The following is a 72,089-nucleotide window of genomic DNA, read 5'->3' as shown; positions in this document are numbered from 1 at the left end:
AATCACGAATTCAAATTCTATTCCGGAGGTGAATTCCAGTTTAGTTTCACTCAAATTACGGTACGAATTTTTCGTGTGAAGGGCTTGACCTCCAAAACATATTTTCTTTTTGGGGGGCGGAGCTAACGTGTCATTTCAAGCAGTTCCGTAGATAATACAATTGTCATGCACTCATCGCACCGATGCAGCGCTTTGATTTACAAGTCACCAAGGACACATCCCGCCTTCGCTCGGGAATTCGAATTCAAATCACAGTTTTCGGGTGAGCGTGTGATAGGTCCGATGATTCTAAAGAGGAATTGCAATCATCAATACAATAATTCAAAATTCACGTGTGAAAAGGCCCTTGCTTGGGCATCATCCCATCCAATATTGTGACCTGTATTGAGGGCGTGTTCCACTGTTACAGCTGAATGAGATGGATTGTTAAATCCGAGGGCTCTTTTATTTTCCATTAGTCTTTCAATCACAGTTCTGCCTGTTTCTCCAACATCTGGATAAACAGATAGAGATAAAATAGTTCGTATTGTTCTGCCACCTGACAAAGGAAGGGCTCCAGTTATTTTCGACAAGAATAAATATCAAGAGAAAGCAGAACAGTTACTTTCGGACACCAATACTTATTCTAAACTCAAAAAGGACCCGACAAATAAGTTGAAATTTGCCACCCCCCCCCCCCTGGGGGAGCACTTCCATTGACGAGTGGATACCACGCGTGACCAAAAAAAAAACAAGTATTAAAAAGGATCTCTTTTTTCAAGATATTAACGTTACGTACGTACCGTAATAAGGGTTTCAAAACACTAAAATAATGAAAAGGGGTTTATATTTCGCTAGGAAAACTACGTATTTAAGGTCCAATTTACGAGGGTATAGGAAGACCGGATGTGGTTTTAGCCCCAACACTACGTCGTAAATCTGCGTTCGCGTTCTCCAGCGAAAGGTTGGATTGTCACCAATCTTCAGTCCAGTGATCAAGAAACAAGGAGATACAGACCATCACAGGCAGCAAACTTGTGACTGATCAATTGGCTCGAGAAAGTCCACAGGAGTGGACGAAAACTCGCCCCAAATAATCATTACGGTAATTAGTTGCTTTATAAAATTATTTATTTTATCACCCCAACTGATGGAAGTTTTTTTGGGGATTATTTACGGCAGGGAAAACATGAAAAACAAACTTATTCAAAGAAGTCTGAGATCACTAAATTGCAAATAGGGGCTTGGGGCTACGGACCCCCCCCCCCCCCCCCCCCGACCAAAAAAAATCACGGCTACGAATAGGAGAAAAAGAAAGAAAAGGGGAAGGGAAAAGGGGGAAATATACTTTTTTGTCGAATATTCTGTTTAAAAAATTGTCTCAAAATCTGTTTTTTTTTATTGAAGATATCAATTTGTTTGCTCGCTCGCAGCTTTTATTTTTTTCCCATAAGTCATGTCTGGCCCCCTCATTTTTTTAAGCTCATTAGGCTACAGTAACTGTCTAAGACCAAAGGACGATTGCTTGTTTAAAGACCACTGACTGTACGAAGATGGTGCCGACTTTGTAATTTGTAAAATAATGAGAATGAGCTAATTATTAAAAGACATGAGAGGTTCACCATTTACATGATTTAGTCCTTGGTCCTTGTGTATTGTTGGTTTGTAAATAGACGAGTAATCTTGGTTGTCCTTGACCACAAAAGGGGAAATTCACCTTGACGTATATCTTTTTAAATAAGAGCAGACAAAACAATAGAAAGATATCAATGAAGGTTTGGCGGAAATTCCTCAAAGAATGACCGAGGAATAATTTGTCAAAATGTTAATATTTGACGTCAAGTGAACCTGGAATTTTTTAATTTGCTTGTCAGAAATTTGGCCACTCTTGACAAAGTTTACTAGGTACGCTTATGAGGTTTAACCCCAACTATTACCGTATTTCCTTGAATATCACTGATCAGTGTTACATTTTCAGAATTTCATTTGCCAAAACTCTCAATATCTCTCTCTCTCTCCCTCTGTCGGAAATACAGACAGGACGTCAATCACATGATCATTTATCGCCCTAACCTTTTCTGTTCCATTTCGCCTAGGCTAGGGTGGATTGGGATGGGTTCTGGCAAAAGTAAAATGGTCTAAATTTTACGATTTTTTTTTGTTTGTCCAACAAAAAGAAAATGGACTGGAATTTTCCTCTGGTGGTGCTGACCTTTGATTTAACTTTGACTTTGAATTTTCGAATTTTATCAAATTTCGAATTTTATCAATTTTTTTTTATTGGTTTGTCGAATTCCGAGGAACTTTGATTTGCGACTTGTCTCTCATTTCTGTATGATCGAACACACACATAGATATATATTCTTATTTTTTTCGGGGGGGGGGGGGTCTCGTCAGATTATGTTACCACCACCCCAGCCTTAGTCAAATCTGGAACCAACACTGCATTGCCCAACTGGTACTCTTTTGTGGAATGCATGGACACTTGAAATGATACACTGCGGAAATGAAACGTGTTTTTTATAATTTTATTGGAATTTGAGATGATATCTGTCGACAAACTAACTTCAGTGATAATAATATAAATATTTGTAATCCTAATTCAAATTTCTTCATATGATTCATCAATACTTCATCAATACTTCATCAATACTTCGTCAATACTTCGTCAATACTTCATCAATATTTCATCAATACTTCATCAATACTCTATCGCATAAAATTGGTATTTCTTTAGCGGTAGTTCAATATAATCCGGGTTTGCTTGTTAGAATGAGTGTGTAGTGTGTGGAGAGACTGCATATGCCGGAGTCTCAGAAATTTAACCAAGTCTACCTTGTTTTTGTCGACAGCATGATTTAGTTATACCAATATAAATAATTATTTCTGGGTTTTTTTGGTTTGATATTGAAGATATTCCCTGTTTTTCTTAAGCTACTGATTCACCATATCAATGTAGAGATAAAACTTCATTAAGTTAATTTCTCACTCATTCCCATCGTGAGATGTCAAATCAATATAAGAAATAAATGTTATATACTTCATAATTAAAACCTATGAGATGTTCATAGCTTCTCTTCTGGAGTCATGATTTCATTTGTAAGTAATGGGGTGCACTTTGCACAGAAATTCGAAGCAATATTGATTATCAGCCATTTCGTTATGTTTTTTGTTTCAATTTCTTGGTGAATCTTCTTAAGTACGGAGTCCTTATGGCTGACAGGTTTAGCAGGTGACGATTGGCAGTTCCAAAGTTATTCCTCTACTACAAAGGGGTGCGAGTAAGCTAATTCGCCTGTTACTTGACGTGCTTGCTTAAGAAGTCGGGGAAAGTGGATAGCAAGAATGAGAATAGCAGCAGATGATGAGAAGTGTGTGATGGAGAGGAAAGAGTCTGTTCATGGCTACACTTGTGGTGTTGTTACTGTCAGCAAAGCCACTGTCATGACGTTGTAGTGTGTTGCCACTGATGCAGTTGTGGCAGACATTGTGGTGTCAGTTCACAGGGTGCAATGGAGACAGTTGCAGGCTTACAGCGGGTGTTGAACACTGGTGTCAGGTGAAGTACACGTGTTGCTGTAGCTGGCTGGTGCAACCATAATAGTGACACCATGGTTTTATGGTGCTCTTCCCCCAAACTGGTCTGCTATGATGACCTTGTGACGTCTCCACCTGATACAGTTGTGGATGTCATCAGAGTGTCCAATGGTGTCAGTTCCCAAGGTGTTATGGCCACTAATGGAACAATGCAGTTGGTGTTGAACACTGGTGTTATGAAGCATTGTTCCATCTGATGTTACAGTGAGTGTGACAGCATGGTGTTAAAGTGCTTTTCTCCAACTGGTGTTACTGAGGAGATGACTCCCTTGTAGGCCTACCAAGAATGGCTTTCCTGTACTGAGCAGAGACACAGGTGATGTTAGCAAGGACACGATCTTTTGTCCAATTCCCGAAGCATGTGCTTAGATTTCCCGATCAATTTGAACCCAACCCCAACAGAAATTTTGCGCCCCAACCCATTTTGTTGTATGAAATACTCGGCCCTTATTGCAGCACCCCAAAATAAGTTGACCAAAAGATGTGTAAATTTTACTGAGCTGCAGCGGACTGCAGAAACTGTGAGTTCAAATTTTCAAGACGAAGTACGGATCCATTAAATTTAATTTTATAATGTTTTAATCATCAAGTTCAGGTTGATCTACCTTCTAAACATCTGTTAAAATCGGCAAACTTAATGAAAGTTGATGCTGAAGTTTAGGGATTTTCATACCTTTATTAAGATTTGTGTAAGGAGATGGAAAGCCTTGGTTGCTTGTCACATCCGTTTCATGATTTGATTTTTAAAGGGTACCTTGAAAAAAAAACAATTTGCCTATTAGTTAGAAGTGAAATATAGATCGTTAAAAGTATTATCTAATTTTGTAAGGGATAGACATATTTTCTTATTTGTCATATTTGCTGTCTTTTGTAGTCTTAAGTAGGTGTAGGCTTTATAGTCAGACGGCCACTTTAATATATTTTTTTTTCTTAAAAGTTACGATTTGTTATTCCAACAATTACAGTTTCTTTATAATTATGATTTTCAAAAAATCGACTGTTTTGTTCATCCGATGTTGCCTAGGCGATGCATCAGATGATATGTTCACAAAAGCAGATTGTCGTAATTACAACTATTTTTTTTTTTGGGGGGAGTCAATTAAATACCATATCGCTTCAAGGTGGACGATACCAAATGAATATTTCAAAGTAGACAAAACAACAATACAATAACGCAGAACAATACAAAGGGACAATAAACAAGAAACATTCAAACGTAAAGAGTCGTTCAGAATTTCAGGTCGTGTTCATTGTATTCATGAAAAAAATATTTATTAGTTGTCATTAAATAGGATTTCTTAATTAATGATTATTGAATATCTAAAAAGATGAGTACGATAATTTTCCCAGTATTTCTTTGTTTCCTTATTTGTTCTATTCAAGCAGAGAATCCCGTCATCCATTGGTATAAAAAAAACTAAAAGAATGGAAGATATAATTCCACGTTATGATTCAATATAGCAATATTAGCTAAGAAGTAAACTGATTTCATATTAATAACGGTACATCCATTGATGGAATTATTCAAGCTTATTGTGCTGGACTGGTACTACGTCCAGTGACGGAATAGTTGAGCTCACTAAAGTGGACTGATAGTATGTCCAGTGATAGAATGATTTAGCTCATTGGAGTGGACTGAAAGTATTGTCCAGTGCTGGAATGATTTAGCCAATTGAGGTGGACTGATAATATGTCCACTGATGGAATGATTGGCATCATTGAGGTGGACTAATTGTATGTCCAGTGATAGAGTGATTAAGCCAATTGAGGTGGACTGATAGTATGTCCAGTGATAGCATGATTTAGCCAATTGAGGTGGACTGATAGTATTGTCCAGTGCTGGAATGATTTAGCCAATTGAGGTGGACTGATAATATGTCCACTGATGGAATGATTAAGTCAATTGAGGTGGACTGATAGTATGTCCAGTGATAGAGTGATTAAGCCAATTGAGGTGGACTGATAGTATGTCCAGTGATATAATGATTTAGCCAATTGAGGTGGACTGATAGTATTGTCCAGTGCTGGAATGATTAAGCCAATTGAGGTGGAATAATTGTATGTCCAGTGCTGGAATGATTAAGCCAATTGAGGTGGACTGATAGTATGTCCAGTGATAGAATGATTTAGCCAATTGAGGTGGACTGATAGTATTGTCCAGTGCTGGAATGATTTAGCCAATTGAGGTGGACTAATACATAGTATGTCCAGTGATGGAATGATTGACCTCACTCAGGTGGACTGATCGTATGTCCAGTAATATAATAATTTAGCTAATCGGAGTGGACTGATAGTATGTCCAGTGATGGAATGCATTACCCTATTGAGGTGGACTGATAGTATGTCCAGTGATAGAATGATTTAGCCAATTGAGGTGGACTGATACATAGTGTGTCCAGTGATGGAAGGATTGACCTCACTCAGGTGGACTGATCGTATGTCCAGTAATAGAATAATTTAGCTAATCAGAGTGGACTGATAGTATGTCCAGTGATGGAATGCATTACCCTATTGAGGTGGACTGATAGTATGTCCAGTGATAGAATGATTTAGCCAATTGAGGTGGACTGATACATAGTATGTCCAGTAATGGAAGGATTGACCTCACTCAGGTGGACTGATCGTATGCCCAGTAATAGAATAATTTAGCTAATCGGAGTGGACTAATCGTATGTCCAGTGATGGAATGATTTAGCTCATTGACGTGGACCGATAGTATGTCCAGTGATGGAATGGTTTAGCTCATTATGGTAGACTGATAGTATGTCCAGTGATGGAATGATTTACCAATTTGAGGTGGACTGATAGTCTGTCCAGTGATTGAATTATTTAGCTCATTAGATTATGGACTGGTATTATATCCACTGTGGGAATGCAGTCATTTTGATGGACAGATTCACTGCGGTCTGGTGTTATGTCCACTGTGGGAATGCAGTCATTTTGAGGGACAGATTCACTGTGGTCTGGTGTTATTTCCACTGTGGGGGTGCAGCTCATTAGGGTGGACTGATTAACTGTGGACTGGTATTGTGTCCACTGTGGGAATGCAGTCATTTTGAGGGACTGACGCATTGTGGACTGGTATTATTTCCACTGCTGGAACACAGCTCTTTAGGATGGACTGATGCACTGTGGACTGGTATTATGTCCACTGCGGAAGCGCAGCTCATTGGAATTACCTGATGCGGACTGGTATCATGTCCACTAAATGGTCTGATACACTGTGGACTGGTATTATGTCCACTGTGGGAATACAGCTCATTATAATGGCCTGATTGAATGTGGACTGGTAAAATGTCTACTAGATAGACTCATACACTGTGGATTGGTATTATGTCCACTGTGGGAATACAGCTCATTAGGATGGACTGACGTATTGTGGACTGATATTATGTCCACTGTGAGAGCACAGCTCTTTAGGATGGACTGATGCACTGTGGACTGGTGGATATGTCCACTGTTGGAACGCAGGTCATTAGGATTGACCGATGCACTGTGGACTGGTATTATGTCCACTGTGAAAGCGCAGCTCATTAAGATGGACTGATGCACTGTGGACTGGTATTATGTCCACTGTGGGAATTCAGCTCATTAGGATGGACTGATACATTGTGGACTTGTATTATGTCCACTGTGAGAACACAGCTCTTTAGGATGGACTGATGCACTGTGGACTGGTGGATATATCCACTGTTGGAACGCAGCTCATTAGGATTGACTGGTGCACTGTGGACTGGTATTATGTCCACTGTGAGAGCACAGCTCTTTAGGATGGACTGATGCACTGTGGACTGGTATTATGTCCACTGCGGAAGCGCAGCTCATTAAGATGGACTGATGCACCGTGGACTGGTATTATGTCCACTGTGGGAATGCAGCTCATTAGGATGGACTGATGCATTGTGGACTGGTATTATTTCCACTGCTGGAACACAGCTCTTTAGGATGGACTGATGCACTGTGGACTGGTATTATGTCCACTGCGGAAGCGCAGCTCATTGGAATTACCTGATGCGGACTGGTATCATGTCCACTAGATGGTCTGATACACTGTGGACTGGTATTAGGTCCACTGTGGAAGTGCAGCTCATTAAGATGGACTGATGCACTGTAGACTGGTATTATATCCACTGTGGGAATGCAGTCATTTTGAGGGACAGATTCACTATGGTCTGGTGTTATTTCCACTGTGGGGGTGCAGCTCATTAGGGTGGACTGATTAACTGTGGACTGGTATTGTGTCCACTGTGGGAATGCAGTCATTTTGATGGACTGACGCATTGTGGACTGGTATTATTTCCACTGCTGGAACACAGCTCTTTAGGATGGACTGATGCACTGTGGACTGGTATTATGTCCACTGCGGAAGCGCAGCTCATTGGAATGACCTGATGCGGACTGGTATCATGTCCACTAAATGGTCTGATACACTGTGGACTGGTATTAGGTCCACTGTGGAAGCGCAGCTCATTAAGATGGACTGATGCACTGTAGACTGGTATTATATCCACTGTGGGAATGCAGTCATTTTGAGAGACAGATTCACTGTGGTCTGGTGTTATTTCCACTGTGGGGGTGCAGCTCATCAGGATGGACTGATTAACTGTGGACTGGTATTGTGTCCACTGTGGGAATGCAGTCATTTTGATGGACTGACGCATTGTGGACTGGTATTATGTTTACTGCTGGAACACAGTTCATTATGATTGACTGGTGCACTGTGGAATGGTATTAGATCAACTGTGGGAGCGCAGCTCATTAGGATGGCCTAGTGCACTGTGGACTGGTATTATATCCACTATGGGAACACAGGCCATTTTGATGGACTGATGCACTGTGGACTGGTGTTATGTCCACTGTTTGAATGCAGTTTACAGGATGGACTGATGTACGCGGGCTGGTGTTATGTCCGTTGTTGAAGTAGAATCATCGACTGTGTTGACCTGACATCGACCAGGCTGCAATTGACCCCTTTGATGTTAACGACATTGTCCTACAAATTAAGTTAGGCAAATAACGTCTAAGTACTAAACAAGTATAAGACCAGCTTTCCCCTCCACTACCCAGACAACCAACTTGCCTTGGAGAAGACAAAGTTTGTCCTCTAGGTAGTGAAATGGTAAGCAGTTCTTGTAAATGTTGAGCGCTCTTTCGTTCTTTGTTTCACGCAACTTGCAGGCCAATGTCATTTACATTAAAACAGTCAACTGCAGCCGGGATGAAATGATCTTTGTTCAAGTCAACCAAATCGAAAACACCATGATGACAGGAGGTTTGCTTGATGGTTTAGCAACAAAAGGCAGTGTTTAGGATGAACTGATGTTCGTCCATTCGTAAGGGGTATCCATACGCGTCGTTAGACTGAAAGATGGTATCATATCTTAGGACGATGTAAATGAAACCCTAATTCAAGAGTGCCTCTACCTATCTTGGCCCTGAGACAATCCTTAGTTAGGCAACTATTAATCCATCTTCATGAGCTCATAGGTACTCTAGCACGTTGACTGGTCAACCTCGATGAAATGTATACATAAAAAGTAAGTGGAGCTTTGGCCAGGTGTGAGAACAGCTCCACCGTCGAAAGCCTTGAGGTCAACGCAAATTCGTCTACCCCAAGGGCAGTTGGCAGTTGAGTTGTTCTCACACCTGGCCAGAGCTCCACTTACTTTGTGTGTCGACATTGCGTCGAGGTTGACCAGTAAACTTTAAAACTACCTATGAGCTCATGAAGTTGGATAAAGTTGTTTCCCACTTAAGGAAAGCTCCAGGCTTATAACTGATGGTATGTCCTCTATTAGGATGGTTACTGAATGAGGCTAGACTGACAATTTGCCCATTATGAAATGCCTAATGCGAACCGAGAACGTCGATTCCGATGAGAGAACCACATGCACCGTTGGACCGACAGATAGTACTTCATCCTGGGATGATGCAATTAGGAACCCGAGTCAAGGATGGCTCTTGAGTGGGAAACAGTAAGAGCATTATCAGTGTACTCGAAAACATTCCCAGAGTTGACAAACTATCAGTCTACTTTTATGAGTTCATAGGAATGCAAAGGTTGCATGTCGAGTTGTCACCATCAACACTATATCAGCTCGCAAAATAGGAAAAGCATGGCCCATCCATGAGAACTGCTACGCTGTTGACTGCTTTAGAGGATAACCCCAAAGGCAGTCAACAACTAAGCAGTTCTTATGCATGAAACCCATCCTGCCCATTCTGTGAGCTGGTATTGTGTGTATAGATGACAACTCGACATACAAACTAAGCATCCCAATAGACTCATGAAGGTAAACTGATGGGTTACCATCCCGATAAATGCATCAGAATAAACTGATGGTGCTCCCACTATTCTCCGCTTAGAGTCATCCTTGACTCGCGTTCCTGTGTTCACCCCAGTGATGAACTACTATCTGTCAGTCCAACGATACATGTGTGCTTCTCATCAGAATTGGTGAACTAAGTTCCCCTTGCGCGTTTCAATTATTTGCAAATCATCAATCTGGCCTCATCCGGCAACCCTTCCTATGATGATAAATATTAAGGGTAAGGTGATGGGATGCTTTATCCCATGTGGTTGGGACGATGGTTTACCCATTGCGACAATGCTTAAGGTGGACTTGATGTTAGTCCATTCCAACAAGATTCCCATACACACTACAGGACTGACAGGTGATATTTCGTCCTTTGACAGTATATATGAAACCTCGGGTCAAAGGCCATCCAACTTAGGGGGTGGGCAGGAGGAGAGATTGCACTCTTTCATCGCACCTGATAGGAAGATGGGCCTCGAGTGAGGAAGGAATGGATGAAAACAGACACCACTGATACACACACACATCTTTCACACCACTCGAACTGAGAAGGCATTTCCCAGGTACCTCCAGGTAACGTCAAGAACGACTCCTGTAAATGGGGGAGATGAGCTCAGTGACAGGATAGAGAGTTGCGTGAACAAGGCGACAGAGTGACTGGTGGTAACTGGGTGATCTGGACCCCTCCGTCCGCCAGTATGTACAGCACTTCTTGATACATGTGATGTAGTCTTTCCTTGTCTACTGTATATGAATATGTCCTCTGCAGCAAGGGCTGCCATGGACACTAGGTGCACTTTGGAAACGAGAAGATGAAATTCTGTGTCAATGATGACTGGTGAAGGATGTGTGCTGCTTGCTGAAAGTACGGAAGAAATCCAGCTTTAAAACATGGTGTTAAATGCATTGTAATGAAGGGTACAAGGATGATGGAGTAGGTGATTAATCAAAGGTCTTGGCACCCGAGGCTTGCACTTAACCCCCTCTCAATAAGGAGAAAGGAATATTGACAGACAAGATAAAGCTCCAAGTTCCAAAGTCCTTTTAGACCTACCTGTTCAAAGGAATATAATGAAATAAAAATATTAACATGTAACATTAAAGTACAATCACATCAACGAAACCGGTTCTAAACTGACCAATCGTGAGTCATTGGAAGTAACTTAATAGCTTTGGTCTGTCAGGAGTTGGTCTTGTTGGTGTGACTGTAACATCATAAGGGTGTTGCCACATGGAAACACGATGATTCCCTACACTAAATAATGTATTAAAAAGAGAGGATAAGAGGGATAGAGGATGCAGTGATGTGAAACTATAAAACTCCCCTTTATGGGGGACATTTAGTTTACCCCTCCCCCTTCATGAAAAGCGCCCTAGCGCTGCCACTGAATAACAATGAAATCACGCAAGCCAGAATTCTATTTACCCCCCCCCCCCCCCCGCCTCAAACTAGTGTTTCCCTGATGGCTTCCCTGGCAATGTCCCCTCCCAACCAAAAAAAAAATGGAAACGGGAAATGATGGAACAAGGTTAATCATAAAAAAAATCAGTATAAATGTAAGGATTATATAATTTCCTTGAAATGGAACTCATATCAAATCATACCAAACGATGGTATATAAGAAGATGACTTTACTTGCGAGAGAATTTCAAGCCTGAATAAAATGTTGTTTTCTAATCTTTAAAAAAAGTCGTGTTATAATGTGCAATTGAACTAACAATGCTTACAAATATTCCATCCTTTTCCGTCAACATTTTATGATCATCGTCAAATGTTGCTCGAACAAATCTTTTTCCGATTAAATGCATTCGTGTAAATTAAATATTTTTTATCATATTGGTTGTGTAATAATCTTTTGTCTTGCAGGTCAGGAATTACAATGTCTAAATAGGGCCTCTACCAAGAGTAGGTCTATATTGATAGAATAACGACAAATGTAGTTACAGGATGAATGATCAATAATAAACTGTGTTGTTTTCCATCAAAGTGACAGTTGTTGCAAGACACCTTTAAGTCTTATGTGGAATCTGCTGCATTATCATATTTTATGAGAGCATCCTCCCCTTCTGTATGGTACTACAATACGGTTCAATGCCCATCCTCTTCCTGTCGGGAACGTTGGAAACGACCTCCCAAGAATATCTGCTATCGGTGGCCACTGCAGGTTACCACGCGCAGTCAGGAATATAATGTCATAAGGCCAGGTCAGGCCCAACATGTCCAATCTAGTGCTGTCCTTGTAATGTCATCCGCTTCTTTTCTTAATACATGTCTGATCCATCTCCACCTCTTTTTCATAAGTATGTCTTCCATACTCTTTTGTTGGCATCCTTAAACTTTGGGTATGGAAGCCTGATAGTCTCTGGAGGTCATGTCTTGTCATCCTCCACCATTCTGAACCATATATAAGTGTTGAAAGAACACAGCTCTGGTATATTTTAAGATTAGTCTTTACTGTTGTTTATTGTTGCGACCTCCATACAGTGCTAAGCATATACTAAATGCAGTTTTGGCTTTGTTGAGTCGGTTTAACATGTCTTTTCCTGCCCCTCTGTCATAGCTAACATTGCTACCAAGGTATGTAAAATCTTCAGTGAATGGTAGATCTTCTCCATATACCTGTAGTGGCAGTGAATTTGAAACATTGAGAGTCATTACTTCTGTCTTCTTTTGGTTCAATTTTAATGTTTTTCTTCTCCTTCTACTTCTTTTTTTTTCTTGTTCCTCTTCATGTTGTTCTTTTTGTTCTTCTTTTCTTCTTCTCTTTCGTCTTGTCGATTTATGTTTGTTCCCTTCCTGGTTCTTATCCTCTCCATATCATCATTGAAGTTATTTGTTCTCAACCTCCTCATTTTTCTTTATTCTCCTTGGTTTTTATTCCTTTTTGTCATCTACTTGTCCATCGACCTCCTCCTTCTTCTTCTTTTTCTTTTTCTTCTTCTTCTTTATCTTCTTCCTATTTTCTTCATTTTTCCCCTTTTTCTTCCCCTTCGCCGTCTTCTACTTTGTTATTGTTACGATATTTGTTTTCGTCCAAGTCTTCCATGTCATGATTCAACCTTTTCCTCTCTATTTCCACTTCACCGCCTTTAAAAAAAATATTCTCCTTTATTATTGTTCTCATTCATTTTCTTCTGCCCTTTCCTTCTTCCTCTTTCTCTTTTTCTTCTTGTTTTTATCCTTTCGTGCCCCTCCTCTTCTTTTCTTCTTTGTCTTTTTCTTCTTGTTCCCCTTTCTTCATTCTTTATCTTTTTCATCTTCATTTTATTCTTCTTCTTCTTGATGTTGTTCTTCTTCTTTTGCTTTTTCTTCTTCTTCTTTTAGTCCTTTTTTTTCTTCTTAATCTCCAAATCCTATACATTTTATATTGCTTGTTCGGTTTGTCTCCTTGATCTTGTCTTTGTACCTGTACTGTCTGAAAATCACTCGATAAACATGACAGGGTGGTAATCAACTGCCATTCTGATGGAAGCAAAGGTTAAAATTATAGATTACTTGATTATTGATTTTGGATCCTACTTCTAAAATAACAATTCCGTTAGATTTGATTATTCCTTCATTGCAAGACTAAAAACGCAAAATGAAATCCGCAGATTTAATGCATAGATTTTCAGATATTATAGTAAAAGATGCAAATGTGGAAAAAGAACTGTCGAGTGCAAGTTCCTCGATCTTTCTTATTGTGTAGACCTTGGATGAGTCTGGACAAGATTTATATGCAAGGAAAGAAAGTAATCGTTAATGTGAGAGTTTGTTAGTGAAATTGAGAATATGATAATTAGTGGATGGGAAAGGTAATATGTGAGGAGAATATAAAAGAAGAGATGAAAAGTAGGAAGCGGGATTAAATGCAAATTTCACGAGGATACCATGCCTTCAAAATGTCATCGACTTCAATAACCCAAGTGCCATCCGTCACAAAATGATAAAAGACACCATCTTGTTCTAAAGGTGGACTTCTACAGCACATCCGCAAGCAACAGACACCCCCACCCGACATCATTGCCACAGAAGACACCTTCTCATTTTCAAAGCACACCCTGTGTCCATGACAGTCCGCACTGCAGAGGGCATGTTCATATACGACAGACAAGAAAAGACACCATCACTTGCATCAAGAAACGCCGTTCACACTGGAAGACATCAGGACCTAGATCACCCAGTCATCACCAGTCACCCTGTCACCAAGCCACGCAACACCCCACCAGGCCACTATCACCCATCTCCTCTATCTACAAGAGACATTCCTGACGTAACCTGGAAGGAACTGAGAAACACCGTCCCAGTCCTGTAGCAGGAAAGATGGGTGCATGTACCATTGGAATCTGCATCCACCCATTCTTTCCTCACTCTAGACCCATCTCTCAATTAGGTGGATTTAAGAGTGCAATCTGCCCAACTGCCCCTCCCCTAAGATGAATGTCGCCTCTAAACCTCTGATGGAAGACATTCTTAATGGTGTCCCTCTCCTTCATTAAAAAGGCCCCAATCACCCTATCCCGTCCCCTTCCCATGTACACTCTAAAAAATCCCGGTTCAGATTATACCCAAAATGAGTACGTTGGGCCAAGCTCTGTACCGGGTCAAAAATAACTCAGAATAAGATCCGATGTGACCATTTCTGGGCCACATCAGAACTTATTCCGAGTCATTTTCACCCGGAATGGAGTGTGAACTCAACGGGCTGATTTTGGGTATAATTATCTGAAGCGGGATATTTTTAGAGTGTACATGGGAAGTGGAATTGCTAAAGAAGACACGAAGCTGGTCGGTCCCCTTTTAAGGAAAATACTTTGGTCAAAAGTCGGGCTTGCCCCCCCCCCCCCGGATTGCTCACATGAGCCGCTATCGCCCCCTTGGAGCCGCTATCGGTTCCAAGAGCTGCTATTGCTCCCAATAGCCGGTATCGCCCCTTCAAGAGCCGCTATCACACCCAAGAGCTGCTATCTCTCCCAAGAGCTGCTATTACGCCCAACTGCCCAAGAGCCGCTATCGCTTCCAAGAGCCGCTATTGCTCCCATGACGCCGCTATTCCTGCCAAGAGCCGATATTACTCCCAAGAGGCACTATCGCCCCCAATAATCGATATTGCTCCCAAGAGCTGCTTTTGTTCCCATAACAGTCGTTATCGCCCGCAAGAGCCGCTACCGCTTCCAAGAGCCGTTATCATTCCCAAGAGCCGCTATTACTACCAAGAGCCGCTATCTCTCCCAAGAGCCACAATTACTCCCATGAGCCGCTATCGCTCCCGAGAGCCGCTATTACTCCCAAGAGCCGCCATTGCTCCCAAGAGCTGCTATTGCTCCAAAGAGCCTCTATTGCTCCCAAAATCCGCTATTACTTTCAAGAGCCGCTATTGCTCCCAAGAGATGCTTTTGCTCCCAAGAGCCGCTATTGCTGCCAAGAGCTGCTATTGCTCCAAAGAGCCTCTATTGCTCCCAAAAGCCGCTATTGCTTCCAAGAGCCGCTATTGCTTCCAAGGGTCACAATGGCTCCCAAGAGCCGTTATTACTCCCAAAAGCTGCCATTGCTTCCAAGAGCCGATATTGCTCCGAAGAGTTACTATCACTCCCAAGAGCCGCTAACCCTTTCAAGAGCCGTTGTTGCTCTCAAGAGCTCCCAAGAGCCGCTATTGCTCCCAAAATCTGCTATCGCTTCAAAGAGCTGCTATCATTCTTAACTGCTGTTATTACTCAAAATACTAGTTTTTTTTTTTTTGGTAGTTTGTTTCTTTATGGTTGTTTTAGTATCATTTTGTTGATGTTGTTGATTAGAAATTCTTTTTTTTTCACGGATTTATGGTCTTGTTAATTGAGATTAGGGATGAATCAGAATTGCAATTCGGTACATTCGGTATTCGGTAATTTTCAAATAATATTTATGGAAAAATTATGTTAAGAATGTTTTAAAACATAGCCCTTGTAATGACCCCCCACCCCTACCTCCATCCATTTCTAAGAAGCTCCAACTTTCCCTTGAGCCTTTATCTTCTCTTATGCTAGAAGTAATCTCAAAAAAGATTTCAATCGGCTAAATCATTCTCAATAAAGATCATCAATGAACTGGATAATGGGCTAATCAATTAGTCTTTTAGGTCAATCATCCTCTCCCAACATTCCACCATTGAATTGAACAAATGAAAGTCTTGTCCAATACGACTGTGGCAAATTTTCCGTTTCTAAAGTTCTTAGGTTTGGGTTAAAGGTTGTTTGAGTCTTGTGTTGACATTCCCTCCTCAATGCCTCAGTAGAATTATCTTTTTGGATGGAAAATCTGTTGCGTTACTATTTTTTTATCTTAAACATTATTGTTACTTATTCCAGATAATTTTAATAAGGGAGTTTCTTAATCGTGATGTAGATTTGATTTAGGTTGACGGGTCTCGAAAGATGGTTCCAAAAGTTGTGAATTCACGCCTCAACCAAGATGACTCAGGGTAACATGATCTAACAGACGTGGACAGCACCAATACTTGAAACAAAGACAAACACAAAACAAGAAGAAGGAAAGAGAAAAGAACATGAAACATAAAAGACAGGAAACAAACAGTACGGCACGAATGATCCTCCTTGGATGATGTCAATAAGATGTCAAGAGTCAGGTGACATTGACCCTTGACCCTTTTTCCTTAGACCAGTTCAAGTTGTGTGAGACTGATCTTGCGAATGGTATTTAATTGACACGGAGATTGTTATAAATCTTAAGGCTGATCTGACTCTGGTAGCTTTTGCTTATTGTAAAAAAATGTTATTTGTACTGTAAGGTTTGTTACATTATTATAATTTTAGGAGACTCAAGATAGTGTTAAAATAGAAATGAGTCTTGGTTTTCCTGACAGGGTATTGTGATATTTTATGTAAATAGGACTGATCTTGGTGTCATTGTTGAAAGCTTGGAGGCAACATGAATTGACAAATTTGTTTGGAATGTCGGTAGTTCTCGTCTGATTTTTAAGATTGAAGACAGAAAGGAATTGTGTTTAACAATCCTTTTTATGCATTTTGTTTGACAAAGTCTACATGGATCTTCGAGACAAATTTAATTGGGGAAACCTGAGTGCCGATGACGAAGGATTGTCCCGACATGGTATGAATGCTATTTTTTTAACTTGAGACCAATATATCTAACAAGGAATCATAACATAACTTTAATCATTGATCTTCTATGATCAACAGACGGATACCCTAAAAATAATTTTCAAAATTTATAATGCGGTGTTTGATATACTTGGAGAAGGGTTTAGTAGGTAGATCAACCTCAACTTGAAGATTAAAAATTACTAAAGATTTTGTTTGGCCGAGAGTTTATTTTTCCCAAATTATCCAAAAAGTAGTAAATAGAAAGAAAGAGGAAATGAAAGATCCAACTTCATAAGTTTAGAAAACAGTGAAACCAAAAGTTGTGAATCAGTAAACTCTGATGACTTTAAACAAACCGTGATCGGGAATATCTTTGGGCACTTATTTCTTCGGGTATTTCCTCCTGGTCACTGCTCGAGTTACAGGAAGGTGCTCGAAATGTGACGCCTGGTGATGACTCATGGTTGAGGGTCTGCTCAGTTGCAGATTGGTCGTTGGCCTTGACGACGTCGGTCTGTTCTGGCTCGATTACCTCGAGCACTTCTTCCCTGGTTGTTCTAAGGACGATATCCCATCCTTCTCTGAGCTGGGTCCGCTTATGAAGCACAAGAACAGAGTGAGGTCGTGCAGGAGGATGGGGCTTCATTTCTCCAGTCTGATTGACTGTATCTTCCTCTGTTAAAAAAATAGAATATAGAGGGAAAAATCCAGGTGATATAATAATAATAATAATAATAATAATAATAGCCAATTTTTATAAAGCGCTTTTCCCAGAATGGCTCAAAGCGCGTTACAGCATATTATTACCCCGGTCATTGGATTCATTTCAATCCCGCACGAAAAGTGCACAATATCCACTCCCTGGGGAGCATTCCTTGCATTCATCGCAGCCTCATTATGGCGCTGGCAAAATCAAACACAATATCTTTCGCATCCTACCGGGTACCAATTTAGCACCTGGGTCGAGAGTGGCAAAGCGTGGATTAACGCCTTGCCAAAGGACGCTAGACCGCGATGGGATTCGAACACACGACCCTCTGTTTACAAGGCGAGAGTCAGAACCACTACACCACGGCTCTTCCATATATAATAATATCTCTTCTTGATATCTATAGGCATCAGGATAGTTTAGAGATATTAATAAATCATGGAGGTCTAAAGGTTAGCAATGTATTGGCTTGATTTTTACTAATTGATTTGTCTATACATCATATGTATTTTTCATGCTTTTTCATTGTGTGTCATAAAAACCTTTTAAAAAAATCATAAAGTTGATAATTCCTTCTTCCTCTCCCCAATGTATATTTCTCTTTTTCCTTCTCTTACTCGAGCTCTTTCTCAAGTTTAATGTTTTCTTCCAAGATGTCTTGATTTACTTTGTTATATTCAGTACACTAAATTTTATTATTATGTCATGTTATTAAATACAACTTGAAATTATAATTTACAAATTCATTTTTATCTCTTATTGGGAGATGGGATTCTTGTTGGGGAATTATGAGCGTTTAGGACACCTTACGCCCATGCTCATTTACCTGAAGGTTCTGTTGTTTCAGTAATTTTTGCGTTGCTCTTTTTCATAAATTTGCGTGAATTATCTCCACGATTCCCACCATGGCTTGAAGGCGGAAGAGGTTCCAGGCGATTCCCGGCCTGCCTTGGTTGTGGTTGATGAACCCTATGATTCCCGCCTCGGTTGGATGATGGGGGGAGAGGTTCTAAATGATTTCCTCCCCGCATTGATGGTGCTTGGCGTGGTAGGCCCACCCCAAGATTCCGGCCTGGAAGCGATGGTGGCTGCAGTGGTTCCCGATGGATTCTGCCTTGTATCGGTTGTGGTGCCCGTGGTGCACCATGATTTCCGCCTCGCATCGTTGGAGGTGGGCGTGGCAACCCATCGATTCCGCCTTGTCTCGGTTGTGGCGGGTGTGGAAGCCTTTGATTCCCGCCTAGCCTTGATGTCATCCTCCCTGGGGGCACGTCCATTGAAATCAAGCCTGGTCTTGGCGGAGGAGCTAGGGGATCCACCTTCAGAAATGAGGATTAAGAGTATAATTTTTCATTAGGAATTTATTTCATAAAACCACAAATGCTGCTATGTATTAAAGAAAAAGTCAACGCTTTCAGCTGCCGACTTCTTTAAATGAATGTGTAGAAATTTAAAATAAAATTAATTGGTATTGTAGTGATAGCATGAGTTGAGCTATGGAGGTTTCAGCATAACAACGGGGGGGGGGAGGGTAACCAATGTTTCCCATGGTTTCCTATTTACCGTTCATTCCCACTGCTTTCCAAGTTATCCCAAAAGAATTATTTTCTCTGAAGGGTCAAATTGAACTTACGCCTCCATTGATTCTTCTCTTGGCCAAGGAATTGCTACGTGCTCGTGTGTTTCTCGCCGCCGTCGGTGGGCGTGGTCCTGGTGGCGGTCTTGGATGGGTTGGAAATTGAAGGGGAGTGACGGTGGTTTCGGTGCCATCTGACGGAGGAGTGGCCTGAACTTCATTATCTGGTGGGGTTTGTACTTGAGCAACTAGGGGCGTTGGCGTGATGGGCGGGAGCGACGGTTGAGTCTCGGCAATCAGTTGTTCTAATTGCCGATCAAGATAATCTGCATCTGGAAAGGGCGAGCCGAAAAAATCGAATGTTTCACATATTTTCTATTCACACTCTTTAAGCACAATCACTAATCTCTTCCAAGATAGCTGAGTTTGGTATTATTTTGTTATTATCACGCAAAGTAGATAGAGACGTATCTTAATTGATTTCATGACGTCTTGATGTTCGTATTTTTTTTACCTGTCTGACAAGGATGCATCTGTAACTGCCTCATTTGATGATGGTTCACATAAATGCATGGTGGGTTGAAGGAATTGCAAATATATATATTCCTCGGATTAATAAAGATTCAATTCAAGCTAAAAATGTATATAATACGTAAAAGAGGGTAATACGTATACACATGTTCACCCTGACTCAACAATACCATCATCTCATTCACAAATAAGCAGATATAGTGTATGTACATATTCGAAGTCTTTTTTTACCTCAGTAATACTATGTATAATGTTGGCTTTCACAGTTTATTTTATTGTGCATTGAAATATTTTATGTGTGTTTTATTTTTTTAAGTGTACAGACAAGGCCTCTTTTAGACCGATAGGCCCGTATTCTGAACTCGGGTTTAAATTAAACCCTGGTTTAAAGTTGTGGTTTAAGTATGGAGAGCCAATCGGAGCATAATCCCTACAGTAAACATTCAGTTTATTAACTCAAATGACACTCAAATTGTTCATAATTTTCAGGGAATGATAACTTAAGTATTTTGAAGTATTTTTATTCATTATGAAAGCAAAAGTAAACAAATTACTAAACATAACAAATATACAATATAAACAGAATTTTTTATTCCGTGGCTTCCCATAATTTTAGTACAGAGTTAGAGCGTGGTCTAAGTTAAACCTGACTTCAGAATACGGGCCACAGATTATTGCAATGGCTAATAACCTTTACTCTTGTATATAGAAGGCCAACTAATTCAGTACATTATGATAAATAAAGAAATCGTAGCAATATGAGAATGGTATTGAAATAAGTATCGGGCCGGATCCAGGATTTTCCAAAGGGGGGGACACATTTTCCCGAGGAAGACACATTTTCCCGAGGAAAATTTGACAACCAAAACCAAAAAAAAGGTTTTCACCAAAAAAATCAAGTTCATTTCGCCCATGTAAAATTTGAAAAGCAAAAAAAAAGGTCCTCACTTGTTTTAACGTCATATTCCCATTTAACATATATGCTGCAACTTTCATAAGGGGGGCACACTGACTTGTGTAAAAACGGCATATTTACATTAAACATTTGGACAATACATGGCTCTCAAAGGGGGGGGGGGCAGATGTGCTCCTCCCGGATCCGCCACTGTTAAGTATTAATAATAACGTTCATATTGTTGAAATAAAAATTGATAAGATAAAAACACAGCGGTTGCTATTTTTCATGATAAATTAAAGTATTCAATGATAATGTGACACAAAACATTATACAAATGTATAAATAAATCCTAGTAAATTTTTTATACGTTATCAAGGAATCTTGATTTTCTTAGTTTGAAAATCGATATATAAGATTTGGGTCGGGGAAAATACGAAATAAGATTGCAAGAGTTTGAATTCTACAAATATTCTGATTTTCAATCTAATCTTAGACAGGTTGCTTATTGCTGTGAGAAAAAATAGAGAGAAGGAAAAATATAAAATTGGATGAAAAATAAACGTTTAATTTATTTTTATTTATTTTACGCTACATAGCAGTATATTGATTAGACTTCCTTTTGGTATTGGCTTTATAGCCTGGGTGACCATTAATGGCAATACTATACTTATATTAATTACTCAAGGAAATACAAAAAGTATCATAATATTGGACAAAAAATCGTAGCCTGATGTTATGCAAAAATGAAATCACATTAATGGTTTGGCCAAATTAACAAAAGTGATTTTGTCCATGGAGGGAAATTTTCAAAATAAACCTAATTTCTTTTAATAGCAATAATACTGATTGATTTCATTTTGTATTTCGGTCGTTAAAGGGGGAATTCACCCTTTAAAAAAAAGTTTATTGTAAAAATAGCAAAAAAATGATGAAAAATATTGGCGAAAGTTTAAGGAAAATCCATCAAAGAATTATAAAAAAATATAATTTATTATATTTGATTTATAACGTCATATGTGAGCAGCTCATACACATATCGTATGAAATGTCATTTTCTCAGAAAAATGAAAATGGTTATTTTTGTACCAACAGTATATCAATGCACAAATAATTTCACACCCGCTCCTAAATAAAGAAAATCAGATAAGTCATCACGAACCATCAAAAATGAAATTTATTCATTTCATTTTACATAACATATGGGGCAGCTGCTCGTTTATGAAATCACAAATCAAAAACTTGAAATTCTAATAACTTTCTCAATCTTTAACAAATCTTTAAGCCCCGTATTGCCACCACTTATGCTTAGAAATTTCTTGCCACATATTGGTCAAACAAGTTAATATAATAATGATTCAATTTGAAGATTATAAATAATTACAAGGGATGTTATTGTCAGTTGTTCGCACATCTCTATCGTGTCTTTTCGTGGGAATAAATCCCATATAAACGCGCTTCTTAAAAGGTCTAAAATCAAAATTAATACTTACACATCATTCTCTGAATGAGACTTGCATTGGCAAGAATCTTCTCCTCATCTTCATCGGGGTGTACTTTGATGGGTGATGGCGGTCTGGGGATGTATCCCCTAACTGGAGGTAGTTCTCGCATTTTTCCTGATTTTTTCTGATTTCCTGACATTGTACTTTGATGGACTCGTGAATTTTCGCTCTTTTCGTTCTTGTCAATTAGGCCACTTTAATGTAATGTTGTGTATATCTGTTGATAGGGAAGAAGTGCGCGTGGAGCCGTGACGCAACAATCATAGATCTGTCGGAAAACATGATGCAATGCGCGAACACTTTCACATAGCGAGCGCATTTGATTGTGACGTAAACGCATATACCGTGCATCCATGTTGTGAGGGCTGGTTAAGGACGTTCCACAGTTATGTTTGTGCGCATCATGATCTGCGCATATTTTTACACCGTGCGCTGACGTCACAATTGATGAACAGGTGATTAATCAGCTGTAGGTATGAGCTGATTTTTCTCCTCATCTGCACTAACTTCAGATCCGATTTGTTATTTTATGAAGCTAATAAACTGGAATTATTCCCTGGACCATTTTTTTTATTCCTCTACTGACAATTTCGAAATACTTTATTCTGCAGTGCTGCAAAGTATGACAAATATGACCCCGAGTTTGAATAAATTGTATGTGGTTTGGAATTTTCCCTCACGATACAAAGCTTTTCAGCGCGTTTTAGGGGGTTTAGAAAGCACCTTTGCTCTAATAAAAGTGCTCATAGTTTGAAAACAAGCACATGAACCAATTTTGTTTATGTTTGCACCTCTAAGGTATACCTTCCTCTACAAACTTTGGTGAAAATGACATGGGTTTTGAATAAAGTGCAGTATTTCTTGTACCTCTCAAGTTTGTTATTGAAATTTCACATTTTTTTAGGTAGAATTTTTGTTGTCTATCGAGCAATCTCTGAGAATTGAGAATGCTGTTAGACTTAAAAGAGCAAATACCAATATAAATAGATTATCCATCATAAGGATATAATTATTAAAAAATTTGATGAAATTATCATGGATTTTGACTGAGTAATAGACCTTTAAACTCTTCGTTGTGATCTCGTGAGGTCTAAAAATGCCAAATTCTTTCGAATGCGCAATTCTTAAGAACATCCATTTGGGTGAACTTTGAAGCTCTCTAGCAAATAATCAAGCACATGGACCCATGTTAATTTTTGCATAATTGGAATATTCAGGTGCTAAAGTATCTATATGAAAAGTATGATAAAAATGACATGGATGTTCAATGTTTGAGAGCAAGACCACGGAACCATTCGCATGTTAGACGGTATTAGACTTTTGCTTGTTTTCGGCATTTTGGGCAGCGGCTGTTTCAAGCAAACTCTTAATAATTTGTACACGGATAATTTAAAGACGAGCAAATGGACCCCATATTTTTAATATATTAACATCTTCAAAATATGTTCCTCTTCAAATCTAGGCACTAAGATGAAAATGATGTGGATTTTTGGAAAGTTTGGGAGCAGAACTACGGAACCATTCGTATTTTTGACATTTTGGACGGTATTAGACTTTTGCCGGTTTTAGGCGCATTTTAGACTGTTTCAAGCCAACTCGCAACATTTAATTTGGACACTGATAATTCAAAAACGAGCAAAAAGATCCCATATTCTTAATGTATTAACGTCTTCAGAATATATTCCTTTACAAATTTGAAGAGTATGAGGAAAATGACATGAATTTTGCATGTTTAAAAGTAGATCTACGGAACCATTCGCATTTTAGTTAGATGGAATTAGTTTTTTGCACGTTTTGGGCTCTTTCAAGCCAACTCGCAACAGTTTAGACACTGATAGTTAACAAACGGTGGACCCCATATTCTTAATATTTTAAAACCTTCAAAATATATTCCTTGTTTGATGAAAATTACATGGATTTTGAATGTTTGGGAGCAGAACTACGGAACCATTCGTATTTAAACATTTTAGACAGTATTATAGACTTTTGCCGGTTTTACGCGCATTTTAGACAGTTTCAAGCCAACTCGCAACACCTTTAGACACCGATAGTTTAAAAACGAGCACATGGGCCTCATATACTTCCCTACACCTTTGCAATGCATTCTTCTACAATTTTGCCGAATTTGACGAAGATGACATGAATTTTGAATAAAGTGCAGCTTAAACTATACTTTCTTAATTTTCGAGTAGATTCACGTCTTTTGAAGATTAGTTTTTTGGAACTTTATGCACCATTCTCGTCAAATGAGGGCGCTGCTGACTCCAAATAGATATAGTTTGCCATTTAAAAGACTTTATCCTACTTCGGTATCCACTTAGTTACATATCCTGAAAGTTTGATGAAGTTTGATCTGATATCGACAGAGTAAAGATGATTTAAACTCATTTGGTGACTTTGAAGTCCTATATTGTTTTTTGCATTTTCTCAATGCATAGATACCAAAGTGACTCTCTGCAAAATTTGGTGAAAATGACTTAATTTCAACTGTGGAACGTCCTTAAATTGCTATGCAGTAGAACCCTTTAGCATCCTCATCTGCATCATGCGATTCGCTATAACAGCCGTGCTGACTTCTAAAATAATTCAAATAAGATATTTTTTCATGAAAATATCAATTCAAATGATAAAAAGCAGTGGAGTACAGAGGGGGGGGGGGCCTCGGGGGAAGCTTGAACCCCCCCCCCCCCATAAAAAATTCACGACCAAGAAAAGCTAAACAAACAAAAAATAGAGAGATAGAGAGAAGGGTGAAATATGGTATCATTTTCCGAATTTTATGTCAAAATCTATCACAAAGTTGGATTTTTGAAATAAAAATGTCGATTTTTTGCTCACTTGCTCGTAACTTAAAAAAAAAGAAATTTCTCCTGATACGACATATCTGGCCCCCTAAAAATGTTTGGCTCATTACGCCACTGATAGAAAGCACTTCATTTATTGATCACGAATGACTTTGATCATCTCCTTTTGACCTGAAATTTCATTTGCTGATATTTGATGACGATTGTACAAGTTGTGGAATAAGTCCTAATGTACTTTCACAGCGATATGATGGCATTCCATACCTCCTTCTATAAATGGGGCGGCACATCCTGACATAATAATCATCACACCAATGGGATAATCATGAAAACGTGAATATAACTGTTTTTAGAAAACTAATGTTAAAATTTTGAAATTTGATAACTTTGTTACTTGCTGTCAGATTTTGAATACAACAATTAAGCATTCACTTGGTGGCTCAGTGGTAGAGCGTCCGCCTCATGAACTGGAGGTCTTGGGTTCGATATCCTCGGCCGAGTCATACCAAAGACTTATAAAAATGGGACCTTCTGCCTTCTTGCTAGGTGCATTTAGATTGGAGAAGGGTAATAATAACATTATGTTATGCAGGGCCCGCTGGTAGAGCAGTTTCCTAACTGAAGTGGCTACCCTGGGTAAATAAAACGTTATTATTATTATTTTATTTTACTCCATTTTACTTATAGTTATTTTCTTCCTTCAGTATCCGTTTCATCATTCATCTGTAAGTATCCCCTTTGAAATGTATCTTACAAGTAGATAATGCAGGATTTATGCAATACTGTAATTATTTTTTCCCGTTAATTTGCTTTGCAACTTTATTGTACTTTTTTTTTATTTTGATACTTTTTATTTGTCATAAAAACAACAAATTTAACAAAATGAGCTTTACATCTTGATTAAAGCTGAGCATTGATTAAATGGTGCCTTACAGATAAAATATCGTAATTAAACATTGCTCTGTACTCAAAGTCAGTTAGATATATTACATTAAATCAGTTTAGATTATTTTGTATTCATCTGTGAAGGAAAGGTAGTTTACAAGGCTCAATTATTATTCGGGGTTCACTCTCGTTCATTACACAAACTTGTGGAAGAACTTAGGAATCAGTTAAGGCAAGAACAAGCCGTTATGGAAATTCTTTTATTCCTTACTCAATTCGTCTTTTTGAGAACAAGTCACCCAATTACAGAATTACTCTTTTCCTTCAATACTACCATCTGCATCTCCTTATAACACAGGCAACATAAATGTAAAGAATAACAATGACAGTAATAATAATTGCGATAATGATAATTTCAATGATAATGACAATAATGATGGCAATAGCTCTATCGTCAACGTGGTCAATATGTCAAAGTTTAGAGCTGCGAATTTCACAGATGAATTTTGCTTCAAGTAATAAAAAAAAGAAAATAAATTAACTGATCTGATACTATTATTTATTCAGAATTTTTTAATCGATCAAAAATTTAATCATAATACTTAATACTGCTTCTTATTGTTCTTATTATAATGATAATAATCTCATAATACTCTTATAATCAACTTATATGTAAGTACGAATATGTATGAGCACGCCAACATTTCGTATTTGTTTCTCTTTCTTCTTTATTTGTTGTAATTTGTCTGCAAAGAAAATGAATTTCCATCAAGTTGGACACACACACACTCTTCTGTTATTAGATTTATACTTGAAATTTCCATCTGTTTATGTTCAGGATTTGTAGTTTCCATTTGTATTGTATATATGCTTGTATTGTGTTTTGTTTTATGTTATACAGGGCCCCCAAGTACAACAGTATTTGACTACTGGTGGGGTTACCCTGTATAAATAATACCAAATAAATAAATAGACAATAAATACAATTAATCAATGAATTTGAAAATTGACCCATTCAGTATGTGCTACCGGTCAATATTAAATGCGTGTATATACCAATAAATAAATGTATAAATAATAGTACACCCTATATATCCTTGAGAGAGTTGCATCAGTGCGACTATTCGTTGTCTATTTTTCCATGTTCCATGTTGCCATGCCTCCTTCGACCTACATCTTTAATCTCTATTCCAATCTTTGCCTATCTCTCAATTCATCTCCCATCCATATTCAAATAACAGGATAGCAGTCCTCATTTGTAATCCATCAGTTTCTTTAAACATCATATATGTATGCCTAGTAATGTATTACCGTTCTATGAGTGGTATGGGAAAACATGGCAAGTACACTGCACTTTGATTATGCACCCCCCCTGTTGCACCCACAAATGTAATAACGCCCACAAATGTAATAACGCCCACAAATGTAATAACACTTTACCCACAAATGTAATAACGCCCACAAATGTAATAACACTTTACCCACAAATGTAATAATTTCACCCACAAATGTAATAATGCACTTTACCCACAAATGTAATAATTTTTGATCGCCCACAAATGTAATAATGACTTTACCCACAAATGTAATAAATTTGAAGGGATTTTTGGCGAATCCGTTCTAAACTAAAATCCTATAGTGATGCCTTCATAAAGCACAAATGTGCAAAGTCTTTTTTCCAGACCCGGTTAATAAAACATTATAGTACAAGTCCAAAGTCTTTTTCCAGACCCGGTTGTTTCAAAATTATAATATACGTCCAAAGTCTTTTTTCCAGACCCGGTTAATTAAAAAATTATAATGCAAGTCCAAAGTCTTTTTTCAGACCTGGTTTTAAAAAAAATTGTAATATAAATCCAAAGTCTTTTTTCCAGACCCACTTGTTACAAAAATTATAATATAAGTCCAAAGTTTTTTTTTCAGACCCGGTTGTTTCAATAATTATAATATAAGTCCAAAGTGTTTTTCCAGACCCGGTTGTTTAAAAAATTATAATATATGTCCAAAGTCTTTTTTTCCAGACCCGGTTGTTTCAAAAATAATAATATAAGTCCAAAGTCTTTTTTTCAGACCCGGTTGTTTAAAAAATTATAATATAAGTCCAAAGTGTTTTTCCAGACCCCGTTGTTTCAAAAATTATAATATATGTCCAAAGTCTTTTTTTCCAGACCCGGTTGTTTCAAAAATAATAATATAAGTCCAAAGTCTTTTTCCAGACCCGCTTGTTTCAAAAATTATAATATATGTCCAAAGTCTTTTTTTCCAGACCCGGTTGTTTCAAAAATTATAATATAAGTCCAAAGTCTTTTTTTTCAGACCCGGTTGTTTAAAAAATCTTAATATAAGTCCAAACTAAGATACAATAATGATATTCCAGTGGGAAAAAAAATGAGAATCGAGCTTAGTCTTTTCTCCAGACCCAGTTAATTAAAACTAGTGGAATTAATGTCTTTGTTGTTGTTTTAACTTATACCGCATATATTGTGAATATATGCGCTAAGGGTAAATTGAGAATCAAGCGTACTCTTTCCTCCAGACCCGGCTATTCAAAAAATGAATTAAAAAACTTCAAATCTAAGACCAATTTTCAAAAGTTTCACCCAGTAAAAAAATATGTCTTTACCCCACACCCATTTTTTTTAAATAATACTACGACCAGGGGCGGAAGTCTCTCCCAAAAGGTAGGGGGACAAGGGTCTGGAAAATTTGACAAGCAAAATAAAAAAAGGTTATCACCCGAAAGTAAGGTCATCTCGTCCTAAAATACATGTTTTATTTCGATTTTGAATGATGAATTTCTTACCATCATAGAAGACCAGAAATAGTAGGGGGAACATTTGATAGTGTGTCCCCCTACTATTTTGAGTAGGGGGGACACGTCCCCCTGTCCCCCTGGGATTTCCGCCCATGACTACGACCCCTACAAAACATTGTAATAATGCATGGGTTAAGCAAACATCCTTTCTCCAGACTTGATTATTATTTAAAAAAAATAAAATAGTTTTTACAAATATTTTAAAACGAATACCCAATAATAAAATTACTGTGGAATAGCATTAAGACCGACTGTCGAAGATCGGCTTTCCTCTAGACACAATTATTTCAATAATAAAAAATCAATAAAACCCAACCCCCAACAACGAATCTGAGAATAAACAATCCTCCAAATTAAGACCATTCATGTAGAAAAGCACATGTTAAGAGCATTGTCTTTATTCCAGACCCAGTAATTTAAAAATGATTTTAACAATCTTAAAAACAAAAGACTTTGTCATATTCTTATTCTTGTGGAATAACACGAGTATTATGCTTAGTCTTTCGTCTAGACTCGGTTATTTAAAAGATAAACAAATATTGGAAAAAAATCACAGCTAAGACCAATCTTCAAAATTAAACCCACTTAAAATACTTGGACTTAGAGTGTTGTCTTTAACCATCACGCAATTCTCTTAAAATACAAATTAAGCGAAACATTAATCTTAAAACTTAGACCCCAGCATCTTCCAAACTATAAAACCCTTGTGATAACACATACTTAATTTGGCCAGACCAGTTTATTAAAAAAAGAACAACAAAAAATTATCCCTCTTCCAGCCTAACATCCTGCAATAAATGATGTAATTAAACATTCACTTTTTCTTCCAGGCAAAGAAATTTATAATAAAAAAACAACATCAAAACTTAGAGCCCGGGGAGCATTTCATGAAAGGAGTTGTCTGACGTTTTATCCGACACTTACCAATCAACATCAAGGACAGTTGTCAGATCTGACAACTTGTCGGACATAAATGTTGATGAAATACTCCCCCAATCATCTTATTCATGTTGAACAGGCACAAGAATATGATTGTGTCTTAGTTATGAGGATTTCATTTATCTTATTTTTTGAAAATGACAAGGTCTAGAATAAAGAAAACTCTCTAAACTTTTATTTATTGAAGGTTCTTAGTTTGAAGGATAGTTGGTCCATAGATTCTGTTATTCTTTTTTAATGATTTTGGTTATTTTGAAATAATTGGGTCTGGAGGAAAGACTACGCTATATTTCCATGTTTTTCAACATAAAGAGGATCGTGGGTCTTTGTTTGCTTTTTTATTATTACTAATTTATTATTATTATTCATCATTTCTTATTTGAAAGATCTGGGTTTGGAGGAAAGACTACGCTATATTTCCATGTTATTCAACATAAATAGGATTGTGGGTCTTTGTTGGCTTTTTTATTATTACTAATTTAGTATTATTATTAATTTGTCATTTGAAAGATCTGGGTCTTGAGGAAAGACTACGCTATACTTCAATGTATAAATATTCAGGCGTAAATATTCATATCTGAATGACACGCGCCTCAAAACCCAAGATAACAACAACAACAACAACGTTATTCAACATACATAGGATCGTGGGTCTTTGTTTGCTTTTTTATTATTACTAATTTATTATAATTATTATTCATTTGTTATTTGAAAGATCTGGGTCTTGAGGAAAGACTACGCTATATTTCCATGTTATTCAACATAAATAGGATCGTGGGTCTTTGCTTGCTCTTTTATTATTACTAATTTATTATTATTATTCATTTATATTTGAAAGAATAGAATAGAATAGAATAGAAATGGTTTATTTGAACAAAAAAAATCATTCGCGGCCAGAAGGCCGAATTACAGATTTTCAGACATAAAATAAAATACACAGTATACATAAAAATTACAACATAATGAAAAACGGGAATTAGAAACACAATCAATTACGTAAAAAAAAAGATCTGGGTCCGGATGAAAGACTACACTATATTTCTATGTTATTTAACATTAATAAGAGAGTTGGGGTCTACACTATATTTCTATGTTATTTAACATTAATAAGAGAGTTGGGGTCTTTGTTACTTTTCCACCAGTTTTAATTAAGTGGGTCTGGAGAAAAGACTAAGCTTGATTCTCATTTTTATTCCACTCGAATATCATTATCGTATCTTAGTTTGGACTTATATAATAATTTTTCAAACAACCTGGTCTGGAAAAAAGACTTTGGACGTATATTATAATTTTTTTAACAACCGGGTCTGGAAGAAAGACTTTGGACTTATATTATAATTTTTGAAACAACCGGGTCTGAAAAAAAGACTTTGGACTTGCATTATAATTTGTTAGTTAACTGGGTCTAGAATAAAGACTTTGGACGTATATTATAATTTTTTAATTAAACGGGTCTGGAAAAAAAGACTTTGGACTTGCATTATAATTTTTGAATTAACCGAGTCTGGAGAAAAGACTTTGGACGTATATTATAATTTTGAAACAACCGGGTCTGAAAAAAGACTTTGGACTTGTACTATAATGTTTTATTAACCGGGTCTGGAAAAAAGACTTTGCACATTTGTGCTATATGAACGCATTACTATAGGATTTTAGTTTAGAACGGATTCGCCAAAAATCCCTTCAAATTTATTACATTTGTGGGTAAAGTCATTATTACATTTGTGGGCGATCAAAAATTATTACATTTGTGGGTAAAGTGCATTATTACATTTGTGGGTGAAATTATTACATTTGTGGGTAAAGTGTTATTACATTTGTGGGCGTTATTACATTTGTGGGTAAAGTGTTATTACATTTGTGGGCGTTATTACATTTGTGGGCGATTATTACATTTGTGGGTGTAACACCCCCCCCATCCATTTTATTTTCATGTTGCTTTTGCCTAGGACGTTCGTTTTGAATTATGTCGAGAATGGAATTAAACAGATTGAATTGAATTGTCATAAAATAAAGCTCATTATTGTTTTCTGATTTCTTTCGTATTCGTTACATACCAATAACCCATTGGTTATAATGTTTCCAATTCGTCTGGTATTCTTTTTTATTTTACTGTCTTTTAATCATATTATGAATTTATCAATATATTCATATAACAAACTCGGCAATTCGCACAGAAAATCATCATTATTTTACTTTCTGATTACTACTTCTTCTACTATTATAATTATCATTACTGTTATTTTTCATATTATCGATATTATTATCATTTAACATATCATTCTTGTTCTTCTACTCATCATTATTGTTATTAATATTGTTATTATTATTATCATTGTTCTGTTCCGATCGTTAATATTCATATCAATACAATAGTACTATTATCATCATAATTATTGATAATATCATCCTCATCAACAAACATTAAACATGTGCATTTTTTTAAAGAATGTCACTACCCTACTGAGTAGTTCTGTGTCTGTAAGAATCTCTTGCTCGCTATGAAATTTTACTATACTACTGATGGCATCGTACATGTATATCGTCAATCAAAGATTTAATACCCATGTGTTAACTGTACCCCTAAACGCAAGGGCAAATTATTTTGTAGGCTTGCATACCCAGGTCCAAATGTGAAGTTCCAAGCGAGGGTTCTCGTCTTCCACCATGCTTTAATCCCCCCCCCCACCCCCACGTAGATCATTGCACACAAGCGCACACAAACTTACACTCACAGAAATAATGAAATACTTTATGACATTTACTTTTTTGTCGTTATTGTAATATTACAATAAATATTCACCAAATGATATTAATGAATTTTTTTTAATGCGACTCGTGCTATTTTCAAAATCAACAAGTTCCGTTTCAAATTATCGTCTGTCAATCTTTATGTAAAGAAAAAAAAAACAGATAATCTAATGACGTCGCAATATATTTCTTTAATTTTTCCATAGTAATATTCCACAAGAAACTGCATGATTACTCAATCTTACAAATTTGAATACAGTAGTAACAACAGCACTTCTAATAGAAATAGAAGTGATTAGCTATTAGTAGTATCGTCAAACAAAATAGCACATTGATTAAGCCTGTCACTCTCACAACAAGTTGCTGAACTGTTGAACTTTTGTTGTAATTGTTCTAACTTTTTAAACAACTTGTTTAAAATGTTTAAACAGTAGTTGTTAGAGTGAATGGCTTAAACAACGTGCTTAAAATTTGAAACAGTGTTTTTACAGTGTAGTAGTAGTAATAGTGTATATATATATATATATATAAAGAATCCAACATGTCTAAATGTGTGGTAAAAGAGTAAATGTTATTTTTTTTTAAAACTTAGATGCTTTAGATGCGTGAGTCTATTTCATATGGTTCCCGCCGTGTGATGGAATCCTTGACTGACCATTCCAGTAATTCCAGTAATTAAGAATGGTGAGATTCTCACCATTGCTTAATTACTGGAATGGTCAGTCAAGGATTCCATCACACGGCGGGAACCATATGAAATAGACTCACGCATCTAATGCATCTATTTTTTTTTTTTAATATAATTTACTCTTTTTTTTCCAAACCAGCACCCCCTAATAAGAAAAAATCGTTTCCATGCAGGGCCCTGGGGTCCGTTTCATAAAACTTGTTATAATAACAAATAAGCAATAACAGCTGAAAGCTACTGATATCATTCACGCTGATTGACTGATAGTAAACTTGTTATAGAAATCTTGTATGTGTCTTTATAACAAGTCTTTATGAAACGGGACTCTAGTGTAGCTCCAGTTAGCATCACTGAAATGAAAAAAAATATGGTATTCCAATTTGCAGCAATAAGACCATACTTAGATATATCACCCTTAGTGTGATAGTATGTACATAGCAGATTGCACTTGAGGTTCAGTCTTAGGTAAAAATATTAAACATCTCCCAGTCCCACAGATGACGTCGAAACTTGCTCTATCACACGATCTTTCACCTTCATCACGGCTTTCATCAAAATCTTCCTAAATTCCTGGTTCAGAAAAGAGTAGATGAATATATTGAACCATGTATTACACAACGTCAACCGCGCGGTCACGGTCAAGGTAAACTTCGACACCGGTTTACCGCCAACAGCGGGGATCACCTCGCAGATGGAATATGGCACCCAGGATATCATAAAAAGACCGGCTGTGAGGCATGATACCGCGGTTGACCGAACTAACGCGGTTCCTTCTCTGATGCGATGCGGTTGACCCATCGCCTGGTTTTGGATGCCGATCCTTCGGACGTGCTTTCGTACCGTGCAGGTCATTTTCACGTATACGAAAACAATAACGACCGTTGAGCAAAAGATAAAGAGCATCGCGGCGATCGTGTAAGGTGCGAAGTACGGTTCTGAATAGTCCACCATGCATATTCCATATTCCCTAAATCGAATGATATCCCAAGAATTCCCAGCTGTCTGGTATAGAGCGATCTGACAGAGGCAAAAGAAAATGCTAACCGCTGCGATGGTTATGACTGCCAGTGACTGCGTTGCCCGCAGTGGGTAGGAAAGTGGCTTGTAGATGATGAAAAATCGGTCTGCAGTGATCAAAACAACGATGACTTCGATCATACCGAACGAGTAAACTAAAAGAAATCCGACCAGCTTACACGACCAATCGCTGTAGACCCACTGTCCGACAAAGGCTGGGTGGATGCTCGGTGCGTAGAGAACGGAAACCACCAACTCAAAGGCGGACCGACTGAGAAAGAGGACTCTGCTCGATGCCGAGATCTCATGGAGTTGGGGGATGACAGCAATGTTGATGCAATTTCCAATAAAGCTTAGAACCACAGAAACTACCATTATCCATTTGAGATCGACTTCGATGAATGCGGTGCCGTTAACTGCATTGGCTCCTGTCGTCACTAGTTCAGGCATGTTCGTCATGCCGAAGACTAGGACTAAAACTCCTGCCTCCGGACGTAATGCATGAAATATATTCGTTGGGTGGAAAGTACGGCTTCTTATATCACGAGTGTACCAGCTCTTCCGAAATCATAAATTCCAGTGGTTAATTTTTGCATGGATCGTGTTTGTTGTCTGTGTTTAAAGTATCGTCTTGTATCATTCCTACATGTACATTTGCGAATGACGAGTCAAAACCAGTGTAACTTGTTGTGGGTTGATTTAAGACTACGTTGCTGGAACGCGAATACTGTAGCATACAGTTATAGTCTGAAACAAAGAAATCCTGCATTATCCATAGTATCGCTAATCTACCTCCTCTCGGAGTGTTATGCATTAGCTGTGCTTATTATCTGTCCTTTAAAAAAGTTTCACGTACCATATCTCCATCATGCGTTGACACGAATCCAATTTGATTTTGGTTTATATGAGACGACAGTACTTTAACGCGAATACCGCGGCATACTTCTGGGCTAAAACAAAGAAATCATGCATTATCTTAACACCATCGACCACCGCTAATTTTATGACTGTTTGGTTTTCGGACATGCCAGTCAATGGCGTAGACAGTGATTCAACCGTCATCTCCATCAGTAAGAATGCAGAATGTCTATTTCAGAGAGATAGCGAATACAAATAAACTCCTCCTCATCGCATCGGGACGACACCTCACTGATTAAGCAATCAATTAATCGATAGGTCCCCACACATTCGGGTAGTCGCTAATGAAAATAAAACGAAATCACAATTAAAAAGAAATTGTGGCCTTTTCAAACTTTTGGATTATAAGACTTATATATCAGTTGGTGTCAGTTAAGGAGAGCTGTATGCAATGACACTGATGTGATTATTTCTAGAAATGATGGAAAATTACCATAAAACGGAAAAAGAATAATACGACTAAGCAAACAGTGCAGCTCGACTGCCTGATGAGGAATAAGATGCGTTTGACAATCCACATTTTGCTAGAAAGGCGTTACGTTCTTTTTTTTTTTTTTTTTTTTGTTATTGTTGTCGCTGTTGTTTTATACTGTGCAATGATAAGTCTGCTTTTGATGATGCCTTTACAACCACTCTGTCAAATCATCATTTTTTATGGCTACAATAAATGCTTATTGGAATTTATATAAGCATGAAATTGTGGGGGGGGGAATACGGAAAAAACTTGGTAATGCTTAGTTAATTTGATTAATCCTTAGAGTAGGAAGACTACGTAATGTCATTTCAGCCGTCGTCGTAGTAATCATCATTATAATATCATCACCAACATCGTGATCATTATCATCATCGTGATGTAATCCAAGCTATGTGGGGAAGTTACAGATTGATGCAGAGGTTCGAGGTTCGAGCCCTGGTCACGTCTTTCGGATGGTGACGTTAAAGGTCGGTCCCAGACGTAAATAATCATATCTGATTGATACACGTCTGACAAAACTCAAATACACACACACACACACATTGCACAGCAAAAACTGCGGTGTTAACCGGTGTACATAGAGGACCACACCAGTTATTTTACACCGGTGTTAAATTGACAGTGTTAGTCTAGCACCTATAGGTGTTATTGCAACACCTTTGGTTGTTACATGTACACCTTTTGGTGTTATATTCAATCTCTAGGGTGTAATTTTAACACCAGAGGGTGTGGTCCTCTATTAACACCCACTGGTGTCAGTTTTAACACCACAGTTTTTACAGTTTTTTTACAGTTTTTACAAAGTATACTTTGTTCTATGTTTGAATGAAATACAAAATTCATAATTAAATTTATCTGAATTTAAAAAAGGGGAACTAGGTCGAATACAGTTTCAGAAACCATTTCAAGAATACAGACATTAGATTGAGAAAAAATTTAATTGACCCATTTCTACATCCATTTTCATTACCATACAATGTTCAAGCAAGCTGATTACATACAAAAAAATATTTATTTCATGTATTCAATAATTAGGTAAATAATCGTACAAATAGCGATGGCAAATGAGTTCGCTGTAATCTGATTTGAATCTGGAGTGAGTATCTCATTTTGAAGGCCTACTGTGACTATATCTTTGCTTTCCATCTCTTGGGAGAAAGATTATTTGCATGGCAGTTGCCACAAATAATGAATAAAACATAATATGGAAATTACTTACCGGTTATGATAATATTAATGAAAACTAACAAATTATATTTTGATTTTTATATATTTTATATTTTATATCTTATTTTGAATCAAACAAATCAACAAGCTATTCACATGAGCAGTACTTACGTATGTACACAGATACGAAATACGCAAACTAATTTATCAAATCTCCATAGAATTTAGGCGTAATTTCCTTAAAACAAATTAATATATCGACAAAATAGGTACAAAACAGTAACATAAAAATGGGTAAATAGGTAAGTCGGTAAATAAATGAATAAATGCAATTAATCGATTAGATATAAATAAATGACAGACGAATATGGATGGCTCTCATGTTAAATTTATTCAAATAAAGGAAATCCAATGATTATGACAGTTGCGGATCCAGGAGGGGGGGGACATTTCCGGTCCGTGCACCCCTTTTGAGAGTCATAGTCAATATTTTTAATGTAAATATGTCGTTCATACACAAGTGCCCCCCCCCCTTGAGAGTCACACCAAATATTTTTACTGGGAATATGTCGCTTTTTATTGAAAATCTTTTTTTTCCCATGTCAAATTTTACGCGGGATAAAAGAACTTTATTTTTATGGGAAAAAAAACTTAGTTGTTTTTTTATACTTGTCAAATTTTCCTTCGGAAAGTGCCCCCCCCCCCCCGTTTGGAAAATCCTGGATTCTGGATCCACCCCTGAATTATGAATACATTGATATTTGACCGAATTGGTTGACATGATAGATAGATAGATAGATAGATAGATAGATAGATAGATAGATAGATAGATAGATAGATCGATTTTTAATGGCAATTTAACAAGAACGGATCTCACTAAGCTAGGGAAAATGAAATAAAAAATTTATATCAATAATATTAAAGTATACATCCAAAGAAAATTCACAAAAGTGATGATTATAGACAAATTATATATGAATGGAAAGGTTTGTCTTTTTATACACAAATATGTCACTAAAAAGTCTTATTGATGTCGTGGAAATGCAAGAAATGAAATTATTAGAGACCCTTCTCAGCCCCCCAGCCGCCCCCAGACAGACAATCACGCGATCAAAAACAGTCGAGAATAATGACGTCACATGATCGACTCACTCATCTCTCTCTCTGTGCAAGCCAGCAGTACACTGATAGCTGATTCACCTTCCTGGTCTCTATTTTTCTTCGAATTTACCGTTTTCTTCATGTATTGTGATATCCGAATTCTGTTTTCGACAACTTCAGACTATAAGGGAACCAGAACTGTGTTATTTTGCCCGTTTTTTATTGAATTGTAAACTGGAAAGATGGATTTTGTCCACTCGACAGTCTTCGTTGTGTTGCTCTACTAACTATTGAAAAACTCCAAGCTGCACGGTCCCATTCACTTGCTCCCGATGCATGTTGCAGGTTACGCTGTTTGATCCAGTCAAAAGTCAAGGTAAGCATGTTTGGAAACTGTACTTGTTCTGACGATGCATTCAAGTCAGATGACAGATACAGATCTGATATAAGTTTAGAATCATGCATTTTGGCATAACTACTATTAAAATTAAAAAGTCATTATTTTAGAAATAATTTTTTTGCACAATTCCAGCTGATTTTTTCTTCAGATTTCTAAAACTGGTCAGGACTCAGGCAGGCGATTAAATTATTTAGGAGCACTGGTATGGACCATGGCTGAAAATCTGCTGTTTCAGAGGAATGTTTAAGTTTTTATTATATACAGAATTATATCACCATGATGCCGATGTCATGAAGCCAGACAAATTTTCAGCAGTGATTACCCTGATTCCTGGCCAAAACTAGAGTCTGGTGTTTCTTTCTGATTAGAGTGTTGCTGCATATATGTATGCGTAATGCCTTCAACAATGAAGATAAATGCAATCTTTGTAATGACACAGAGAGCACCGTACCTCAAGTGATGTTCGTGTAGTCTCCACTTCACTACTGCTACAGCCTACAATACGCTACACACCTACCCGGGTAGGTGTGGCGTACATGTACGGTAGTGTAGCGGTAGTGAAGTGGAGTGGGGCCTACACAAACATCACTTGAGGTAGAGCACCAGTGTTCTGAGTGGAACTTTTCAGGTGTCTAAACCTACTATCATATGTTGTTGACCGGGAATTACATGGCACCGCACGTCATCAATCATCACGATAATTAAATTCATACTTTGATTTGATTATTTAAACTATTTCTTTTTTTCTCTCTTCTACACACAGATCTGCACACTTGCTGACTCTGGTGACTTCTGGTCTCTGCTTGCTACCTCAATCTGGGAGATTCCATCATGTCCTTTTACTATGATTTGGATATAGCCATTTTTTTCTTCACTCTTTCCAGGACCTACGGTTTGCAAGTTGTGGACTGATAATGATACAAAAGAAAAATTTTCTTTATCAATCTTGGAAACAATTTTGAGCACAGTTTTGGAGAGAACTAAGCAATTTGACTTGGACAGGAATACAGCTTGTCAAAAATAATAACACACAATTTAAAACGAAAGAACAATTTTAATGTTACTAGGGCATTTTGCGAGAAATGTTATACTCAATCACACGTCCCAAATCAAGGGTAAGTCCTTTGATTAAACATGTAGTTGAATTGCGATTGCAACTCGACCTTATTACGCTTGAATTTGAATTTAAGACTTACGCTTGATTTGCAATTGAACATAAGTTTCTTGCAGTGCCCCATAATTATGTTTTGTTATCAGATATTTAACGTGCTGATTTTTTTCGAAAGGTATAATATATTTGTCCTTTTAAACGGTATTTGAATATGGGTACGCCTTTTATTTGTTTTCCACAATATTTATTGCATGTATGAACAGAATTGAAATATTTATTGTGAAGCACTGTGAATGTTGTGTGCTGTTGTGTGATGGTTCATCATTTTTGTTATAAGACTGAAAGCCTGGTGGATGTGAGGAAGTGGCCTGGATGAAAGAAAAGTGAACATGTGTCCAATTACTGATTTGCATATTCTAAGACAATTTTGTTTCTGGATAAATTTTGCTATGCATTCCCTACATTAAGAGTAAGGGAGAAGTCCACGCAATCAAAAATTCATTTGAATTTAAAGAAAAATAACAAGATATTGCAGGAAATTTCATAAAAACTTCGATTCAAATTTATATAATTACTATTTTAACAGTTCCGTAAATATAAGCTATTGTGATCAGATGAAGAGTTTCCTATCGTCAAATCTGCAAAGAACAAAAAAAAAAAATGCCACAAAAAAATAGAAACGAATGTGATGTGAGTGACAACTCTAATTTGCATATCATTGTTTTGTGTATATGAATGTTTTGAGTAAAAACAACAAGGGAAATTACTCTATTCAAATAATTTTTAGTTGATGTGGACTTGACTTTTAACTCTACCCCTCCCATCCCAAATAAGAGTAGAAATAATCTAATCAAGAACTTGAAAATCAAAAGCAGCAATTAAGAAGCAAGATTTGATAAATACAGGTCTAAATAGAATTTCACAAGAAAATAAAAAGATAAAAAAAGATGGGTAGGGACGGGGAAGGAATAAAAAAAAAATACCCAGAAAAAAAAATCCGAGTTTCGAACCAGGGTCCTCGCACATGACAAAACAATGGCCAAAGCATTTGGCCACAGACCATTGCCCTATCGGGATGGCATTTTTAAGATATATGAAATAAAGTCCGCTCGCCGCTGTTGCCTAATAATGCTTCGGCAATTCAACTGCAATTTCAGTCATTTCGCGATGGATATTGCCGTGTTTTTTTTGTGGTTCCTGACTTTGCTACTTAATGAAATTTCATAATTTTTGTTCAGTCATAAAGAAGAATGTCTATGCCTTATATTGATTATAATATTAATGTGACGCAAGTGTGATTTCTACGTGAAAATATGCTTTGTTTATTCACATATATTTCTTGAAAAAAAAAAATTCTAAGCTAAATATTGGTTACCAAAATACGTTAAATGTGCACTTTTTTTCACTGTTCAGTAAATTCAAACTTTTATCTATATAACAAGACCAATCTTAAGAGGAATAAACAATTCTAAGAGCAAAAAACGCTGATTGGAAAGATCGTCTCCAATGGGCTGCTGTCAGCTCAGCTGCTCACTACTCATTGTGTGACGTCACTCAGCTGGAGCTCGCAAGAGGACCGGTGGAAGGCAGAAATATGGCATGAAAATAAATCATTTTTGAGAGCTGATTTCTGCAAACTCTGATCACTATTTTGAAAAGTGAAGTTATATATCTGATTAGTAATACTTTCCCTTTACAATGATGACCACATAAAGTCATTATAAAATACTTTTGATTCTTCGGGTGTATAGTTTAAGTCTTAATGGAAATATAAAATATCTCGCCTTCTCGCCAGGTTGGTGGCGCTGTTAATCTTTCGTACGTATCAATCATACGTCAAATCATCTAATGCTGAAATGAGTCATTTCTGTCTGGCACTGGTTAACATTGCAAAGGTCTTTTTCAACGAATTAGGCCTATTGACATTTGATGTGTGTTGTATTTGTTTATATACATATAAAAAAAAACACCCATGAAGAAAAAAAATAAAGTTCGTACTGAAACAAGATATCTGTCGCTAGAAACCAGGTCCATAGCCGGGGAGGGGAGAGGTACGTTCATTGAGTACTGCATACGCCCCCCCCCCCACCGGCCCTCATATATTTAAAGGTTCCTTTTTGCAAAAGAATGTATTTTTAAGGCCCCGTCACTTATTCGAAATCAAAAGGAATGGAAAAAAAATCGGGGGAAATCGCGATTAATTTCGAGTTCACCAAACTGAAGTTCAAATACAGATAATTGACCAGGGGACACACTGGTCACACTAGAGGCGAAATAGGCCACACTTGGGGGTCAGCTTTCAAATTTGAAGTCATACATTCCCTGTAAAACACTCCCCAAAGTCAATTCCATATACTACATGTATGTCAGTAAACTATCTACCTAAAAGTGTCAATTTTCTTTACCTAAATATACGCACCCCTTGCAAATACTGTTGACGGGCCTGAAATTTCATTTATTTCCTTGCTGAGAATTTCAATTCTAACGCTTGCATGTATGATATGAATATCGAAATAGAATCTGGATAGTTAATATATATATATATATTTTTGTAGACATTAAATAATTTTCAGGTACATTATTTTTTCACGGATTCATGTTTGCAACATAATCACATACACAGGTAACAGATAGGACCTTGCATTTCATGTTTCAACGGTCAAATAAATGTTACACATTGCCTTCAATGACGGAAGTATTCATAAACAGATTTTGGTCGAATTTATTCAGGCATGTACACAAACGAAATGTCACCATATGGCCTCGCCATCCGATAATCACGTTATTTATTGAGTACACATTAACATGAAGACCTTTGGACACTTTTGACATGAGGGAATGCAAATTTGAATAGAGGGTTTGACGAATATGAATTTGGGTGTGCTGGGGAGCTGGATACCCCCCCCCAAAGATATATATATATATATATATATATATATATATGTATATATATATATATATATATATATATATATATATATATATATATATATATATAATGAATAAATAAATAAATAAAACAAATATATTTAAAAAAATCAAAAATTCTCAAAAAATATATAAGATTTTAAAAATTAAATGAAAAATACCCCCCAACATGTTAAAGTTTCTTACTCGAATTTCGTTGTATGTCTGCCCTTTGTGACTTTCTGACAATGTTTGTTTTCTTCAGAAACCATCCCACGGTGCTCAAACCTTACCTGCCTTACTTTTTGTATTTGCCCCCATGGAATCACCGGGGACAATCTTTGCATCCCAGGGCCGGGAGTCCAAACATGGAGGACCTTCATGACTTGAAAAAAAAAAAAAAAAACTTGAACCTTGAACATGACTCAGCAAACCAGATTACATTCATGCAACGTGTCACAATCGATTTCTTTTTAACAGGGTTGATTTATCAATAAAAAAGGATAATGGCGGGGAAATATGCCAGTGAGAGACGGAAGCAGTTTTTTTCCCGAATCTTCGATACCGTGAGCGGAAGATTCACTAGTATTTCGACATATTCGATTGCATTTGGCGTCAAGAGCAGGGCCGTCGCTAAAGGGAGGTTGTGTGGATGCGACACCATCCCCCTACCACACAACACTCACACACACACACACACACACACCCTCACACACACCCTCACTCTCAAGACTCATGGCATTAAAAACATTGATAATTTATAAAGAAATCAAAGTCAAATTTAAGCAAAAAGGTATAGGTGCTTAAACTGCTTATAATAAAACCGACTGCGTCTATTTTCATTTTAATTTCTTAGGCATTGTGCCATTATGCAATTACTGATTATTATATATTCTTGTACTTGTTTTGTAAAAGATTCTACAATTCAGCCTTTGGCTGCGAATTAATTTTCAATAAACCATTAGCATTAGCATTGCCATTACCATTACCATTACTTTCAAGACTCGCGTTAAAATCATTGATAATTTATGTAGAAATCAAAGTCAAATTAACAAAATGGTTAAATTGCTTATGATAATAGATGCAAATTATGAACATTGTGGTCTAAAGGAATAGGATGTGCATGTACGGTAGGCACTATTAAAGTTATGTAATCACGAAATGGCATGGCAGGTGAAACCAGAGATAGATCGACCCTCTCCTTGACCTTAAGGATATCGGTGTTAGTACAGTCATGTAGGCATATATTCAATATCAATTTAGTAAAAAAATATTTCAGAATGAGATTTGAAAATAAAATACAGCATCGCATTATCTCATTCCGAAATAGGTTTATAACCTTGCAATTGTGATTATCAAAATTATAACAATATAAATAAGATATCTATTTCAAAACGGCGCATTATTATTTTTTTTACGACAGCGTATCAATCCATTTGAACAACACAAAATTGTAATCTCTCTTATGAGATAAACAATGCCTCCCAGAACTTGAAAATTGTCAGTTATAACGAGTTGAGGGGCGTCGACGGGGGGGGGGGGCGGCACATGACAACCGCCTCAGGATTTTTGATGCAGTTGTACAAAAAAACAAGAGAAAACAGAAAAGGTAAATATGGAAATCGGAGGAAGGAATGATGAATGGTACAAGGTCTAAATTGGCGCCGCACTCCTGTGTAACGAGACCACGCAGCGCTTACTTCAAACGGGGTAAATCAGGATGTCTATATTGTACACAATATAAAGTTTAATGGAATTATTATACAATGATCAACACACCATTGGCTTGAAACTGATCCCCTTCAACCTTGTAAGATATTTCTTTACCCTTGTATATTCCGAGATATACATATTTCTTGTAACAGAATTCATTAAAATCATTAAGTTCAAAGTCATACAAGTAATGGTACACTGGAAAATGTTACAATATCATCAGAAACACTGTTCACAAAGTCAAATAATTATTCATAATACAAAAAATGTACAAAAAAATACAAAATATAACATTCAAATAATCTAGAACTAGGTAAATACCAGGTCTGAATAAAAAAATACAAATATAGCAACAAAATGAATTTATAGCGACGCAATGGAATCAAATGAAACTGAATGAGTATTAAAGTAACATACACCCTCCCACCCCACCCCCCCCCCCCCTCCCCCCTCATCCATGGCAAACCCAGGAAACGCGGCCTGCTTCCCTCCCCTAAATATAGACGTAAAACTTATATTTTATGATGTCCAATCAAAGCTCGTTATTATGAAACCATTTTAACAGGTATTTGACACCAGTTTTAGTATTTATGATATTTCATGGCCGCCATAACGACTCGTTCCCTGGTGAGAAATACATTTTTTTTTACTGCCCAGTCTTTGTAAATGGAGACTATTTGCTCGGCATGTTGACCTCACGTACACGCTCCAGCCAGCGCTACATGCCTTCCATGGACATGGGAAGCGGGGGTGCTGGGGGTGCTGAAGCAACCCCATAAATTTTCATGGGGGTGCTGACCGTGCTGCGTGTATTATTTTCCATAGGCAGCACCCTCACGAAATCAGGTTCCCTTTCAGTTTGTATTTTTTATATATGTTATAATGTACATAATAATCACATCCGACAATCGCAAATCATTTACATAGTCTTTCACATATTCCAATAACATCCCTCCTATAACGCAACTCAATCAAGCTCCGCACTCCGATACAGACGTGGTCGCGCGTGATACGTGATAACCATAGTTTACACACTACTTGATAGCGGGGGGGGGGGGGGGGGGGGGGGGGCAAGTGTGCGCGCGCCCGTGTTTTGTATAAACAATAACAAGTCAGACAATGGAAATCAAATTTCACAGTCTTTTCGCCCTGCTCCATGGCCCTGGAAGCGGGGGTGCTGGGGTTGAAGCACCCCCCAAATTCGGGGGTGCTGCATGTGTTATTTTCCTTAGGCAGCACCTCCTGGAAATCTAGTGGTAAGTTGATAAATGACAGAAATGTAATGAAAATGAACGACGTTTTGTAGAACCCCTCCCCCCCCCCCCCCCCCCCACTTCGGAATTTTCCGACACAGTACTTAAAATAGTGTTTAAATCCACCCTTTTTCAGATCGGAATATCAAATATTTTCTGCTCGCGCTTCGCGCTCGCATTATTGATTTTTATAATAAAAAATGTATTTACAATGCCCAGATACTAAGTCTAACTTTAAACACGCGCACGCATGTTTATTCAGATACGCAGCTTGTTTTGGGGCTACTCCGGGCTGAAAATATTTAAATCAAATACAATTTTATGAAAATCTAATCTGATAACAAATAGTTAAGTCATTTAATTCTAAAGTTTAGCAATATTTTATGAAAATGGTGATATGCATGTCGTCATGAATATGTAATAGGTGGGTTGACATGGGCGGAAATCTGTCCCCAAAGGTAAGGGCACTAGGGCCTGGAAAATTTGGCAAGCCAAAAAAAAAAAAAAAAAAAACAAAGGTTATCAACCTAAATGTAAGGTTATTTTAACCCTAACAAAATTTGACAAGCCCCCCCCCCCCCAAAAAAAAAAAAAAAAAGAAAAAAAAAGATTTTCACCCAAAATGTAAGGTCATTTAGTCCAAAAGGTATTATTTCGATTGTGAAGTGATGGATTTTTCTCCATGAAAGACCAAAAATAATAGGGGACACAATATCAAAAATTTGATATTGTGTCCCCCTACTAGTTTTGGTAGGGGGACACGTCCCCCTGTCCCCTCTGGGATTTCCGGCCATGTGGGTTGAAGATGTCACATCCCCACTATCCTGTTTCTTGTGTTATTACATGGAATTAAAAGTGTTTCATTTTTTCATACCAGTGTGAATGATATTTCTCCCTTATAATGAAATAAGATGCAGCAAAGAATATCTAATAGACTAAATCAGTTGTCAATTCAACTGTTTTTGGTTCTTGAAGGGAAAATATTGAATAAACCTAATTTTATCTAATAAAATACAAAAGAACAAGTGGGGATATGACATCATCAGTTTGCTCATTGAATATTAATTAAGACATGCTTAAAACTGTTTCACCGGAATAATGCTAATCTTTAAAATGCAATAACTTTGATATTCCTTGTCGGATTTTGATCAAATCTTTATTCTTATGTTCGTCTGATTTTTCTTTATCTGTTCAAACCATATTACTTTCAGTGTGTAGTTTCAGATCAGAATATCAAAAAAAATTCTGCTCGCGCTTCGCGCACACATTATTAATGTAAGAATATATGCAATTACCCATCATTTTCTTGATTTACAAAACATGAATATGTCCCGATTATAGGTCTGAAGTCTCAATTTTGTTTCCGTTTGCGCTTTGCGCTCGCATCAATTGTATAGTTATATACCTATCCTGTTCATGATTAGAAAAGTGCTTAAGATGTCCCGTTTTTAGGTCTGAAATCTCATTTTTATTTCCGCTCGCGCTTCGCGCTCACATCAATTGTATAGTTATATACCTATCCGCTTCATTATTTTAAAAGTGCTTAGAATGTCTCGGTTTTTTCTGAAATCTCAATTGTGTGTGTGTGTATGCGTGGGTTGGTGGGTGTGTGTGTGGTGCCCTTAGAGGTGTGTGTGTGTGTGTAATTATGGAAAACTCAATTGTGTCCCCTTCGCCCCCCCCCCCACCTTTGAGGAGAGATTTCAGCACCCCCACTTAAAAAATCGTTCCCATGTCCCTGATGCCTCCCTGTATCTGCTGCACAGATCGCAGTCTACTTAATAACTCGAATTCACGTTCAAGCTCTATTCAAATTCGCGTTGGTTTAGCAAGGTGACGGTCGATTCTCCTGAAAATGGCGGACAAACATACCAAAGAGACGACGGAGGAGTTTTCCTCCCGAATCTTCGGTATCGTGAGCGGATCATTCACTGGGATTTCCATTGCATTTGGCTACAAGACCGGTCTTTTCAAAGTCCTTGTGGATCACCATGACACACCTATGACTTCACAGGAAATAGCTGATGTAGCTGGCTTGAAAGAAAGGTAGGTAGCTGGCCTACATGTCGTGTTTACGTCTTTTACGTGATATTCGATATATGTGTATATTATAGGGCAGGCATTTTTACGCGGGAGAGGGTATATGTTAAATTCTAAAGTAGATTTAAAAAAAGCGAAAATTCAAGGGATCCAAAATGATTTATCGTGCGCTTGGGGAAGTTTTATAATTAGAATTGAAATAATTGAGGGAACTAGTTAACAACTAAGGGTGTATTTTTTGGGGGGAGGGGTGGAAGATTTGCAATAAATATTACAATTGATGTGCCATCCTAATACCTCGGTCACATTTGCTCTGCGGCGGCCGTAGGGCGAGTCGAAAACAGCCGTTTTAACATTTTTTGTACCAGCTACATATATAGGTGGTTTGAATGAAACTTGCTGTTTTTGACTCGCCGTACGCCCGCCGTAGAGCAAATGTGACCGAGGTATTACCCACTAGTCCATGCTTATTCATAATGTTGCACATAAGGGAAAGTGGTGTTTTGTTTGCCAGAGGTGACCACCTGTTTACATGCAATAGTCAACACAAAAGATGCAATGTCAGGCAAATGAAAGACAATTTAAAGGTATTGTATGCAAGCATATATTATATTGTGAACATTTAAGCTGTGCGAAGTTATATTCAACATTCAACCGCCCTTTCACACGGTAAAACAAAATCGTAATTTGAATGATGACTCAAGTGAACAATAAGACTAATGACGAATTTTTAGCTCGTGTGAAACCAAACTAGAATCACGGACGCTAATCACAATCGCGAATTCATATCCTACTCCGGAGGTGAATTCCAGTTAAGTTTCACTCAAATTACGGTACGAATTTTCCGTGTGAAAGGTCCGATGATTCTAAAGACAAATTGCAATCATCATTACATGATGATTCAAGATTCACTTATGAAAAGGCCCATAGTCTACGTTAAAATGTTATACCTTAGTCACATTCCAGTCCGATTAGGTTTAAGATGTACTTGTGATGTGTTTGGGGGCCATTTTGGACTGGTTACCATGGGCATTGTACGATGGCCGGGGCTCTCGATTCTGTAGCATCGTAGGGGTGATCGGGCAAAGATAATTGGGAGTTTTAAATTTTCCGATGTCTCCACCGATCTTTCGAATCGTCCACCCATCCTTGACACATTGTTAAATTATCGTCCGATGTCCAGCCGTAAATCGACCGGTGTCCCTAGCATCGCAGGTCAAGTCTTTTAGGACAGACATCGGCTGATTATCGACCGATTTCTGTCCGCACATGAGTCACTAACCGACCGATGTCCGACCTTTATGCATTGATGTATGGTCAATGTGAATGACATCTACAGGCCGGATATCGGTTAATGATCACAGATGCATTGGGGGCCCTTTATAAACCGCGATATTTCGCGTGTTAAACTTTCAGCGCGTTTGTACACTACACAATAATCGTAGACGATATCTGATTCGTCATACGGCAATGGCAAGAGCACATTATAATTGTTCGGGAATTAGTATCAGATATCCGGTCGATGTCCGGCCGTTAATCGCTGCCTCCCAGCCCCCCCCCCCCCCCAAAAAAAAATTTATTAACGATTAAATGGCCATAAATATGGCAAAAAGAAGCTGCTGAAAACTGCTTATCTAATAAAAGAGAGCCAATGGAGTAAATTAGAAAGTCAAAAAGGGGCCTAAGCTTTCGATCCTAGCAGAATCTTCGTCGGAGGCAAAATGACAAACATATAAAGTGGAACAACCATAATATAGACCACAAACAAGCTACAGCAACACTAGAAACAAGGAGACAAAAGGGGCATTAGTGAGTAGAGAAGACCGATCAGGTTAGTGAAGGGGATGAAAGAAAAGGAGTAGGCAGACACAAAGGGAAGTTAGTGTAAGTAAGGCCAGTAAAAGACCTCAAGCCAAGAGGGATTAAGATAATGAGGCAGGCAACATTAAACAGGATCTGGAACAAAACAGTGATAGAGGGATGAATAACAAGAGAATTAGTGAGAGGTGGGTCAAACAGGTTACAAAGAAAGGCATAATAAACTGGTGCATAAGAGTGGGGGAAAAAAGGAAAAGAATGGGGAACAACTGATAATGTGCAGTATAAGTCGAGTATAAATCGGTGTCAAACCTGCCTTGCTCTATTGGAAATCTTTTGTGTTATCTAAAAAAAAACGACATGCGTACGTACAAAAAGCAAAAATGTCTTTAACAAAGTTGATAAATAACAGAAACCTAAAACTTGCAATATTCAAAGCTATTCAAGACTGTAGTACCCCTCTCGAAGTGGATTGTCAAAATGTAGGTCTGATGGCCATTCTCTTTGATATGCTCGCCAACAGGTATGTTCGGGAATGGTTGGGCGTGATGACGACGGCCTCCATCGTCGATCTCGACCCTGTGACAGAGAAATATCATCTACCACCTCACCGTGTAGACAGCTTCCGGTCAGGGACCATGGTTGGCCACTCGGCTAGTTGCTGCATCGCGATACCCGAATTCAGCCAGGCTTTCCCCACCATGATCGATGTCGTCAAGAAAGACGGACCACGAGGCATGTACATTTACGGATCCCTGAATATATTTTGTTGAGCCTTTCTTTTCAAAGCTTAACTTGTCATTCCTTTATCATTTTTTTTGAACAATTTGTTTTTTCCATTCAAATAACAGAATCACATAACATTTAATAATGTTCATGATAATGCTTATCATAATTGTATCATATTTATTATCTTATTCCAAAAATAAAAACATTACAACGTACAGCATGACTGCGTATCACATCATGTGATAATGAATCATAATGAAAACAATTCAATTACATATACAGAATCTAAAGAAAATGATAATGTATTCAATGGACTGAAACAAAAGATAAATTAAGTGTGTAATGAAATGAAACTAGAACGAAACAATTTTAATAAGGATAGCCCTGCCCCACCCTATCCAAAGCACCCCTGCCCCTTTAACATGTTTAAGTATTGTAACACGATACTGCAAAAAAACAAGCCGCAGGTGCTTTAAAGGGGAAGTTCACCCTGACAAAAATTTTGTTGTAAAAATAGCAAAAGAAATAATACACAAATATTGGGGATGCTTGGAGGAAACTCCATTAAATACTAAGAAAGTTATTAGAATTTGAAGTTGTAAATGTGTGACGTCATAAACGAGCAGCTGCTGCTGCTAGTGGTTCTGACCCTCGCCTTTCAAACAGAGGGTCGTGGGTTCGAATCCTAGCCATGGCGTGTTTTCCTTCGGCAAGAAATTTATCCACACTGTGCTGCACTCGACCCAGGTGAGGTGAATGGGTACCTGGCAGGATTATTTCCTTGAATGCACTGAGCGCCGGTGATGGTAGCTCGAGCTAAAGCCGGGGTAATAATAGGAGCGCTTTTTATCCTCAGGCAAAAAGCGCTTTATAAATACAGCTATTATTATTATCATTATTATTATTATTATTAATTATTATAAAATGATATAAACAAATATTTCAAACGAAAATACAAAACAACTTCAAATTGATTTCTTTAAGACATGATAGAAATGTGTAATAGAAATGATATACCCGTATCAAGCGTACCCATTTATTATGGTTCTGTTTCAGGTATGACATTTTCCATGATGCCGAATGCCCCGGAATTTACTGAAGCATTCAGCTCGCCATGGATGAACGAATGTCTAATCCAGAAACTGATTCCATCCCAACCGGAGATCATGTCAAAATTAGGTAAGAGTATGAAGATAAAAAGACGCTTCATGCCAAGACATTCGGTTTTTAAAAAATCCATTGAAATTACCCTATGAAGAGATTTAGTACGATACATGGGGGGTGTTTCACAAAGATTTAAGTATGACTTAAGTCGCACTTAAATGCAGACGCGTACATGATATGCAACGCGCGATCTTTTTGATAGATCCTCATGTCACAATCTGACCAATGCGGCCAAGCCTTTCATACCTTACGCAACTCGGTATCTTTGTGAAACACCCTCATGGTCTTGTAAAGTAGTTGCGAAAGAGAGATGAAGATGATTAATGATCCAATTATATTCAGGCGCGCGGGTTTAGGGGGTATGGCCTGAAGGGTGGGGTCAATCTCATTGAAGAGTGGAAAAAACACCCTAAACGAAGATTCAAGGGCAGCCCGTTAGGTCACTCTAAACGTGCATGGATTTTGTGCAGATGTCCCATAATTGCAAATAATAGACTCTTTTCCTAGTTAAAGGGATGGTCTGGGCTGAAAATATTACATCTAAATAAATAGAGTACAATTCACTGAGCAAAATGCTGAAAATTTCATTAAATAGGATAATAAATTACAAAGTTATTGAATTTCAAAGTTTATCAATATTTTTTTAAACAGTTATATGCACATCATCATGAATATTCATAAGGTAGGCTGAGTATGTCATATCCCCCACTTTACTTTTTCGTATGTTATTACATAAACTCATAATTGATTCATTTTTTCATTAATGTGTAAATGATGTGTCTGTAATATGATGAAATAAAGTGCGGCAATAAATAACTAAAGATAATTGAATCATTTTTTGATTAATTTGTAAATGATGTGTCTGTATTATGATGAAATAAAGTGCGGCAATAAATAACTAATGCTTTTAATCAATTGTCAATGCAAATTATTTTATTTCTTGGTAGAATTTTTTTTAATTAACCTAATTTCATATAAAAGCATACAAAAGAACAAGTGGGGATATGACATCGGCAGCCCACCTAATGAATATTCACGAAGACATGCCTAGAACTGTTTCAACGGAATAATTCAAATCTTTTTTTGAAATTCAATAACTTCGTTATTTGTTATCTGATTTTCAATCAAATTTTCAGCATTTTGCTATGTGAATCTTACTCTATTTATTGAGATATTAATATCTCCAGCCTGGACCATCCCTTTAAGCTATCGACTTTTTCTCATTCTTGGCGTTCGCGACACTTTTTTCCTCGCGTTCAGAGCCTACCTTAAAAGAACACCCCTTAAAATTCCGCTTTTTCCCCTCTTCTCGCGGATGCTGTCCACCGTCCAATGGCAGTGACCCCACTGCTCGTGCCGATTTTTAGCAGCGCTTTTTCTTGTCTGTTAGAACGTGTTTTTTTTTTCGACGCGATAGTGCTTAATTGATGGTAAACTATGACCTCTGTTGCCCCTCACCTCTTTCTGGCAAATTCTAGATCCATACCTGCTTGTATCGTTTACCCAATTCGAAGAAACACCATATTCATATCAATTCCTTTGGTAGACGATGTGAATAACTCAATCTGAACTACACGATCTCGAAAACTATGGAGCGCCAAGTGTTTTCTTGACCCTTCTGTTCAAACCTACACCAAAAGTGCAAAATGGACTCTGATAGCATTATTGAAGTGTGTGTTGAATTTCCATTCTTATGCATGTTAAATGTGCAAATGGACATTCATTCAAGGTTTAATCCCAGAAGGGATTCAATCCATGGGAATTCTATAGTTGTTGAATTTTGATATCAAAACCATTCGACCGTAAACTATAAACACAACACAATTTCAATTTTGATGTTTCAATTGCAGAAACTGGCATTCGAACGCTCGAAGTCGGGTGCGGTCGTGGTGCTGCGACAAGAAAGTTTGCTGAAAGGTTTCCAAACAGTCATGCTGTAGGTCTTGACATAGACCAGGGTGAAGTCGATAGGGCGAACGAATTAGCTAAATCACTGGCACTCAATAACGTGGAGTACGTCTGCAGCGACGCCGCTGCGATGCCTAAGGACTGGACCTCGACGTTCGATTACGTGTTCATCTACGATGTCCTCCACGATACAGCCCGACCAGACCTGATCATTGACGAGGTCAAGAGGGTGATGAAGACGTCGGGAATCGTGTCTGTGATTGAGATGAATGCTGACTCGAAGCAATCTGGAAACATCGAGAACCCTGCGGCACCAATGTTGTATACGTGCAGCTTGTTTTATTGTTTGCCAATGGGATATAACGCACCTGGTTCCATGGGTCTTGGAACTATGTGGGGCAAGGACCGCATAAGGGAGTTCATGAAAGGCAAAGGTCTTAGGGTTAAATCAGAAACCAAAGTTCCTATGATGCCACAAATTCATTTCCTGTTGGAATTGATGTAAATAGGGGCGACTCCTGGTAGAACAGATGTTGCCTATTTTAATAGTGTTCTTTTTTAAGGGTAGGGCTCATTAGTGTACTTGGAGCTGGAGGGGAGTGCCTTCGAGCGAAACGTTTTTAATACGAACTTCATGCCTTTATAATTTTTCGTACCACGTAAAAGCCGTTATACAGTCTTTCAAAATAGCCAAATGGCCAAAGTCTCACTTTTTTATTAAAAATATGATAATTTTTTTTTTGTAAGGCGTTCTTGCCTATATCAAACCCACAACCATGCCATTTTAAGCGCAAGGATCATCCAATTGCGCCACACAAACCAGTTTCTCGGGTCGTTGCCTACTGCCAAATACGTTACAGCTTTACATATTTATGAATATTCGTGATGTGTAGTCTTTGACTGAATAAATCATATTCTGGGGCCTGAAAAAAGGGTTCGTACGAAAAAAAATGTATATTTCCGCTTCCATGAGAAACACTTTGAGGGAGCACAAAATGCAAAAGAGAAAAGCCAATGAAAGAACAATGTTGCCCCTGTTTATCTATTTTTGTTCAATTCAATGCATCGAAGATAGTCTTAATAAGCTTTAAAAAAGGGGATGATTTCTGTCTAGCCCTGTATTACGTATCCTCAGATATGTCTTCTCTCAGAATCGCATAATTTTGCGCCCTTATGACCGTTCTACAACTACATTTTTATTGGTATCCTCCAATTAGCCGCCTAAGAGTAATGCGGATAATTCAATAAAAATTGCGTTCACAAACTCCATAGATTATTTTTACGAGCGCCCGTCCTGAAAAAGGCGGATAATCGTCATGACAACTGGACACGCCCCCTCCAATGCGGTTGTGTTGGAAAAGGGTGACCTTGTGACCGCACCATGGCAATTATCATAAACTCAAAATCTTGTCCCGATGCCGCTATTATGCGGATAATAGCAGCATCAGAATAATGCGGATAACTCTTGTCCTCCTCTGATTTTACGACCAAAGTATGCTGCTATTAGCCGCATAATTGTGTTTTATTGGGTTTATGAAAGGGGTATTAGATTTGCGAGGAGGGAGGGGGCGGTGGCACAAAATCAGTGTTTGTGCCGGCGATATATCATAATGCTAGATACGCTACACCCTTGGCTGGACGCAACGCGGGGGGAAGGGGCAATTCCCACCCCCCCCCCCTCCTTCCCAGAAATTTTGAAAACTTGTTTTTACTGAAAATTTGTCACACATTCTCCTAAAGTGTGCACAAAATCCTTTAATTTCACTAAAGAAAATACAAAAGTACCCCCATAATAAGCTCGGTCGCTTTGCTTTCTCGTTTATAATCATAATTTTTCTTGGAAACTGGTCCGTTATTTGTGTACTGTTGGTAATAAATCGGACTATATTATCACTCTCATGCTTTGATGCTTTGTGTGTTCGTTTGTTTTATTTCCGTAGATAAAAATGAGTTCTAGGACATCTCCTCCGGAGGAAAACTTGTCCGGGGACCACTCCTACCTGACAACTCCCCCCGTTGGACAGCTCGCCCGGAGGGTGACTCCCGGAGGACGGCTCCCGTGGAGGACAACTCCGCAGGACATCTCCCCGGTACGACGGGTCCCCCTGAGGGCAAGTCCACCGGAAAACAACTCATCATCCGGAGGACAACTTCCCGGGAGGACATGTCCCCTTTACTCCCCCGGTGTGCATCCCCCCTCATGTTTTGTTAATTTGAATATTTCAATATTAAATTTGTTTTTATTTATCATTCCAAATTTTGTTGAATCTAATATGGAGTGGATCCGAACTGAACGCGGAGGGAGAAGAATTGTCCTGAATGGGTATTTATACACTCTTAAAATTTTAAATGTTGGGCATCATACTGTCCACACAACTATTGGTCAAAACTTTATGGATATTTTTAAACCAATAATGTGTGATTTGGGAGAAAACGACACAGTACTGGTTGAAAACTACCCAAGTTGGATAATGTTTTAACCAATTGATGTGTGGACAGTATGTTGCCCAACATTTCAAGAGTATGCAGTAAGAAACGTGACCTTGCACTTCGTATAAAGGTCGGGAATAAAGATCATTCAGAAACATGTTTCTTGCCTTGGGAATCAAATATAGTTAATGTTCACTGCGAAGAGTTATATTCCTAACTTATAAAACTGTTCATTTTACTTTACACGCAGAGCGAGCGATCGAACGTTTCTAATTAAATACTACTTAAAAAAAATAACTTTTCACGTCGGATCGATCGATTCAAGATTATTGACACAAAGTATCAGAAATCATATTTGTCATGTAATCGTTGGTAATATGGCTTATTTATACACATATATGCGCGAACGACGCAAAAGTTTGAAATATCACTTTGTAACTCCGGAGCATGATCTGATAAATAATTTCGCCATGCTGTATATCTTCATGGGGCATAATCGTCGAAGGACCAGGACTACTATCTATACACTAAATTTGCCTATAGACGTGTTCATGTCCCGTCAGCGACGAATTTGTTTTATGTTACAGTTATGAATGTTGACGATTTTTAGACAGTACGCAATTAAGCGAAAAGTTGTCGTCCCGCCGGATGAGTTATTTTCCGGTGGAATCGCCCTCAGGAAGATCCGTCCTACGGGGGAATGTCCTAGGGAGGAGTTGTCCTCCGGGGGAGTTACCCTCCAGGGGAGCTGTCCACCGTGGGAAGTTGTCGGGTAGGAGTTGTCCGCCGGAGATGTCCTAGACCCGATGGAAACATAATGAAGAGGGTAAGAACTACGTTTACATGGTAAGAGTTAAAGGGGTGCTCAAGGCTAACAATAATATGATTTTAACAGATAAAGAAAAATCAGAGAAACAAAACACTGAAAATTTGATCAAAATCGAAGAAGGTTTAACAAAGTTACGACATTCAAAAGGTTTGCATTATATCGGTGAAACAGCTCTTTGCATGTCTTCATGAATGTTCAATAAGAAAACTGATGATGTCATATCCCCAATTGATCTTTTGTATTTTATTATATGAAATCATGTTTATTCACATTTTCCCACAAGACCTAAAGTTGGATTGACAAATGATTTAATGTATTAGATATTCATTGCTTCAACTTTTTTTATATCATAAGGGAGACCTACCATTCACAATTGTAAAAAAAATGAAATAATTATGATTTCATGTAATAACATTGAGAAAAGGAAATGTGGGGATGTGACATCATCAGCCCACCTAATGAATATTCTTGACGAGATGCATGTAACTATTTTAACAAAATATTGCTAAACTTAAAAAATCAATAAGTTCGTTATTTGTTATCAGATTTTGATGAAATTTTCAGTATTTTGCTTTGTGAATTTCCCTCTATTTAATTCAGATATAAATATTTTTAGCCCAGAGTTCCCATTTTATCTATTTCAATACTAATGCAGTAGGCCTAACCCTTTATCATGTTAATTTCGCTGATGCCATTAGGAAATCAATTTGGAGTTTGACAAAACTGATATTCGCACCAGACGTCACCTACTTTGAGACTTTGCTTTAAAATTCTACGAGCAAACGTTTCAAGTAATGTAATAACAGACTTTGAGCAAATATTACCATATGAAATATCATTGATCATAACAATAATGTTCTGAAGAAAAAAAAGCGCCATTCCATCATATTCCTCTTTACTGTACTGCAATATAATTATACACAGTACATTATGTAAATCAGATGAACTGGAATAGATGTAATTATACAGCGGAGTTTTAACTCTCTCTCTCTCTCTCTTCGTCCAGGCAAGTATGGTATTACAAAAAAAACATATATTACTGTACAAAACTTATTTATAACACGTACAGACAATATTTTTTTATGAATACATGATTCGAAAAAACAAGAACTCCCAAACCTATGAACATCACCTTTCACAAAATGTCTTGATGCGCAGGTTTTCGCGAGCGAGCATTCTCGTTATTCAGTGATATTCTTTGTCATAATGTATTTTTCATTGCTACCCCCCTGTTACACCCACAAATGTAATAATCGCCCACAAATGTAATAACGCCCACAAATGTAATAACACTTTACCCACAAATGTAATAACGCCCACAAATGTAATAACACTTTACCCACAAATGTAATAATTTCACCCACAAATGTAATAATGCACTTTACCCACAAATGTAATAATTTTTGATCGCCCACAAATGTAATAATGACTTTACCCACAAATGTAATAAATTTGAAGGGATTTTTGGCGAATCCGTTCTAAACTAAAATCCTGTAGTAATGCGTTCATATAGCACAAAAGTGCAGTCTTTTTTCCAGACCCGGTTAATTAAACATTATAGTACAAGTCCAAAGTCTTTTTCCAGACCCGGTTGTTTCAAAATTGTTGTTGTTGTTGTTGTTGTTTTAGCTTATACGGCGCGTGTCATTCAGTAGTGAATATTTGCGCCATTATAATATACGTCCAAAGTCTTTTTTCCAGACCCGGTTGTTTCAAAAATTGTAATATAAATCCAAAGTCTTTTTCCCAGACCCGGTTGTTTCAAAAAAGACTTGGCACTTTTGTGCTATATGAACGCATTACTATAGGATTTTAGTTTAGAACAGATTCGCCAAAAATCCCTTCAAATTTATTACATTTGTTTATATACTAGAATATCATTATTGTATCTTAGTTTGGACTTATAATAATTTTGAAAATACCGGGTCTGGAAAAAAGACTTTGGACGTATATTATAATTTTTTAAACAACTGGGTCTGGAAAAAGACTTTGGACTTATATTTTAATTTTTTAATCAACCGGGTCTGAAAAAAAAGACTTTGGACTTGCATTATAATTTTTTAATTAACCGGGTCTGGAAAAAAGACTTTGGACGTATATTATAATTTTTTAATTAATCGGGTCAGGAAAAAAGACTTTGGACTTATATTATAATTTTTGAAACAACCGGGTCTGGAAAAAAAACTTTAGACGTATATTATAATTTTTGAAACAACCGGGTCTGGAAAAAAGACTTTGGATTTGCATTATAATTTTTTAATTAACCGGGTCTGGAAAAAAGACTTTGGACGTATATTATAATTTTGAAACAACGGGTCTGGAAAAAGACTTTGGAATTGTACTATAATGTTTTATTAACCGGGTCTGGAACAAATACTTGGCACTTTTGTGCTATATGAACGCATTACTATAGGATTTTAGTTTAGAACAGATTCGCCAAAAATCCCTTCAAATTTATTACATTTGTGGGTAAAGTCATTATTACATTTGTGGGCGATCAAAAATTATTACATTTGTGGGTAAAGTGCATTATTACATTTGTGGGTGAAATTATTACATTTGTGGGTAAAGTGTTATTACATTTGTGGGCGTTATTACATTTGTGGGTAAAGTGTTATTACATTTGTGGGCGTTATTACATTTGTGGGCTTTATTACATTTGTGAGCGCAACACCCCCCCCCCCCCCGAAATGAAAAGTGAGCCTCCCTTTAAATAGTTCTCTTTTTATTTCCTTGTCAGCTCATTCTTAGAAACACTTAAATCTCTTCTTTTGTGTGTAAGTTAGATATTTGTTATGAGGGTGTGGGATGGTCAATAAAAATAATTGTCAAGCAAAATTGATCTACTTTCTGGATACGCCCTTGTGTGGGTTCATAATTCTATTCATAGATATGAGGTTTTTAAAACAAAATTGGATCGGTTTAATTATTAATCTTAAGTGGCTCTTAAATCACGAAATCATTTCACTTTCGTTGGTATAGCAGCAAGCTGAACAAATGATTGTTTCGCCCTGTCGTTCTAATGAGAGAGAGAGCATTGTGTTAACACTTTATCAAAATAGTATCATAATCAATATCGTAATTTACACGTACTTTCTCATATGGTTTTTCGCATTTGGATAATGTGCTTTTCATCGTCTGTAATTAAGTTGTTTATCGAAAACAATAGAAGTTATACTTTCTATATTAGCAATGTGTATCTCTGACTTCCAGGTGCCCCTAATGTTTATCTTAGCCTAACGTATATCGGTGCGACTATACTTTGTACAACGTTCCTGCATGTGTATGCTAAGGTCAGCATGTTGAAAACTGAATTGATGATGATTTTACTTACTTTGATTTTATATGGTATAAGTAACGGGGAGATGGACGTTTTCCTAACGCCGGAAACCACCGTTATTTCTAAAGGGGAAACCGTAACCCTTCAATGTCTTGTCACCAATGTTGACCACCGTTTCTATACGATCAAGTGGAGTAACACTTCACATGGCGCCCCGGCTGGTCATCTTCAATCCAAAGAAACGTTAGTCGAAGAACGTACAATAAAGTCTTCACTGACTTTGTGGAATCCAGGCGTTAATTTCACAACTTTATATTTTTGCGAAGTGAACCACACAACGGCTCGAGGAGGATCGAACTTGGTAGCGTTTGCCAAGTCCGTGGTCTCTGGCACACTCCTGCCGAGGACATCCGAGTGTCACAGGTCGTCCGGTGAAGACAGGGTGATACACCTGTATGAGGGAGGCCCACCGGTTAACGTCTCCTGTAAGACGTTGAGAGAACCCGTTGTTCCCGAGCTAAAATGGAGGTTCCTACAAAGAGATGGAAAAACCGGTATTGTTTCCAGACGCTATGATGATGGTGAGTAAAAAATGGGGAACTGACCAAAAACATACATTGGTTTCGAGTTTTGTTATTAAATTTAGGAAGAGGCGATGACCGATGCTTGATTTCCATATTTGACAGCAACAAATTAATCGAGAAAAAGGTTTTATGGAGTCCTAAGATGTGCTACCTAAAACACCTTTGTGACCAATCTAATCTTTGGAGTAAAAAGAAGAAGATTTGTTTGCATGCGTGTATGTAAGGCTTAGCATTTAGGGAAATTGCCGGCATCATCAAGAATGTCTCAATCCCATCCGTCCCCCAATAAAAATGTCCTCGCGACGCCCCTGTCATATTATCTGAAATGATTAATCAACACTAATTCATTAAAATGTTTCCGTCTTCACTGCAGGTATTCATCGATCCATCAACACTTCTCTAGAGTGGGACCGGCAGTTGGATGGACTCATTCTTTATTGTAAAGCAACAATACCCTGGGACAAAATCGTGGCAAACCCATGCGTCATTGGTCTTATTAAGGTTGTCCAGCAACCACGAATAATTCCCGGAAACACCAGTCTGGGCTTCGGGTTTGTAAACGAGGTCGAATTTTGGTGCGACGTGAGAGGCCTTTATCGTCAATCCTGCTCTTATACGTGGGGATGCCAACCAAATGTTCCAGGGTGTTACAGTGATAATGATACTTTAATCATCAATGTTAACGAATCGTCAAGTTTAGAGAAGGAGATAGAAGTTACATGTCAGGTCGAGTGCATGGAAGACGTCCACACAGAAGCTCATGCAACCCTTACAATCCATTCTGAATCGTATACCCAACATTCAAGAATGGCTTTTGCTGAACGAGATGGCATCGCAGTATCACTCCAATTGCATTCTGACCCGGAGAGTGATGACTATCTCCTTAGATGTTCAGCGAGATACTCATGGAATGACATGAATGATAAACCCACTTTTGTTTGGTATATAGATGGTATGAAGCAAGGAATCTCAGACACCGTTGACATTACGCCAAATCATCAACAAGAAATACACTCAACCTATCGTGTTGACCAAACCTTCCATTTGGTAGTATGCGACGCCTTCTACGATGGTTACATTACTCGTGTCTGGAGCACTTTCAGTGATATGGTGGGCGCAACTACTGATATGATCAATTTCACAACCGATCATTCCTTCTTGCAGTCCTCTCCGAAGCCAGTCCCTACTGATCGAAGGTCTTCCAACCTTTCTGAAGGTTCGTTGTGGCTTGTGATAATCATTGGTATCTGTGCCTCATTGGCACTCTTGATCTTTGCCTGGGTCACTTTCAGTACTTTAAGAGGGAGCCGGTACTGGAGCCCTGTTAATGATTCCAAAGTCATAACATTCACGGTAAAATCCAAACGCCCATCCGATCATACTGACTCAGACCTTACTACGAATGGAGAAGAAAGAAATACCGCCTCAGGTGATTCAATGGATGAGTATGCATATCCAGAATTCAAAACGAACGCTGCAAATAGCGAGCAAAGGAACGAGGGTGAGCGTTTCGCTTTTGCAGTTGCTTCTGGGTTTAACAACGATATTGACCTGAAGGGAAGTGGTTACGAAGTGCTCCCCGATGAAATATCGTGGCCGCCACAAGGAGCCGATTGCCATCTTAGTAATGACTCGATCCAACCTTACCAGAACTTCACTTTGCCACCATCATTCTCGACAAATTCTCCTCCAACCCCTCCACTCACTCATGAGTATAGCACTGCCTGTTCACATTCTGACGACCATTGTGATTGTGGGTTCACTGGGCGAGACTCGACCCCTTCTCCTTTACACCATGAATACCACGATTATTTTTAGCATGATTCATTTTAATCTAGGAATAATGAAGATGGTGACGCAGCTTCTTAATCGTGATCATATTGGCAGTCAACATGTTAGAGGTAATGACGAACGTGAAAGCGAGTGACATCGGTAGTTCGAAGTTTGTCTATTTATTTCAGTATAAAATTCTGAATTAGGTTAATGAATGCCGCTGTATCTCCCGTTTCAACTTTTCCTTCAAACTTTTCCTAAAAACTATTCTGCGACGACAGTTTCCTAAAAACTATTCTGCGACGACAACCACCACCTGCAAACGGGACGACCCGGTGTTTTGCTCATGCTATGACGTTTGACGCCAAGTAGCCTTGTCACTTTCCACAAACAATTTAAGAGCTTATTTCCAAAAGGGGTTCGGTCCAATACTCATCAAATTGTATTTCTTTGCCTGAATCTATAAACTTTTAGAAGCTCTAGAACATAACACTAAAGAAAAGATGATATTCCCGTGAAAATCTATTCACAAATGGCAAAGAAAATGCTCTTTATTTCCAATAGGGGCTAGGTCCATTTCATTAGCCATTCTTAGAATTTTTTAACAAGCTTATTAAAATTCAACTAAATTGCAGTGTTTCTAAAGGTAATAAACTTAAAATACCATGACATCCCGCCATGGGAATGTGAAATCACATTTAGACCAATAATAAAGCTAATTGTCTGTGTGATTGGTATTCTGTTAACAAGTTCACAAGAGCTGAGGGTATGCGGACTGTAGAGTTGACTACTGCAGTCAAAAGATCCCAGCCACAATGTAGGCTCAAATCTACCCTGTGACACCCTTATCATTTTATATTCCTGTTTGTCACCGTGTAATTTTTCATAAGAGAGCACTGCTCTTATATCGATCGGTGATTTCAATTTTTGTCCCGAAATAATGTTATCCTGTAATCCATGGTTAATGCAAAAACGAACCAGTAGTGTTATAGCGCCACCTTAAGTGCTCAACTACTCACATCTGGCCAGCATAGGATGCAGTATTCTGAGCTTAGTACAGTAGGCTTGTGATAGAGGCCCACGTGAATGATAACTCAATTACTAACTCAATACATTCATACCACACGAGAGTAGTAAAACAAGTACTCTCCTCTAAAAACATTTTATAATTAATGTGTGAATGAATTACAGGCTAATCCATTCTCAATATTAATGGTTATCTTAAGCTATATTTCAAAGATAAGTTATTTCATTATTAGTCGCTCCGAAGTGTTGTCATTCGGTCGACACATGGAATATGGAACCTCCGTGGAACGCCATATGTCAGTGATTTGGATAGTTCAATTATCTATTTGTTTTTTAATGCATTGTGTTTGAGTTTCCTATTCTTCCTAACACGTGTCCCTGTATGAACTTTAGGCCAGTGAAAATCTATCACAAAATTTGATTTTTTTTTTAAATAAAAATGTCAACCTTTTGGGTGACATGGCGTTTGCTCCTGCGACATTTGCTCCGGTCACAATATCTTAGAAGGTATAGCGTTAGCTTTAGGATTAGAATTGTAAATTGTAACAGAGGTTTTTGTTCAGATTAATGTAAATATAATTATTAGGATTTATTCAGTTTTTGGAGGTTATTATGTGTGGCCTAACGTGCAGATTGTCCATCGGAACATATTGTCGCCGGAGCGAAATATGTCATAGAACCACATTATCTGCTTGCTCGCTTGCAACGTTTTTTTTATAAATTTTGCCCGATATGCTATATCTAGCCCCTCTATATGTTTAGCTCATAACGCCACTGCAGTGAAGAGCACAATAACGTCTACTTTCGAAACCAATAATTCTAGCTATTCTTAGGCAAAATACTAGCGGTTAAAATGCATAGCCTTGTATTGCTGTCTTTTATATATAGTGCATTGTCATTTCGGTTACAAAGCGCTGCAAACACACTATTCCATGTTTGAGCCACTAAAAGTAATTAATTAATTATGATTTGTCTATTTCAATTTTGGATGTATGGTCTGGGTCCTTAAAATGACCCAGAATTGACCCATAGAGGGCAGCAAGGGTGCATCTTTCTTCTAAAAAAAAAAAAAAAAAACGGTGGAGGTGTCGTGGACGAGTGGTCTAAGGCGCCTGGCTATACAACAAAGTATATAAGGCGATTATAATTAAAGGTCAAGTCCACCCCAGAAAAAAGTTGATTTGAATAAACAGAGAAAAATCAAACCAACGTGATGCTGAGAATTTGATCAAAATAGGATATAAAATAGGAAAGTTACGACATTTTAAAGTTCACTTATTTTTCACAAAACAATTATTTGCACAACTCAGCATGCTCAGTGGCATGCAAATGAGAGAGTCAATGGTGTCCATCCCTCACTATTTCTTTTGTTTTTTTATTGTTTAAATTATGCAATATTTAACTTTTTATTAATTTGACATCAAGGACCAACTTAACTGAACCATAAAATGTTATAGCAATGGTAACGCCACATGTCCAGGGAGAAATAGCACTTTGTTTCACAGGACAATGAGGAGAAAATTAGAATATTTCATATTTTATATAATAAAATACAAAAGAAATAGTGAGTGATGTCATCAGTCCCCTCATTTGCATACCGATCAGGATGTGCATATAACTGTTTTGTGAAATTAAGCGAAATTTTAAAATATCATAACTTTCTTATTTTACATCCGATTTTGATGAAATTTCCAATGTTATGCTTGTTCGATTTTCCTCTTTTTATTCGAATCAACTTTTTGTTGGGGTGGACTTGTCCTTTAAACATAATGAAATAAAATGGGAACCTCGTATATTCCATATGTCGTAGAGGGCAGCACTGAAATCTTGGGAGCTTGATATCAAAGCAAATTTGTGATTTTTTTTATTTTTTTACATCGAGTCATGTATATATAGAATAAGGTAGAATTTTTTTTTTCTGAGATAACGAGCCAATGTTGTAAGTACAAATTCATCCAAATGATAAAATATTAAATTTCATTATTTTGTATGATGATAGTGATGAAAAGAATCTATGCTTGTCCTGTGCGCCCTTTTGCATTTCCTAAAGTGAAATTGAAGGATTTTGTGGACAACGTTTGGTGAATTTTGTGAAGATTATCAGTAAAAAGGAAAAATGAAATTTTTTAAATAAATTTATAATGATAAATAAAATTGATGGGGTGTAATGAACTGCTCCCTTTCCCGTTCTGCGCACCGCAATAATTTGTACTTCTTTTTTTCACATACAATTCACGTTAAAAAAAAATTTATTAATGATCATACAATATCGCAGATGGAAACAGATTGTTGGCACAATATATGAATACAATAATAAATGCATATAAAGTTTATACATTTTAAAGGCTAATTAAGTAATGCACATGTAGAGTGAATACATTTTAAGAGTAAAATATTCATTCCAATATGCAACAGTTATATTCACATCCTGGTCGGTATACAAATGAGGGGACTGATAACATCACCCACTTAGTATTTCCTTTGTATTTTATTGTATGAAATATATAATAATTTAATTTTCTCCTCATTCCCTGCATTGTGGAATTACCATTATTCCAATATTTTGTGGCTCCGTCAATGTTGTCCTTATTCTCAAAGCTATAAAAATTGAAATATGGTATATAATTCAAACAATAAAAGACAAAAGAAACAGTGAGGGAATGAACATCATCGACTCTCTCAGTTGAACATCACTGAGTTGTGCATATAATAATTAAAAATAAGCGAAACTTCAAATGTCATAACTTTCTTCTTTTACCTCCGATTTTGATGTAATTTTCAGCGTTATGCTTTTTGATTTTTCTCTATCGATTTAAATCCATTTTTTTCATTGGGTGGACTTGACATTTCATGAAAACACCATCTGAAGTGGCACACAATATATTCCCTCAGGGCAATCTACCATTCATTCGTTTTTCTTGTTCATTGGTTTATGACTCTTTGTTCGTATTTGTTCCAGATCCGTCCTACGTGCTCATACAGAGTTCCATTGATAAGTCACAAAGGGTGAGCATCTCCTCTAAATAAATAAGAAAAATAAATAAATGAATAAAAATAAGATATATTATTCCCTCGATTCCTAGTCTGTGGACTACAACCTATACCTTGCTCCCCCATGCCCTTTGAGGCCTGGAGAGGGGAGTGCCAGAATCCTCATCAAAAGCCTGTTTTATTCATATGTATCGATTGTTCGAACATAAATTATATTTTATATTGAGTGTGAGTCACTTCATTTAAGCCAACACTCGCCATATTTTATACCACGTAACCTATAGAGAACATTTGAACATCTAAATATACATGTATTTTTATTTTATTCATAAGAATGTTACAATAACAATATACAAATTGTAAAAAAAACGACGGAAGAGGACTCCAGGGGTGTCATTGTCCATTGTCTTTTTTAGTTTCCATACCCAACTTTTGTTGAGTAAGTCAGCCAAAAAAGGGCAATGGATTTTTTTTTTGTTTTTTTTTTGTTTTGGCAAAACTGGTTGGCGATGAAGAGCGTCATCAGAGCAGACAGCCTGCCCGCTCTAATGAATACATCGAATTAATGACCGTCGAAAATCAACAAATGCTCCTAAAGTGGGGATAAGAGTAGCGTGCATGTTTTCGTTTTGTGCCTTGCAAACAGTAGATATCAGCTGGTTGATGAGTACGCCGATGCCATCAATTCCTCCCTTTGATTACGAGGAAAAGCTACATCTCTTTTGAATGGGAAAGTCCACCTGTAAATTCTTGCATTTTATCCTCCGCACACAACTGGGAAGAAATGAAATTCGACGATATTTTAAAAGACGTTGGCGAGTTTGGACGGTACCAGAAACGCCTTTATATCGTCGCTGTTATCATGAAATTCACTATATCATGGGCATCGATGATTGCTGTCTTCCTCAACGCGTCTGTCGATCATTGGTGCAAGGTAAGAATACCTCAAGCAGTCATCACTGTCCACACGCCTGATAAATGTCGACCAGTCCTAACGGAACCCATGAGAAGCTATAACGTTGCTTCGATGACCGGGTTCATACCTGGCACAGGCCGAGCAAGCAAGAGTTGATAATAGCATTTAACTGCCCACCTGTCATCTCCTCTTATTAGACATCTTCGTTATTATTTATCTACGATTATTTATTATTACCATTATTTATTATTACCGTTACCATTATTATTATTTTTATTATTATTATTATAATGATGATGATGATGATGATTAGTAGTAGTAGTAGTAGTAGTAGTAGTAGTATCATTATTAATATTATCATCATTGATATCATTATTGTTATATCAATATCATTGTTATATTAACATCATCATCACCATCATCATTAGTAGTAGTAGTAGTAGTAGTAGTAGTAGTAGTAGTATCATTATTAATATTATCATCATTGATATCATTATTGTTATATCAATATCATTGTTATATTAACATCATCATCACCATCATCATTAGTAGTAGTAGTAGTAGTAGTAGTAGCAGTAGTAGTAGTAGTAGTAGTAGTAGTAGTAATATTAGTATTGCCCGCATTAAAATGAATGCTCATGATTCGGATTTAATAACCTACCTATAGAATTCAGATATTACATTTTTATATTTTATTGGAAACGAATCAATTGAGATTACGAAAATTTGCCGTAAATGTCATATATATATTTTGGTTTATTTACAACAGCAAAAATGCACAGAGTATAAGGACTACACATTTTTGCAACTCCACATAAAGTTACAAAATATGTACTTGTTGCATAAAAAACATCCCGGGAGCGCTGTTACGGCCTCATGATTTTCCTCAGTCAAGATTGTATCTCCGCTATGTCTATATGTATATACACATTAAACGATTCTCAAATAAAAAGATTAAAGCATGACCATTGTTTTTTATGAGAAAAATATATTCTTCACAAGGACCTTGGACCCGTTGCACCATTATGGTAACATTGCCATCCAATTAATGGTAACTTGCATGGAATCTTTTATTTTTATTGGCTGTTGATCAGTGTTACCATGCTAGTAATACCACGGTCACATTTGCTCTACGGCCGCCGTACGGCGAGTCGAAAACAGTCGTTTTAACATTTTCTGTACCTGCTACATAATATAGACATGATAGATGGTTTGAATAACAATTCATAAAACGGCTGTTTTCGACTCGCCGTACGGCCGCCGTAGAGCAAATGTGACCGAGGTATTACCGTTGGATAGCCAAGCTACCATATAACAGTAACTCTTATCAAGGATATTTTTTTCTTGTTACCTCCATGCTTTTATGCAACGGGGCTCTTGTCCTCCTGCATACATACATACATTTTTTAAACAAGTGCACACCTTGTTACCAAGAATGCGTATAGCATTTCCATTTATTTGAATGCAGGATAAAAGAGCATTGTCGATTAAATGCCTTGCTCACGGGCATAGGTGCCGCGGCCGGGGATCGGACCCCGGACTTTCCATGTATAGTCAGGCGCTTTAGTCCACTCGGCCACGGTACATACAATGTACCCTAATCGATAGTAATCGATTAATAAGTGATTGTAGCGATTTGGTGAGACGTGTCCCCTCACCTTGGATTTTATTATAATTAAACAACAGTCTATATAGGGCTAGGGGCTCAGAACATCCCCCCCTCCATCCCCTCTGGCGCCATATACACCCCCCCCCCCCTTATACACAGTATAGTAATTTGACAATAATCATTAATCGCCAAAGTGGGGACATGTGTTCGCAGTTTCATACGCTCAACATTTCAATTTAATTCACTAACAATACTAATCGGGCTCAATTTCAGATATAACGTGATCATAGATAAGCTTCGTGCCTCCTACACGGACCTACGAGAGATGGACGTTCATTGGTTAGTTAAAGGACAAGTCCACTCCGACAAATAATTTATTTGAATTTTAAAAATGAGAAAAAACCCACAAGCATCATGATAACAATGAAAATTTCATCAAAATCGGATGTAATGTAAGAAAATTATGACATTTTGAAGTTTCGCTTCATTTTACAAAAGAGTTATATGCTGATCCTGTTCGGTATGCAAATGAGAGGATATCATCCACTCACTATTTTCCTTTTCTTTTTAATTGTGTCACTCCTTCGTTTTGACTGTTGATATTTGTTTAGTGTTGAATTTGTTTTGTGTTTTTAGGACTGTCAACTCTGCATTATATTATAATAGTTGTGCACATATAGTTGTGCATCATACAGTAGGAAACTAAATTACAGGGGCTTGCCTCCCATACAAGCATTGCTTTTCCATGGCAAGCCCCTCCGTTCTTTTTCATTTACTTACTAGAAAGAGTCACTGTAGCTCTATCTTTTAATTGCCACCTTTCGCAATCATCACGGACGCTAATATTAGGGTCCCCTCATGCTAACACAAAAGTTGACGCTTAATCATACACTTGATTTTTAAGATTGATTGTACATTATAGTCAATAGAATCAAACGTAGAAAACTGCTCTACAATCAATGCTAAGATTTGTGTTACAGGGGGTTACAGGCCCTACAGATCTGCTTTTCGTGTGCAAACATTATTTCCCGCGACACCCGCGCGCCATACATGCATGTATTACGACTGATGGCTGGAGATATCCGAAATGCAGGACCTAAAATAGAATATGACATGGATAAGAAAGTGGTTTTTCAAACAAATCGAGTACATATTGAGTGAGGAAAAACTTACTAAATTAAGGCTTAGATATAGATCATTACAGTCCATCGAATCGATATTGCATTTAATGTGGATTATTGGTGGATGACTGGCAATTGATTCCATGGGTCAGATCACCTCTCTAGCCGAACCCATTTCGCATATGTACACAGCGTATGCAATACGTTTGCATGCGGGTTTCTTTTGTTCACTCCTTCTACAAAAACGATACGCCTCTAGCACACGATGTAAAGGGTATTATGTTTTACTTTCCCCAGAAATGGGGGGTTAGATTCAAATTCCGGGGGGACCACTTCCATTGATGAGTGGATACCAGGCACGACCATGGGGTTTCGAAAAGTACCCTAAACAAGGGAAGCAAGTCTTTTCCAGATTATGAAAATGCATCTTTTAACAATTATTTGGCTTGTGAAACCCTACAAGTATTGGAAATATATCCCTTTTTTCAGTATTTTAATCATCGTTTTTGACACCTTTATAATGTTACATAGGCCTATACGTAACGTACTTACCCACTCTTTCTCTTTTTACGCGTTGTTGCGCCTGGTATCCACTATTCAATGAAAGTGGGCCCCCCCCCCCCCCCGGGCGGCCTCTCGAGCTCTGGGAGGAACCAAATGTGGATTTGGAAAGTCGTCCTAAATCGGATATATCGCTGTTACCATAGTAGCAACCAGAATTTTGCACACGAAACGCAAATTGAATGTTTCCGTTCCAGATGCGAAACGAAAAAAACATCTCATGTCACACAATTTGCATTGCAGGACAGAGTTTTAAGACCATGACGACGGGCCAAAAAGTCTCTTCTAAAATCAACTAACGTCGTAAATAAGCGTTCGCGTTCTTCTAACGAAAGGTCGGGATTATATCTTTTCATTTGTATGTAATATCACTACTACTGACACAGTATACTTTGTGATATTTTGTTACTTTGATTGTATTTTGTTGTGAACGGAAATAATAAAATATCAATCTCAGTCTCACTATTTCTTTGTATTTCATTATATGAAATATTTTGATTTTCTCCACGTTGCAATGTGAAACAAAGTTGTTGTAGGAAATTGTGGTTCAGTCAAGTAGGTCATTATTGTGAAATGTGTAAAAATTGAAATATTGTATAATTCAAACACGAAAAAAAAGGGGGGGGAATAGTGAGTGAGGGACATCATCGATTCTCTCATTTGCATATCACCGAGATTTGCTTCTTATTGTTTTATGAAATAGAAGTGAAATTTTAAAATGTCATACATTTCTTATTTTACATCCGATTTTGATGAAATTTTAAGCGTTATGCTTGTTTAATTTCTGTTTATTGATTCATGAAAAATTAACATTCTTCTTGGCTGGACTTAACCTTTAATTATCTTCATATTCAATTACCTTGGTTGTCTCCGGTCTGCCTCAGTTAGGTCATGAGTTGAAAGAAGCTGTTCGTAATCAAAATTTGATATAGCAAAAACAATATGCGCAGAAGACGATAGATAAATCACTTAAATCCTGGAAAATCAGTGTGCGGTTTCAATATACCTTCGTAAATTTTTGTTATATCACGTTAATGTGTTTTATTTAGGAAAATGCGTGCATATTGTAAGATAGGGGCAATATTGTGATTGATTTTTTAGCATCTATAATCACATTTTCCAAAATTTCCTCCTAATATTCCAGAGATACATGTATATCATGGCACATAGCGTGTGCAGGTCGTGTATCACTGTTTATTGGGGGTCATTTTTGTGAGCGCAGAAGTTTGCGGATCGAATGACACCAATGCTAGTAACATGATTATAATTTTTATCACAAAAATCGTCCCTGATTGGTAGTGCCAAGAAAATTTTTTGCAAACTCAGCCAAACACACGCACTTATTTATAAAAACACGAAACTGATCATTCAATTGAATTAGATTTAGACCTATTCTATGTCCTTTTTTTAAATCATGAAAAGGGGAAAAGGGTGATTTAGATGCCTATTTTCCTAAATGACTGATGCAATCGCGAAGCGCGAGCTAAAATTCATTGATATTTCGATTTGAAAAAAAGTCAAGGGCAATTTTGAATAAAGAACGAGCTTGTGTATTTCTAAATAAACAATTCGACCGTGAAGAGCGAGTTCTATATAGATAGATAGATAGATAGATCATACGCGGTGCCGTCACAATTAATATATGTATATATATTAGTAATTCTCAGTTTTGCTTTCGTAAAAAACTCTCAACAGTTCATGCAATAAGGTTATCAATTGATAAAGTTACCAAGGCGATTGATAGAAAATCTCATGTTGCTGGTATTATTCTGGACTTCTCCATGGCCTTTGACACGATTAACCATGAAATACGTTGATATAAACTTTCTCATTATGGGATTCGTGGAAAGGCCTTGGAATGGCTCAGAAGTTACCTCATAAACAGAACTCAATTTGTAGTGATTAATAATTCTGATTCTGAAATTCAACGTATTGTCTGTGGTGTGCCTCAAGGTTCCCTTTTGGGGCCATTGTTATTTATTAAATACATCAATGATTTTCAAAACTAATCCACCTTATTATCATTTCTTCTTTTCGCAGATGATACCAGCTTATTTTTTTAACACACAACAATGCCCGTATTCTTATCGAAAGGCTAAATGTGGTTGAACTATGCTCTGTGTGTGATTGGATACAAGCTAATAAAATATCGCTAAATTAAAAAAAAAGACAAATTA

At 37.4% G+C, this 72,089-nt stretch overlaps 2 protein-coding genes across 3 annotated transcripts; one reads left to right on the top strand and one right to left on the bottom strand.

Moving 5' to 3' along the window:
* Nucleotides 1–33,202: 33,202 nt before the first annotated feature.
* On the bottom strand, nucleotides 33,203–34,895 carry LOC129258332 (allatostatin-A receptor-like). Its single transcript, XM_054896620.2, has one exon. It carries the CDS (start codon nucleotides 34,545–34,547, stop codon nucleotides 33,546–33,548), a length of 1,002 nt encoding a protein of 333 aa, XP_054752595.2. The 5' UTR covers nucleotides 34,548–34,895; the 3' UTR covers nucleotides 33,203–33,545.
* An 11,868-nt stretch (nucleotides 34,896–46,763) lies between these two features.
* LOC129259398 (S-adenosylmethionine-dependent methyltransferase Rv2258c-like) lies at nucleotides 46,764–54,691 on the top strand. Of its 2 annotated transcripts, XR_010293394.1 has the most exons (5): nucleotides 46,880–47,179; nucleotides 49,515–49,726; nucleotides 50,777–50,899; nucleotides 52,735–54,019; nucleotides 54,286–54,691. XR_010293394.1 is itself a non-coding variant. In XM_054897691.2 (4 exons), exons 1-4 carry the CDS (start codon nucleotides 46,989–46,991, stop codon nucleotides 53,295–53,297), a joined length of 1,089 nt encoding a protein of 362 aa, XP_054753666.2. In that variant the 5' UTR covers nucleotides 46,764–46,988; the 3' UTR covers nucleotides 53,298–54,691. The 2 variants fall into 2 exon arrangements, 1 of the variants encoding a protein (XP_054753666.2); XM_054897691.2 differs by having other exon boundaries at nucleotides 46,764–47,179; nucleotides 52,735–54,691.
* The last annotated feature ends 17,398 nt before the right edge of the window (nucleotides 54,692–72,089 follow it).

Source organism: Lytechinus pictus, chromosome 4 (genome assembly GCF_037042905.1).
Source record: "Lytechinus pictus isolate F3 Inbred chromosome 4, Lp3.0, whole genome shotgun sequence".
Classification (NCBI taxonomy): domain Eukaryota; kingdom Metazoa; phylum Echinodermata; class Echinoidea; order Temnopleuroida; family Toxopneustidae; genus Lytechinus; species Lytechinus pictus.
This window is presented reverse-complemented; position numbering and strand designations above follow the sequence as displayed.

Excerpts from the sequence above, each read along its gene's own strand:
- LOC129259398 (XM_054897691.2), top strand. The coding sequence starts at position 46,989 with ATGGCGGACAAACATACCAAAGAGACGACGGAGGAGTTTTCCTCCCGA. Across the intron at positions 47,180-49,514 it reads GTAGCTGGCTTGAAAGAAAG|GTATGTTCGGGAATGGTTGG; the intron begins GTAGGTAGCTGG and ends GCTCGCCAACAG. Across the intron at positions 49,727-50,776 it reads CAAGAAAGACGGACCACGAG|GTATGACATTTTCCATGATG; the intron begins GCATGTACATTT and ends GTTCTGTTTCAG.
- LOC129258332 (XM_054896620.2), bottom strand. The coding sequence starts at position 34,547 with ATGACGAACATGCCTGAACTAGTGACGACAGGAGCCAATGCAGTTAAC.